This window comes from Pleurodeles waltl, chromosome 7, assembly GCF_031143425.1.
Source record: "Pleurodeles waltl isolate 20211129_DDA chromosome 7, aPleWal1.hap1.20221129, whole genome shotgun sequence".
NCBI classification, from domain to species: Eukaryota; Metazoa; Chordata; class Amphibia; order Caudata; family Salamandridae; genus Pleurodeles; species Pleurodeles waltl.
In genome coordinates, this window is record NC_090446.1 from 919,435,636 (window position 1) to 919,507,724 (window position 72,089).

A 72,089-nucleotide genomic window follows, 5' to 3' on the forward strand; every position below is an offset into this window, starting at 1 on the left:
ACCTCTGCACCTGACCGGCCCTGAGCTGCTGGTGTGGTAACTTTGGGGTTGCTCTGAACCCCCAATGGTGGGCTACCTTGGACCCAACTTTGAACCCTGTAGGTGGTTTACTTACCTGCAAAACTAACAAACACTTACCTTCCCCAGGAACTGTTGAAAATTGCACTGTGTCCAGTTTTAAAATAGCTTATTGCCATTTGTGTGAAAACTGTACATGCTATTTTGCTAATTCAAAGTTCCTAAAGTTCCTAAGTGAAATACCTTTCATTGAAAGTATTGTTTGTAAATCTTGAACATGTGGTTCTTAAAATAAACTAAGAAAAGATATTTTTCTATATAAAAACCTATTGGCCTGGAATTGTCTCTGTGTTCCTCATTTATTGCCTGTGTGTGTACAACAAATGCTTAACACTACCCTCTGATAAGCCTACTGCTCGACCACACTACCACAAAATAGAGCATTAGAATTATCTCTTTTTGCCACTATTTTACCTCTAAAGGGAACCCTTGGACTCTGTGCATGCTATTTCTTACTTTGAAATAGTACATACAGAGCCAACTTCCTACAACAATTTAAAAATCCATCTTTTAGTAAAGGTGGTTTTTAAATTGCATGTTTGAAATTGCCACTTTTAGAAATTGGGCATTTTCTTGCTTAAACCATTCTGTGCCCCTACCTGGCTATGGAACACGTCTAGGTCAGGATGACAGTTGGGCTGGTTTTGAATTCACTCTAGACAGTCACACAGAGGGAGCTGAGGTGTGCCCTGCATATTCTGATGGGTCTTCCTGGGCTAGAGTGGTGGGAAGATCTGACACTCACACCTGAATAGGGCTGTGCCTGTCCTTACACAATGCAGTCTCCAACCCTCTAGAGTGTGCCTGGGACCAGATCAGGAAAGGCAGGGTCTTGTGCACTGCAAAGACTTTCCTTTCAAGTTTGCCTACTTCAAAAGGAGAAATGGGAACACGTGTTGGACTGCTGACCCCATGCTTTTAAAACACTTCTGGATCACGAGGAGAAGGAGAAGAGCTGAAGAGTTGTGAGAAGGAGTACTGCCCTTTGCTGTGAGTGCTTTGCTGGGTTGGTGTGCAGTTGCTACTTCTGCTTTAGAGAGGACAAAGACTGGACTTTGCTGTGTATCCTGCTTGTGAAGTTTTTCCAAGGGCTTGGACTGAGCTTGCCTCCTGTTATGAAATCTCAGAGACATTAAAGATATCGCCTGCCATCCCCTTGGTTCTTGTGCTGAGGACCCTGACTCCTCAGGTGGTGCCTACTCCAGTTCCTGGGCCCCTGGGAGTGAAAGCTGGAGTAAAAACAAGAAGAACCAGGCACATTGACTCTGGAAACTCCAGAACCAGCGTCGCTGCCCGACTCTGTGCCACTGCCTGCACCCGAAACTGTGGTTGCCACTAGACTGCGACCGACACCCCAGATTTGACTCCACCACAGCGCCTCTGAAGTCCCATAGCCTTGTGAGTCCCGAATGCCATGTCATTGACGTCCATGACACCTGACTCCGCCCCTGTGACCGCGATCCTGTGAAGTTGCCTCATCACATCTTGACCTGCTGAACTCATCGACCTTGCCGGATCACCAGGAACTGATACTGCGCTGCCAATGCCACCTCACCTCTGCTGCCACCGCAAGGAACTGATGCCTCATCTCAGTAAGGAACTGGCACCTCACCTTCTGTGTAGCAGTATGGAACCAACGCTGCACCGGCTCTAGCGACACCTCACCTTCCCGACTCACTGCCAGGTCTGTGACTCTGCCTCATTTCTAAGGTACTGTACCTGGGGTTTGTGCAACTCTGTGACAGGTGCCGCCCTCCCTTGTGAGTGGTGTCAGAATGTTGGGAATGGCTCCGTCACAACGCCATGATAGCATCTGTTGGAGCTGTTGTGTTTCTAAGTGCTTTATTGGGATTTAATTTTTTTTAATTCATATCTTTACTTGTCGATGTAGGATTTTTGTCGTTTTGGCATTGTTTTACTTAAATAAAGATTGGCTATTTTTCTAAACTGGTGTGGGGTCGATTTGTAGTGTTTTCACTGTGTTACTCTGTGTGTGGGTACAAACACTTTACACATTACCTCTGGGATTAGTCTGACTGCTCGTGCCAAGCTACCATAGAAGTCAACAGGGGTTAACTTAGGAGTGTGACCCCCTTACCCTGGCTAGAGTGAGGGTCCCTACTTGGACAGGGTGTAAGCTGACTGGTAACTACAGACCCCCTTTCTAACAATCATATGTTGCAACTGAAAGGGTCTGGTGATATCGTAAACAGCAAGTGCTTTATTAGAAACAGTAAGTGTAAAATAGTACAAAATAGATTGTTTTTCATTGGGTAGTTAAGAAGCAAGAATGCATCATTTCAGCTAAAACAGACTTGGCTTCCTCAAAATAAATTCTGGCTATAGAAATCAATCAGTGATTGTTGACGCTATTGCCAGTAAGGCAGAACTAATAATGGGTCCCTATTGCACTTAGAATGTTCACCTTTCAAGACTAGGCTGCTAATTAAACAATAAGCCTTGTCAGGGGCAGTAAGTGTTATAAAAACACAAATATAATTACAATATGCAGTGGTTATGCTCAGAGTTTTATGAAGTTACCCCTGCAATAATTAGCTGCAATGTTGAGCTAACAACGGGTCCTGAATATATTTAGAATGTTTCTGAGTTTAGCAGTGATGGTATAACGCTCCTCTTGAAATATTAAGCTAACATTGTGCCCTGAATGGAATCTGAAGTGCCAATCTTACTTTAGCTTTTATGAAGATGTTGTAATATAAGGTAACAAGGATTTGTAAAGCGCAAACTAATCACTCATGAGGGAATCCAGGCACTGAGTAGATGCGGACAATCAGGGAATTAGTCAACATCCAAGCCTTCAGTTTCTTGCGGAAATTCCCAAGCATCGTGGCTGCTCTGTCGTCCTGGGGGAGAGTGTTCCAGGTCTTAGCTGCTTTGTAAGAGAACGAGCATCCTCCTGTCCTGCTAATTAAACAATCATTATTAAACACTTGTTATTTAAACAATGGGAAATGGTGAAGTTGTGCAATCATTCTGTTGTTAATGTTAAATATTTAAATACTTTATGGGCTCATGCCACTTACTGCCAGGGCCGGCTTCAGCGCTGAAGGCACTCTGTGCAACAGTCTTTTTTGGCGCCCCCCACCCCATGACCACCTCCTCAGATTCAATCACTACCACCCAGCAAATATGCTCCTCATTGCTCCATGGCCCCCTTTTCACATATATTCATTTGTTTTAAAGCGCTTGTAAAGGCTGGCTTTACTAATCCACTCAGCTATTCACATAAAATATAGTTCTGTTCTTTGCAGCAGGCATATTAACCCTCTGCGCTACTTTATGACCAGTCAAAGCTGCCCCTAGACAAAACTCCCATCTTTCTAGCAGGAACATTAATCACAAGCGGTATCTTGAAATTGTAATTGTTTCCTGAAGGCTGGACACGAAGAACGTTTCAGCAGGTGCTTTTAAATGGCAAATTTTGTAAGTCATTGCTAAACACAGCACCCCTCTGAGGTCAGGGCCCCTCAGTCCAGGTCAGCACCTGGTGCAGCTGCACCACTCACACCTCCCTAAAGTCCGCTCCGTTTACTGCCACTGTGTTTGAGTGGTTTTGAAGAGAGACTATGACACAAGTGGAATACTTCACACTGATCCTCATCACTAGTTTGAAGGGCACTGCCCAGTTTACTTGCAAACTGCTGATTTTCTTCACAGTCTATAAGACATTATATTCATTTACCACCGTGACCTATGGACATCCTGCATGCTGCAGAGGAATTCCTGTGAGGGTTGGCTTGGGAGGGGGATGGTGCAAATCTGCCCGGGAAAGGGGCTGAAAAGGAGGACCTTGTCTCTGCAGATAGTTTGTAAATCTGTTTATGTTCAGAGTCTGTACCTCTTTGAAGCTGCTGGAAACAACACAACCCAGAAAAAGTTCCAGTTTAGGACACTGCACGTTTAAACTTTACTGAAAGACTTCAACTCAGCCTGGCCCCCACCGCCCTTGTCACCATCACTGAAGAGGACTGGGTTGTGTACTCAAGATGTATTAATCGGATTCTCCAGTTGGGAGTGATTTGATCTGTGGTCATCCCCAGCATGGGCCTAGCACCAGCATATTTTAATTTTGTATGGGTGCAATTTACCATCTTTATTGCCCTTCGCCCTCAATGATCAGCACTGTTTTTTTAGAGTCAGTCGTACTTAGTTAATGGAGGAGATCTGGATTGCTCTAATTTGATAAAATGCATAATAATATTGATGTGCTGACCTCGGGCAGAGAAAATCTCATCACTCAGAAATAAGCAGCATACAGTACCAAGCACTGGCAAAGCCAATAGATCTCACATATGCAAGTGCTATTGGCTTTGCCAATGTGTTTTAGCCATGTTGTTCACCAGCGTTGCTGTTGTTCAGCATAGCTAAAAGTTAGTGGCATAGAGGAGAGTGTTGTGGAGTGCCATGGAGTTGAATGGCTGTTAGAAGGGGAGTCTCTGGTTGGCAGTCAGTTTGCACTCTAACCAAGCAGGGACCCTCACTCTAGTCAGGGTAATGAAGATACTCACATTGGATAGCCCCTGCTCACCCTGATGGTAGCTTGCCACAAGAAGTCAGGCTTTTTAGAGGCAATGTGTAAAGTATTTGTACCAAAACACACAGTAATACAGTCAAAACATTACAGAATGGACACAGCACAGGTTTAGAAACATAGCCAATATTTATCTAAGTAAAACAAGACCAAATTGACAAATATCCACATACACCAGTAAAGTTATGAATTTTCAAAGTAAAAAGAGTTTTACTTCATGGAAAACACTGGATGCATTGATGTTACACTTCGTCCCTGGTTTGCGTAAAAAATAAAGCTGCACGGGCGAGTGTGCATAAGAAAACTCAGCGATGCGCCGATTCCTTACATGCAAGTCAGGCGCCGATTCCTCACTCATGCGTTATGTGTTCTTCCGGTCGGGTAGGCAATGCATCGTTTTTCTCTCCTGCAAGAGAGCGATGCATCGATTTCTCGACGGGCACCTTGGATCTGGGCAGATTCACATTGATTTTCATGCCCAGAGATGATGCATGTGAAATCCAGCCATACGGTGATGAGGAACCATGCTACGTGAGGTTGTGTCGATTTCAGGAGCTGCAAGCAGGTGTTGCATCTCACTCGAGCCGCAATGCAGTTGACGCGTGGATTTCTCAGCCACAATGCAGGTGGTGCATCAATGTTTCAGCCGCAATGCAGGTGGTGTGTCATTTTTACAGCTGCATTGCAAGTGCTGCAACAAATCTTTCCCCGCATGGCTCCTGTGCGTGGATTTCCACCTTGGTTCTACCAATGTCACCTTTCAAGGGCCCAGGGATTGGAGTAGGCACCACTTTCCAGGGTAGGATCTCAACAGGGAGTCCAGGTGCTGGCAGAGGAAGTCTTTGATGGCTCTGAGACTTCAAAACAGGAGGCAAGCCCAGTCCAAGCCCTTGGTGACACTTCACAAGTAGGAAAAACCACAAACTCCAGTCTTTGTCCCCTTTCAGGCAGAAGCAGAAACTGCAGGGCAAACTAGCAAAGCACAGTCACAGGCAAATGGGCAGTACTCCTCCTCCAGCTCTTCAGCTCTTCTCCTTGCCAGAGGTTCATTTTGAGTCCAGAAGTAATCTAAAAATCCTGGGTTTATGGGTCCAATACTTATACCCCTTTCTGCCTTTGAAGTAGGTACACTTCAAAGGAAAGTCTTTGTTGTTCACAAGACCCTGCCTTGCCCAGGCCTGGCCCCAGAGACACACCAGGGGGCTGGAGACTGCATTGTGTGAGGGCAGGCACAGCCCTCTCAGGTGTAAGTGTGAGCTCCTCTCTCCCCACTCTAGCCCAGGAGGCGTATCAGGATATGCAGGCTTCATCCCAGCTCCTTTTCTGTCACTGTCTAGAGGGAATCCACAAACAGCCCAACTGTCAGTCTGACCCAGAGAGGAAATACACAAGCAGACCGAGTCACATAATGGTCTAAGCAAGGAATTGCCCACTTTCTAAAAGTGGCATTTTCAAACTGACAATCTAAAAACCAGAGACACCAAACTCCACATATCCACCGGCTCCCAAAGGGAAACTGCACTTAAAAATTATTTAAAGGCAGCCCCCATGTCAACCTATGAGAAAGATAGGCTTTGCAATAGAGAAAAACAAATTTGGCAATATTTCACTTTTTCGGAAATGTAAAAACACAACAGCCCATGTCCTACCTTTAACATACACTGCACCCTGCCATGTGGCTACCTATGGCCTACCTTAGGGGTGCCTTACATGTATAAAAAGGGAAGGTTTGGGCCTGGCAAGTGGATACACTTGCCAGGTCGAATTGGCACTTTAAAACTGCACACACAGGAATTGCAGTGGCAGACCTGAGTCATGTTTACAAGGCTACTCGTGTGAGTGGCACAATCAGTGCTGCAGGCCCACTAGTAGCATTTGATTTACAGACCCTGGGCACCTCTAGTGCACTTTACTAGGGACTTACTGGTAAATCAAATATGCCAATTATGGAAAAGCCAATGACACATATAATTTACACAAGGAGCACTTGCACTTTAACATTAGCCAGCAGTGGTAAAGTGCCAGAGTACCAAAACTAGCAAAAACAAAGGCCAGCACACAGTCGAAACATAGAAAGCAGAGACAAAAAAGACAGGGGAGACCACACCAAAGTTGTCAGGTCTAACACATGTCCCCCCCCAGCTGAAAGTGAGGAGAACCACCCAACCTCTTAGGAGTTCTCATCACTAAGGCAGAAAAATCTGGATAGACCATCATAAATGGTGTGTTCTATTCCAGGGTGGTGTTCCACCTTAAAGTCCATTCCCCGTGGGGAGACAGACCACCTCAACAGTTTTGGTTTCTCACCCCTCATCTACATTAACCATCTTAGGGGCCTGTGGTCGGTCTGAACCCGGAAGTGAGTAAAAGAAAAGTAGGGCCTTAACTTCTTCAGTGCCCAGACCACAGCAAATTCTTCACTCTCAATTGCACTCCACCTACTTTCCCAGGGAAGTAACCTCCTACTAATGAAGGCTACAGGCTGGTCTATCCCCTCTTCATTTAACTGTGTAAATACTGCTCCCACACCATGTTCTGAAGCATCAGTCTGCAGAACAAATTCCTTGGAGAAGTCGGGTGCCTCCAGCACAGGTGCTGTGCACATGGCTGCCTTCAGGGCATCAAAAGCTGTCTGGCAAACCTCAGTCCAGATCACCTTTGTGGGTTGTTTCTTAGAGGTCAACTCAGTCAATGGGGCAACAATAGTGGCATACCCATTGACAAACCTCCTGTAGTATCATGTGAGACCTGGAAAGGTTCTCACCTCTGTCTGGGTCTTGGGAGGCTCCCAAGCCAGAATGGTATAGATCTATGGTTGCATGGATGCCACCTGGCCACTCCCCACCTGATGTCCCAGTAGACCACAGAACCCTGCCCTGTTTGGCACTTACTAGCCATAATAGTGAGGCCTGCCTTCTGCAGAGCCTTCAACTCTTTACAGAGGTGCTGCAGGTGTTCCTCCCAGCTGGAACTGAACACTGTAATGTCCTCCAGGCAGGCTGCACTGTCATCCTCCAACCCAGCCAAAACCTGGTAACCAACCTCTGAAAGGCAGCAGGGGCATTTTTCATCCGAAAAGGCATAACCATGAACTGGTAGTGCCCATCTGGGGTGGAAAATGCTGACCTTTGCCCCCATAGTTAAGGCAATCTGGCAGTACCCAGATGTTAAATCAAACATGTTGAGAAATCTAGCAGCTCCCAAACGATCAATGAGCTCACCAGTTCTGGGGATGGGGTGAGTGTCAGTCTTTGTGACAGAGTTTAGTCCACGGTATTCCAAACAGAACCTGAGTTCTGAGTTCTGGGTTGGAACCGGGGGCAGCAGCCTTTGGAACCAAGACTACTGGGCTGGCCCAAGGACTACTGGAAAACTCAATAACCCCTAACGCTAACATCTTAGACACCTCATTCTTGATGCTAGCCCTTACCTTGTCAGTCACCCTGTAAATCTTGTGTTTTACAGGTGGACTGTCCCCAGTCTCCAAATCATGCGTACACAAATGAGGGGACCCTGGGGCCAAGGAGAGCAAGGAGGCAAACTGCCCCAACAACTGGCGACAGTCCCTCTGTTGCTCTGGGATCAGTGTGGGGGAGAGGTTCATACCCTCCACAGACCCCTCTTTCTCGTAAGCAGACAGGAGGTCAAGAAGAGGCTCACTCTCCTCCTCCACCCCATCATCTGCTGCCAAGAGCATTGTTAACTCAGACCTCTCAAAGTGAGGTTTGAGGCGGTTCATATACCCTTAAAGGATTACTAGGAGTCTGCAAGTTCACCAGATGGGTGACATCACTTTTGCGCTCCACCACCTCAAAAGGTCCAGTCCACTTATCCTGCAGAGCACAACACCATGACCCACACTTTCTGGCCAGGCTGAAACTCAACCGGAGTGGCATTCTGGTCATGCCAGCGTTTCATGTAATCGTGGCTTGCTTCTGGGTTCTCCTCAGCGAGTCTCCTGAAGTGGGAAGTCTGGTTTCTAAACCCCAGCATGTAACTAAACACATCCTGGGAGGGATACTGGAGGCCTTCTCCAAGCCCTCCTTTACCAGATTCAGAGGTCTCCTCACAGGGTGGCCATGCAACAGCTCAGAGGGGCTACAACAAGGGGCTTCTGTGGTACCTCCCTGTAAGCAAAGAGAAGGCATGGCAAATGGATGTCCCACTCATGCCTCAGGGGCACTGACAGACCCATTATCATGCCCTTCGGGGCACTGTTGAATCTCTAAACCAATCTATTTCCTTGGGGGTGGTAAGGAGTGGGGCACGTGAAGATCACCCCACACTCCTTCGAGAGACTTCACTTAAGTAGATATGAAGTTGGAACCCCTGTCAGATACGACCTCTTTGGGGAACCCCATGTGGGTAAAAATCCCCATCAATGCACATCCCACCACAGGGGAGGTGACTGACCTCAGGGGAATGGCTTCTGGGTACAAGGTGGCATGGTCCACCAAGACCAGGATAAATCTGTTGCCCATGACTGTCTCGGGATCCAGAGGTCCCACAATGTCAATACCAACCCTTTCAAAGGGGGTACTAACCACAGGAAAAGGTTGGAGGCTAGCCTTGCACTTCCCCCCACTCTTGCCACTTGCCTGACAAGTCTGGCAAGACCTACAATGAGCATCTGAGTGCCTGCACATGTTGGTCCAATGGAAGTGGGTGACAAGTCTGTCAAACGTCTTGTCTTGCCACAGATGTCCAACTAAAGTCACATCATATGCCAGACCCAGTAGGAAGGCTCTGAAGCCCTGGGGTACCACCAGCACATGGACTGACCCAGGCTCAGCAACCTTAGGCTCACTATACAGGAGGCCGTCCTCCCAATAAATCAGGTGAGATCCTGACTCCTTACCAGTCGCCTGATCTTCAGCCTGCTGCCGCAAACCCTCCAGAGTAGGGCATACTGTCTATGCTTCACAGAATGCCTCAGTGGTGAGTCCCTCTTCCTGCTGCCACTGTGACAGCTCAGGGACCTCCCCCAGCTCAGCCACCTGTTCCCCTGTAGGATCTGGGGCATCCCCCTCAGGCTCTCCCTTATCCCAGACTGTGGGAACTTCTCTTACTGGCGGACCCCTGGACTACTGTTTCAGGCTCCAGAGGCTTCTGACCACACTGAAGGGCTGCCATTGACCGGGAAGATACATGTACCCGCCCAGGCAGACCCAACATCTCCAAGTGTAATCTGTGTTCTACCTCCTTCCAAAGGGGATTCTCCAGGTCATTGGCAAGCAAACAATCCACAGGCATGGTTGGGCTCACAGCTATTTTCAAGGAACCTGAGACCCCCCCCAATTCAAAGGCAACCTGCGCCACTCTGCACAGGCGCTCTGAGTTGTCCACTGCAACTACTTGGTGAAGTACATGGGGATCTATCTGCTCTTCAGACACCAGGTTTCCAAATCATGTATACACAGATGAGTGACTCCTGGGGCCAAGGAGAGCAAGGAGGCAAACTGCCCCAACAACTGGCGACAGTCCCTCTGTTGCTCTGGGATTAGTGTGGGGGAGAGGTTCATACCCTCCACAGACCCATCCTTCTCTTAGGCAGACAGGAGTAGGTCAGGAAGAGGCTCACTCTCCTCCTCCATCTCATCCACCTGGTATCCTTCAGACACCAGGTGAGTCCTCAATGTAGTCACACTGGTTCCTGTGTGTTTCAGAGCCTACACCCTCTGTCCATTGATGTACTTCCTAGTATTCTCAGGCACTAGGATTCTCTGGACCATCTCACTGTCCAATAGTGAGACAAGGCTCTTTTCAGCTGGCTCTCACCCACCTGGAACTAACTCCTCCCCAAGCATTACACTGGCCAAACCCCGTGACTGAGCACCCATGAGTACCTGTGTACCCTTGGGACATTTGGGGGTCCCCCCTCACATGACCCACCTGGTCACATGCAAAGCACTTGCAGGGGCCCCCTACACAGGTTTCCCTTTGGAGAACCATGGTTTCTTCTCACTGAGGGCTGGGAATCCTTACCCTGGGAACAAACTAGGTTGGGGCCCTTTTGAGAACTCCACCTGTTTACCCTTACCCCCTTTCTTCTGAGAGGTACCCTGCCGACCCTTGGTGTGTTCTCCCTTAAACCTCTTTTGGTCCCTGGTGCTCTCCCAACCGTCTGCTTCCTACGCAGTCTTCCTGGGGTCAGTCAGCTTGCTGTCAATCAGGTGCTGGCACAGCTCTGGAAAACAAAGACTGTACAAGTGCTCCCAAGCAATTGAGTTGTAAAACCCCTCATAAGTTGTTACCTTACTGCCCTTCACCCAACCATCCAGTGACCTGCAAAAAGAATCAACACACTCCAACCATGTTTGAGATTCCCTATTCTTGTAGGACCTAAACTTTTCCTTATACTGCTCAGGGGTGAGACCATACCTTGTGGGTAGGGCTTCCTTCATGATAGTGTAGGTGAGCCCCTGAAGATCCCCTAAGGATGTCAGAGTATCCCTACCCTCAACCTCGAAGTGCTTACACAGACCCACCCTCCAATGTGCTTCAGGGACCAAGGTCATGTGGAGAGCAGACTCATACCCCTTGAACCACAAGTATATAAATTATCCTCCCTGTTGTAATCCTTCACAAGGTCTTTAGGAATGCGCACCCTCCTCTCAGGCTGCACTGTGGTATTGCTGCCACCATCCCTACTAGACTGGCTGCTCTGATCTAGTTCCTTCAAACTAAGCTCATGAGCCAGCAGTACCCTCTTCTCCTCAATGGCCAACCTTCTCCCTTCCATCTCCATTTTAAGTGTTTCCAACTTAAGTTGGTGTACCCTCTCTGCCTGCCTGTCCTGCAACTCTTCAGGAGTCATACCTCTGGAGGAAACACTACTACCCACCATGAAGACCCTCCCCCCATGCAGGACAGGGTTGCCCAACACACCATCATGAATACTCTGCACCTCTTCACTCCGATCCTCCTTCTCTGTGTGCCCCTCAGCATCCTTGGCTGCAACCCAGGGCCTCAGTGCCTTCTGTAGCTCCTCCTTCCTAGCTAGGCTATTGATTGGGCAGACAAGACCCTTACAGAATTGCTTAAGTTGAGCCACTGTGTACTCCTCCAGTTTCTCCAATTCAAACACAGCTTTTGTAGCCACAGCTGGTGCATCCCCAGATTGAGAAATGCTTGTGAGGTTCAATAAAAATGCAATAGTTTGAAAGAGGCAGAGAGTTCCCAAGAGAAAGCAAAAAACAAATAAGCAGAAAAAATCCAAAAAGAGAAAGAACAAAACAAGTATATGTGGTCACGTAATGGTCTGCATCGAAAATAGTAGTGTACATTTAATCACTGCATGTCAAATACAAATACAAGCTGATTACCAATGTTAGAGGTGGGGTCTCTAGTTAGCAGTCAGTTTGCACTCTGCCCAAGCAGGGACCCTCACTCTAGTCAGGGTAATGGAGATAGATACCTTGGATAACCCCTGCTCACCCCCTGGGTAGCTTGATACAAGCACTCAGGCTTATCTCAGAGACAATGTGTAAAGCATTGGTACCAAAACACAGTAATACAGTGAAAACATTACAGAAGGAACACAACTCAGATTTAGAAAAATAGCCAATATTTACCTAAATCATAGAAGACCAAAACGACAAAAATCCAAAATACACAAGTAAAGCTATCAATTTTCAAAGTAAAAAGACATTGGTGCGTTGATGTTAGAACAAAGTACCTGGTTTGCATAAAAAATAAGGCCGCACGGGGGAGCATGCATCAGAAAAGTTAGTGATGCATCGATTCCTTACTTCCAAGTGAGGCCGTGCGTCGTTTCTTCTTCCAGTCGGGTAGACGATGCATCATTTTTCTCTCCCGCAAGAGAGCGATGCGTCGATTTCCAGGCGGGCACATCGGATCCTGGCAGGTTCAGATTGATTTTGATGTCCTGCGATGATGCATACAAAATCCGGCTGCACGGTGGTGATGAACCATGCTGCAGGGGGTGTTGCATCGATTTCAGCAGGCTCAAGCGGGAGTTGCATTGTTTCTCCAGCCGTGTTGCAGGTGATGTGTCCATTTCCCAGCCGCGATGCAGGTGGTGCATCGATTTTACAGCCGCGTTGCAGGTGGTTAGTCAAATGTTTCCCTGCACGGCTTCTGTGCATGGATTTCTGCCTTGGTTCCACAAGCTTCAATGGCCCAGGGACTGGCTTGGGCGCCACTTGACAGGGTAGGAGTCTTAGCAGAGAGTCCAGGTGCTGGCAGAAGAAGTCTTTGATGCCCCTGAGGCTTCAAACAGAAAGAAAGCTCAGTCCAAGACCTTGAAGACACTTCACACTTCCATACTTAGGAATGTACCACAAAGTCCAGTCATGGTCCTCTTTCAGGCAGAAACAGCAACTGGAGGCCAACCCAGCAAAGCACGGTCACAGGCAAAGAGGCCGTACTCCTCCTTCAGCTCTTCTCCTTGTTAGAGATTCCTTTTGAGTCCAGAAGTCATCTAAAAATGTGGGGGGTTTGGGTCCACTGCTCATACCCCTTTCTGTGTTTGAAGTAGGGAAACTTCAAAGAAAAGTCTCTGTTCTTCTCATGATCCTGCCTTGCCAAAGCCAGGCCCCAGACACACACCAGGGGGTTGGAGACTGCATTGTGTAAGGGCAGGCACAGCCCTTTCAGGTGTGAGTGACCACTCCTTCCTCCCCTCCTGGCACAGATGGCGCATTAGGATATGCAGGTTATACTGTAGCTCCCTTTGTGTCACTGTCTAGGGAGAGGTGCAAACAACACAACAGTCAAACTGATTCAGACAGTGAATCTACAAACAGGCAAAGTCACAGAATGGTTTTAAGCAAGAAAATACCTACTTTCCAAAAGTGGTACTTTGAAACTAACAATCTAAAAACCAACTTCACTAAAAGATGTATTTTTTAATTGTGAGTTCAGAGACCCCAAACTCCAAATTTCTATCTGCTCTCAAAGGAGATCTGCACTTTAATAATATTTAAAGGCAGCCCCCTTGTTAACCGATGAGAGAGATGGGCCTTGTATCAGTGAAGACTGAATTTAGCAGTATGTATTTCACTGTTAGGACATGTAACACACATCAGTACATGTCCCACCTTTAACATACACTGCACCCTGCCCATAGGGCTGCCTAGGGCCTACCTTAGGGGTGCCTTAGATGTATAAAAAGGAAAGGTTTAGGCCTAGCAGGTGGGTATACTTGCCAAGTTGAATTGGCAGTTTAAATCTGCATTTACAGACACTGCAGTGGCAGGTCTGAGCCATGTTTACAGGGCTACTCAGGTGGGTGGCACAACAAGTGCAGCAGGCCCACTAGTAGCATTTGATTTACGGGCCCTGGGCACCTCTGGTGCACTTTACAAGGGACTTACTGGTAAATCAAATATGCCAATCAAGGATTAGCCAATTACACATACATTTTACCTAGGAGCACTTGCACTTTAGCACTGGTTAGAACTGAAAAAGTGCCCAGAGTATCAAAAACAGCAAAAACAGAGTAAAACACACACCAACAACCTGGGAAGCAGAGGCAAAAAGTTAGGGGAGACCACGCCAAGGATGGCAAGTCTAACACAACCCGAGTGTCAGTCTGACCCAGACAGGAAATACATAAGCTGGCTAAGTCACAGAATGGCCTAAGCAAGGAAATGCCCACTTTCTAAAAGTGGCATTTTCAAACTGACAATCTAGAAAACAACTTTACCAAAAGTTGTATTTTTAAATTGTGAGTTCAGAGGCACCAATATCCACATCTCTATCTGCTCCCAAAAGGAAACCACACTTAAACGTTAGGTAAAGGCAGTCCCCATGTTCACCTATGAGTGACAAGTGAACAGTGAAAACCAAATTTGGCAGTATTTCACTGTTAGGAAATGTTAAAACAAACCAGCCCATGTCCTACCTTTAAAATACAATACACTGCACTGTGCCCATGGTGCTACCCAGGGCCTACCTTAGAGGTGCCTTACTTGAATAAAAAGGGAAGGTTTGGACCTGGCAACAGAGTACACTTTTCAGGTCCAATTGGCAGTTCAAAACTGCACACATGGACACTGTAGTGGCAGGTCTGAGCCATGTTTGAAGGGCTTCTCATGTGGATGGCACAATCAGTGTTGCAGGCCCACTAGTAGCATTTGATTTACAGGCCCTGGGCACCCCTTGTGCCCTTTACTAGGGACTTACTGGTAAATCAAATATGCCAATCATGGAAAAGCCAATTACACATACAATTTACACTGGGAGCACTTGCACTTTAGCACTGGTCAGCAGGAGTATAGTGGAGTGGCAGAGAGTATTGTGTATTGGAGTGGCATAGTGTGGAGTCACATAGAATGGCATACCCTGAAGTGGCATAGAGTAGAGTGGACTGGTATAGAGTGCATTGGTGTAGAGTGTTGCAGAGTATAGTGGCGTAGAGTGCAGTGGCAATAAATTCACCAGCATACATTGCAGCATCAAAGAATGCAGTGGCACAGATTATAGTGGTGCATAGAATAGTGCTGTGGTGCAGAGTGGAGTGGTATCCCTTCCTGCCCTTCCTGCAGAAAAACAATCTCCCCACCAACGCAACCATCCTTGCACCATAGTGCAAGGGTGGCTGCGTTGGTGCTAGACAGCTGATTTAGCACCAGTGCAGCGTGGAAGCACAGGGATGTACCGTATTTTTGTAAATATGGCGCATCCCTGTGTTTCAGAACTGACACAGCATGACACTGCCAATTTTGGCTCAGCGGAGCTCTGCGCCAGTTCTTTGAATATATGCCCCATGGTGTGAAGTGGCATAGAGTGTAGTGACATAGACTGGAGTGGTGCACAGTGCAATGGCATGGAGTGGTGTAAAGTGAAGTGGTGCAGAGTATAGTGCAGTGGTATGGAGTGGTGCGGAGTAGAGTGGAGTGGCATAGAGTGGAGTATGCATGCTGTGGTAGCACACTGCAGTTACAGACAAAACATTTTCAAATTAAATAACCATTACATTTGCACAGACATACAGTTTTACTAGTAAAACAATATAGTGCACGAAGAAAATGTGTGGAAATTGCATCACCTAGTTTAATGATTCATTTTGATCTTACTAAAGTATTTGTTTCCAATACACTTCAGAAAAAACAATAAATGTGCTTCATTTGTGGGTTTGCAATTCTGATCTATTCTGAAACACTTACACAGTTCATTTACATGTGTTCCTGTCCTAGAAAAAAAACTATTTCCTACCCTCAGTAGCCAGCAGGTTTGTCACATAAATCCACTTACTTTGAAGTCAAAGAAAATGAAAGTCATGGTAATCAGCCCTTTACATTTGACCTTGATCTTAGAATGCACAGAAAATGTGATGACTTAAGAACAATATTGATAGGCGTGGTAAGTGAAAGGAAATTTATGGAAAGAGAAACTGAACCTCAAAAATCTAAAGCAAATAAAGGCAGCAAATAGGAAAGTCAGATAGTGTGAATTACAAACCACAAAGCCAATGGTAAAGAACAAGTGGAATCTATTCCGAAGTCAACTTTCTAAAACTCCCCAAGAAGTCTTTAGCAAACCAGTCTGGTAGGCTGCACTTTAAAAAAAAAGTGGGGGCCTTCCATCATCTGCGTGTCATACTTGTATTCTCAAAAACATACATGTGAATGCACACACACACACACACGTGAGACATTGGAAAAACAGAAGGTGCTTCACATTCTCATTTGCACAGTGTGTGTGTGTGCGTGGCCATAACATGAACGGGGCAAACACACATATTGTGGCCACTCTCTGCATGGTTGTTCTCTTTATGCCGTCTGTGCTGAGGCGAGGAAGGCTTAATCTCACTGCGGTTTTATGTTTGTTTTAGGTGATGTAATGACATGAACTGCATTGGCGTGCCATTTTCTATGCTGTACAGCACAGGCCACATGATCTCCAGCGCAATGAACATAAGCAGCTTGGTACATCAGCAAACATACATGTACAAGGAAAGATAGAACACACCGTGGAATTTACGTACATACGTAACAAGTCTAACTTTCCAGACTGACACGCCGCTAATTAAAGACTTTACCGGACAAAGGGAAGTATGCACAATGAATTGTTAAGAAAAGATGGGAGTATAATGCACAGAAGAAGGAAGAAATTAAGTTGAAAACATGCTTCCTAATGGAGTCTACAATCAGTGGCGTAACAAAACTTGAGGGGGCCTGCAAAGTACATGGAGGGGGCCCCCTTTGACCCAGTAAGGAGCTCTCAGGTCAGGGATCTGTCGCCGTGCACAATGTACTGTGCTGAGGGGGCCTCTGGAGCTCAGGGCCCCCCTGCATCGCAGGGGCTGACGGGGCTAATGTTAGGCCACTGTCTGCAATATGAATAGAGTCATACAATCAGGCCCTCATTATGACTTCGGCGGACGGAAACACCCGTCCGCCGAAGCCGGGGGGTCAGAAAACTGCCAGTGCTGTGATCTGACCGGGATGGCTATTAAAAGTTTCCCGCTGGGTCAGCGAGTGGAAACAGAGTTTCCACCCGCCGGCCCGGTGGGAAACAGCCCACAACATTGACACCGGCTCATAATTGAACCAGCGGCAATGTTGCAGTGCGTCAGGTGCAGAAGCACCTGTCGCACTTCTCACTGTCTGCCCCGTATTGAACAACTTTTACATGGCGGTGCAACTGCCATGTAAAAGTCGGCGGAGAGGGGGCTGTTGTGAGGAGGCATTTCGTGGTAAAAAAGCAAAAAACACAAGTGTTCGATCGCGTTATTCCTTCTGACTTGTAGCAAACGTTTACCGCTAATGATTTGTAATTATGTGACGTGGCGTAATAGTGTAATTCAGGTAATTTCACATAACAGGAGTAAAGCAAAATTCTTGAAATCACAGGAATTAGGCCAGCTTAATTAAAATTTTGACCGAGCCTAACAATAATGTGGACTTGGAAATATGGCATAAGAAGAAGCTACAGAATGCTTTACAGTCTGAGGGAATGGGTGTCAATCTGAGCAAGTTCATCACACATTATGTAAATGATGATACATAGACTGCATCCATAATCAGTATGCCATAATGGAAAGCATGTAGGCTTATACTTTGATGGCATGCATTTAAAAGTAATAGTTTGACCGCATACTTGTCTCTGGAGATGGCCTAAGGCATTTATGAATTAAATTTATAATGGGCACGCATCTCTTTGTAGCACATCTCCCTATTTTAGTCAGTGTTCATCAACATCTGCTTCTTGGGCTTACCGGTGCAATGGATATCTCCCTCTTCCAGGACGCATTGCTTCTCCCACACGGACTGCAACCCATTAGCATCCTTTCTCAGAGCGAGGACATTAAATGCCTATTTGTTAAAATTAAATTGTACGTTTGAACTGCTGTGTAAGTCCATTAGCGTAATGCAGTTATATGGACTGCAGAAAACGAAAGCACACAGAGTTGGCTGGTCTGAGAGGCACCGCAATTTATTTCCCCTGCAAGGCTAACAACCTCTCTAAACATGTACGAGCCTTCAACATGGCCAGAAGGGAGCAGATCAGAGCTACTCATTTACTGCAAGCTAAAGAGAGCCAAAGTCTAGCTATTGGGAAGGAACGGATGAGTTCTTAGACCTTGTCGAAAGGTAAGTGGCTGTGATGCATCCAGTGACGATCTGATATGGAGAGAGATGTGCCATCTCTTCTAGAATGCCAGTGCTTAGAAGCTGTGAGGTACTTTTTATTCTGTGAGTGGACAGTTTTAGGTCAAGCCTAAGAAAAAGCGCAAGCTTCATGGTTGCAAATTAACTATTCTGTTTTTACCAAGAACTTGCAGTGGCTTACAGCCTGCCCATTGCTTACAATTGCTTGACTTTATTGTCACTCTCATTTGTTTGCTTTTTATTTGAAGGTTTGCCTTATCTCAGCTTGTCTATTGTGTGTGTCTCTCCGTTGGAGCATTGCCTCTTTACCATATCTCTTACTGGCTGGCTTTTATCCTTCCACTACTCCCTTTTTTGAACCCCGTGTTACTTATTTTTTAAGCTCTCCATTAGATTGCATGCGTGTCCAGCTCTCTTCCTCATGTGCTTCTCCTCATGCCAAATACCCACCTTAGACTCCTCATTGCTGTCACCCATGTTGCAAGCTATTTCTTGTGCTTTCCACCCGCCCTCAAATTCCCTGCTTCCCCTGTGCACCGTGTTGCTTTCTCGTTTGTGTGATTTACCCCAGCCCCATGTTTCGCTGTCTCAAAAACTGCTTTTACCCTCTCCACGGATACCGTTGTTTACTCCACCCATTCCTTTGTTGCCCCCATGCCCAACTTCTCTTAATTTTTTTTGAGAGGGAGGTAAACCAGGCAGAAGTATTGCTGCTGGCCCCTCTGCCTTAAAAAAGGACTTTTTTGCTACTTCCTTTTTAAATTTGTTTAATCTGTCTAAGACCTGTTGTGGCATTTGCGTCATGTGGTAGGTGTTCATGCCTGATGATGTCTGGACGTGTGAATGTCATCACACATGCATGCGTCTACAAAATAATGTGACCACTCTAGGCATGTAACTTCACCTTCTTTTTTTTTTTTTTTTGACCTTCGGCCATGCTGTACAGCATCTTTCTGTGCAGCATTGCTAAAAGGCAATGGAAAAGCTGATAGGTCCCGAAGGCGAGATATATTGGCTTTGACAATTCTTGTTCATTAGGCAATACTCAGGAGTGACCATCAAGTTATCAAGACAAACATTTTTGACATTTTGGAACTGAACAAAGGCCTTCGGTGTTTCACCCCATATGGCGACAAATGCAAAGCTTTCCGAAATGTGCTCTGATTTACCTCTGCACTGTGTAGGCCGACTTATTATAGAGGTCAAGTAGCATAGCCTTGACAACGAATGGTAGCTTAAAGGAGAGCGTTGTTACATTCCAACTTCGAACCAGTCTGTTGACATCCCACTATTCTTTTGTATGATGGGTTGTATTTATATAACTCCCGACAGTTCACAGTTGACTTTGACAAATACATCACTTTAAGGGACTGCTGTGTGCCTCATCCACGCTGAAAGCCATACTTAACTTCTGAAGGGAGTAGACTTTAGGCCTGTATTTTTGTAATTTTTCGAGACTTGTTTATTATGTCCCTCTGGACAAAGCAGACCAACGCCCTCATTATGACTCAGTGGCCTGTAAAATTGCGGCCCCTGAGCACATTCCACAGTGGTCGCAAGTAAACATTTGACAGACTTTATCAGACTCGGTACTTACCCCTAGAGTTACATTTCAGCAGGTCAAACCTACTGGAATGTAACATTGCAAAAAATGCCCAGTAATAACATGCACATTTGTGGTGCAAGATCCAAATGTAATTTCCCATTATCAGTTTACAACTTTTAATAGGTGCTAGTTATCAAACGTGATAAAGATCCCTTTGATATTGTTAATAAGCTGGTGTGATAAAAACCTCATCAAACATCAGGCCACTCGTAATGAGGACCTAAGAATCTTATGGACGTTCAGTTTAAGGTCGTCATAGCTCATTTAAGATGAGTTGTCATGGAGATGAGCAGTCATATATTTCTTGGGAGGATGTTTGAGTTACAACTGAGTATCACAAAATGTACATTTACAACAAGACGTTGTAAATGTTGCAGATGGTCTTTTCTGTCCATAGGGGACAAATAAATTTCCCAAAGGACAAGTGCTTCTAAAAGTATTAGAATGCCCAGCTCAAGTTGAGAGACAGCACCATTCTGTGTAATTTAGCTTCTTCCGAAGGCAAAATATACTAAAACCAGGTAATACAGGTAAAGGAGGAAAATGTATACTATACAAGACACTCTGGGCTAGATCACATAAAATGTTTGGCTGGCGCCACTGCATGTCATTGGTAATAAGTAAGACAGTGATTAGTGCATACACTCAGTAACCCAATTTCTTCTAGTGTTGTTTTTTACTCTAGTGATTCCGATAAATGCTGCTACATTTACATTTACAGCCCAAATCTGCATATTTCTAAGTTCCAGTAACAGTTACCAGTGTTTAAGGTGGTAAAATAATGCTGCTACAGTTCTTTAGTTATTAGTCAGTCCTAAACAGTGATAGAGACTAGGGGCCATATGTATGAAATCATGAGTTTGCGAATCGCAAATAGCGATTATTAAGAAATCGCTATTTCCGAGTCGCAATTGGCCATGTAACAAAATTGCGATTCGGAATTAGCGATTACTTAAAAATCGCTATTTGTGGTTTGCGAGGCCCATTTACCGAATCGCAATTAGCATTCTCGCAAATTGCAATTTTTTTGCGATTCGGTAAAAAATCGCAAAATGCGAGAAAGTTCGAGAATGCACACCTGGAGGAGCGTGATGACATCACCAGCAGGAAATGAGTCATCCCAGGCAGTTTCAGGTGCCACACCCAAACCAGCATCCTGAGAGAGAGCAGCCCAGCCACACAGAGCAGCACTCAGCAGGAGCAGAAACACCTGAGCCAGGATGGAGACCCCAGGCCCAGCACAGGAGAAGGCTGAAAGGAAGCGAAAGCTTAAATTCAGTGAACACGAGCTTGAGGTCCTGACTGAGGAGGTGGTGAGGAGCCATGACCGCCTGTTCGGAAAAAGCTCACTCCAGGTTCCTGAGAGTGAAAAGAGAAGATTATGGCTGGACATCCAATCCAAAATCTGCACCATTGGAGTGGCACAGCGCTCCATCGAGGAAATAAAAAAAAGGTGGTACGACCTGCGCTCCCGTGCAAAGGAGAGGGTGGCAAGGAGACTTGCGGAGGCCAGGGGTACAGGTGGCGGACCACCAACAGAAGCACCATCCACACCATTGGAGGACCTGGTGGAATCCACACTCCTCCCTGAAGCTGTGACTGGGGTCACAGACATCGACACCTCCGGCACACCGAGTACCAGCCAAGGTAAGTGCAATGATATTTAGGAACCCTATATGTGTATGCACAAAAGCCCCTTAGGAATTAGCATGTAATGTGAAGCAGTGTGTGAAGTAGTCCAGTCCACATCTTAGAAGCAGCACAACAATGCATTATGGGAGTGGCAGTCCACAAACTAGTACAGACAGTAGCACAACAATGTAATGAAGTATAGTGACACCCAAGGTAACACAACACACACAACACCGTGTAGAGCAGTACCTGTACCTTTATTGCCATTTTTTGACAGATAATGTAACATACAGAACTGACATGCTGCATATTGTTGTTGCAGGTGGGCCAGGCCCGCGAGCCACACCATCTCCATGTGTAGGGGAGACGGACACCCATCAGCCCTCGGACACAAACACCAGTGGGTCCCTCCACATGACCACTGTCCGCCACAGGCCCAGGGCACTGCCACTGCCAGAGTTCAGCGGCGACTCTGATGAGCACTTGGAAGGGCCAAGCACACCGTCAGCACCAGACATGCGCAGCCAGATTCTGGAGGGCAGGGGTCATCATACACCAGCACCACGCAGGATTGCGACAGAGTCCCAGCAATAACATCATGAGGCAGGTGAGGGTCCGTCGTTATTCGGGGGCCTTGAGGCTGCTATGTTGCAGCAGCAGCGTCTGCAAAATAAGCGGATCCTCAGTTTAGACCGAAACCTGCGAGTACACAACTGCAACATGATGGGCCTGCATCGCCAACTGGACGCACTAAATGGCAATATTTTACAGCTGCGTGAGGGACAGGTGCAGGCTTCACAGGACACCAGGGACCTAACAAGTGCTGTCCGTGACCTCTGCCAGGATCTGCGCCACGAGAGGGTTAGCCGGCGCAGACAGGAGCATAGATTCAGGACAATGTTTGGCAGCTACTGCAGGTCCTCCAACAGGATGGCTAATTCCACAGCATTAATCGCCCGTTGCGCAGTGGCGGCACAAGTGGAGGCTGCACATAACAGCAGGGACATTGTCCAGGGACTAGTTCAAATCACAAATGTGATTGAACACATAATGGGACAAAGATCTGCCACTCCCAGTGAGGTAGCCTTGGGGGACACTGAGGACAGTTCAGGCCTCAGTAGTGTTCCCGTACCAGCAGCAGACACCAGACGGTGCAGTGCCAGGCACAGCACTGCCACTGAAGGTGACAATCGAGGTGCCAGTGACTTAACATGGGAACCCGAGTGGTGTGTGTGGGAAAAAAAAGTGACTCTTGCCGCCATTACACTGCTGTTGCCACTATGAGGGAATAGTGCATGACTCTGTTCATTAGTTTATTTGCGTTTGTGACATCACCTGTTTCATTTATTTCTCAATCAAACATTACCTGACATAAGGTAATACATTTATATCACCACAGGTACAGTTGTCAGTGGATTTGTGTCATTCATACTCACGTCTGAAATGGTTGTGCGTGATGTCGGCACGCCTTTGCCTTCCCTCTGCTGCACTGGTCCTGTCTGCTGGCTGTAGAGGTAGTATGGGATCGTCATCCTCATCTGATTCAGTGTCACTGATTTCTATAGGTATGCCCCTGGTTGTAGCTATATTGTGCAAGATTGCACAAGTAGCCACTATTCTACATGTGGTCTCTGGACTGTACTGTAGTGCCCCTCCACTTTTGTGGAGGCACCGGAAGCGACTCTTCAGCAGTCCAAATGTGCGCTCCACCACGTTGCGGGTTGCCCTGTGTGCTGCATTGTATCTCCGTTCTGCTGGTGTTGTGGGATTGAGGTAGGGCGTCATCATGTAGGTGCGCACTGCGTAGGCACTGTCTCCTGGAAGGGACAGAGGGTGTGATTAGTAACTGAGCCATCTGACATGGGTTTGCCATCTATGCACCAGTGTACAGAGTGACATTACCTAGTAGATATCCTTCACCAAACTCCCCAGCTAGCAGTCTTGTGTGAATCCCGCTGTGGCGAAAGATGTAAGAATCATGTGTGCTCCCTGGGTACCTGGCCACAAGATCAGTTATGATATAGGAGGCATTGCATATCACCTGAATATTCATGGAATGTTGGTGTTTATGGTTTCGGTACACATACTCTGTGGCTGATGGTGGACAGATTGACACATGTGTGCCATCTATGGCACCTAGGACGTGGGGGAACTGTGCTATCTGGTAAAACTCTATTTTTGTCTGCTGTATTTCCTGTGGGGGAATCTGATGTACTGTTGGAGTTTGCTTAGCATGGCGTTGATAAATGCATTGAAAAATCTGGATAGGGTACTCTGTGAAACCCCTCCAGCTGCTGCTATGACCCCTTGATAGCTCCCTGAGGCAAGTAGGTGCAGGGAGCATAATACCTGCACATGGGTGGGTATGCTGTGAGTCCTTAGTGTTCTGCGCTGCAGTATGGGTTGTAGCTCAGCTATCAGATCAAGTATCATGGCTGAGTTCAACCTATACCTCTCATATACTTCCTCCTCTGTCAGGTCAAAAAAGTGTAATGCGCACTCTGAAAATGCGCTCCTGTCTCCTCCTCCCTCTCCTCAAACCTGCCAAGATCCTCATCCTCCTCGCCATGACGTAGAGTGCAGCCATTGTGGAAAAGAGTCTGAGGCATTCTGGGCCTCTTTATATAGGTTGCACCTGGTTTCACTTAGTGGTATTTTGCATGTGCAAAATGCCATTCTGCGAAAAATCGCAATTTGTGATTTTTTGATGCATCTATTTGCGACTTGGATTTTGCGAATCGCATTTTGCGCCTCGCAATTTCCTACTGGAAATATCAAATCGCAAAATGCGACTCGCAAAACCAGGTCGCAACGCAAAAAAATCGCAAAAATTTTTGTGATTTCTTATTTTTGGTCTGCGAATGCCTTTCATGCATCGCAGACCACGTTTTTGCACTCGCAAATGGCCGATTTTTGCGATTCGCACCGTTTGCGAATGCAAAAACCTTTGATACATCTGGCCCTAGGTTTTAAATTAGCACCTTCAGCGCACACTTTATGAGATCCTAACATTAGTGTTGAAAAGGAAATAGAAATTCCTTAATGTCAAAATTTGTGACAGAAATGTTAACTAGATTGCTCTTCTGTGATAATTTCCATTTTACTATTCTATCAACTTTTTAAATACTTGCCAGGCACTGATGATCCATTAAGACACATCATTAAACAAATCTGCTTTTGTTAGAGAGTTTCTCCTTTTGTCTCCAGTCTAAGCCACACACTCACTATGACGTAGATAAAGTGTTGACCTTTTTTCTCCTGTTACCCCAAACTGTTGATTTTTCAAAATATATCGTCATGAAAAGTATCTCTTTATGCCAACGTTTTATGTCCAATGTGTTTTGTGATTTTCTTCCCTGCATGAGGACATTGCCCCTATTTTCTACAACAAGACAACATGTAAAATCCATGTAAACATAACAATTATCAGAACATATTGCTGAAATTCTAATCAGTCCATGCCCATTAACTGCCCCTTCATCCGATTCATGTTGGTTTCAAATATTTCATTTTTCCACTTATTTTTATAAAACTGCTGTGCTGATGAAAGGGCAGTCACTCTGCTAGACTCTACTGGACTTCATTGGACTCCTGCTTTTTGTGGCTGCCCTCCTGCCTGTTGCCCTCCTTGCGTGGGAGTGAGAAGGACTGGACCTGTATCTCTACATCCCCAGCAACAAAATGACTCCAAAGGCTTGCTGGCTTGCCTCTTGTTCTGAAGACTGAGAAACATCAAACACTTCTGACAACCGTTGTTGAGCCAGTCAAAACCGGCGCATCTTCTCTCAAAGCCGATGCATTGCCGCTGTCACTGACAACAAAGACACTGCGTTGCCAGCTGTACAGCTTGACAAGAATGTATCAACTGCATTGCTAAAGAAACTGTGAGTGATGCATCCTGGAGTGTGCGGCGCAGAACTGACGCATCTCCTACAACCAGCTGGATGGATGGCGATGCATCGCCCCTAGGGTCTAAACTACAGTGCAGCAAGGTTTTTTTTTCAGCGGGACAAGGTTGGTCCCCATATCCAACCTGCACTCCATTGTGGTTGGCCTAAACATTTGGGTTTGACCTGGTCTAGCGCGAACAGAGAGCCCCGGTTAGTGCTTTATGCTTCCAAACACTACAGGTTAATTTATTCTTTAATAATTCAGATCTTGACTTATTATAGTTTTGTTGTTTTGGATTTGTTTTGTTCAGTAAATTCAGGTCTATTGTTCTAACCTGGTGTGGATTATTTTTGTGTGGTGTTCTCACTGTTTTTTTGTTTTAAATGTTGCATAAATACTTTACACATTGCCTCCTAAGTTAAGCCTGCTTGTCTGCTCTGTGCCAAGCTACCAGAAGCTGAGCACAGCTTAATTTATGGTGTGTAACTGACTTACCCTGGCTAGGATTGTGGTCCCTACTGGGAGAGGGTGTATACTTCTGCCAACTAGAGTCCCAATTTCTAACAGCATCTTACGTTATTATTATGTTCTGTGCACTATGGATTTATTGGTCATTTAGTCTCGCCTTTATACGTTAATCCACACAGACATTTATACTGTATGGTACCGATTTTGTGGGAGGACTCTAAAGCAATTGGTCTGTGGGCAGGTCAAGAGATTGAGGCCCTAATTACAACCCTGGCGGTCGGTGTTAAAGCGGCGGTAATACCGCGAACAGGCCGGCAGTAAAAAAAATGAGATCACAACCATGGCGGAAACCGCCAACATAGACAGCCACTTTAACACTCCGACTGCCACGGCGGTAGAAACAAAAACCGTGGCGGTAACCACCAACAGAGAGGTGGAAGACAAGTTCCGCTCACTGTATTACAAGAGGCCTATCCGCCACCTTTTCCGGGGCGGTACCAACGCCATCAAAAGCACGGCGGAAACAGTACTTGGAACGGAACCACTCACTTTTCAACACCCAACGAGGAACCAGGACGCTATGGAGCCCGGGTTACATGTCCTGCCCATGTTGCTTTACCTCCTCTTGTATCAGGAGCAGCAAAGACTCCGGCGACGACCACGGTGAGTACTGCACCTAGCACACAGGGGAGGGGAGGAGGGAAAAGAGAGTGACACACACACATGCAACACCCCCACCCTCATCCACAACACCATACACACAAATACATGCAGCAACATTACATATACGCCCCGTCACCCCCTGGAAGAACACAAGGACAAAATGAAATGATTGTAACGAGTGTAATCATTGAAAAATCAGATAGGCCAAATTAAAATCTCAGTATATACAAACATGTACACCAACTACACAAGTCTGGATATTAATGAAATCATTATCCGTGGATCAGTGGTCCCAAAATGCATGGACGAAGCCCACACAAGATACCTGACTCAAAATGGAGAGAACACTGCAGGGGCATCAGATCGTAAATAAACAGGCACCTCAGGGAGAGGGGGGCACCTCAGCCGGATGAAAGGACGATGCCACTGCTCCACGAGCGGGCTCCATGCCCACAATTTGTTCCTGGGGAGTGCAAAGCCAGAGTCTCTCAAGCCTCTCAAGTGGGTGGTTTGCCCACTGCTTTATCCTGGGGAGTGCAAAGCCACAGTCTCTCAAGTGGGTGGTTTGCCCACTTCTTTATCCTGGGGAGTGCAAATCCACAGTCTCTCAAGTGGATGGGCTGCCACCTGCTTTATCCTGGGGAGTGCAAAGCCACAGTCTCTCAAGTCTCTCAAGTGAGTGGGTTGCCCACTGCTTTATCCTGGGGAGTGCAAAGCCGCAGTCTCTCAAGTGGATGTGATTCTCCACTGGTTCTGGAGGGGGCATTGTGCCCGGAGTGCTTCATCCTGCCAAGGACTGAGGTAGTGGATGTGATCCTCCACTGGTTCTGGAGGGGGCATTGTGCCCAGAGTGTGTCATACTGCCAATGGCTGAGGTAGTGGATGTGATTCTCCACTGGTTCTGGAGAGGGCTTTGTGCCCAGAGTGCTTCACGTGCAGTGTGGCAGGTCCCAGTCCCTCACCTGGGTGTGTGTGCCACGAGATTGCCTGGGAATAGGTAGCATGATACTCCATAGAGGCAGAGACACACTCCACCCTGCTGCGACTTCGCCTGCCAACTGCTGGTACTGCCAGTGCTGGTTGTGTTGCCTCATGTAGTGCGTGCAGGGTCCAGGACGTCTCTTGCAGCCTTGGACTGCTGCCCACTGGGGATGATAGCCATATCAGCTGTGGTGGCACTGTCTGAACACTTTGCGGGGCTGGTGGCGGTGGTTGCGGCGGTGTCTGTGGCGGAGGTGCTAGCAGTGGTGCATGTGTCAGCACCTGTGGAGGGACACAGCAGGACGTCTCCTGCAGCCTCGGATGGCTGCTAACTGGGGCTGATGCTGGGGACTGTTGCTGAGGCAGCAGACGTGCAGGTGGTGGTGCCGGTGGCGGTGCAGGTGGCGGTGTCCATCGCCATACAGGTTGATGTTCTGGTTGACAGAAGGCGTGACTCTGGTCCCTCAGCCGGAGCCTCTGTGCCCTGTCCTGACTTGCTCTTCGCCTTGTGTCCCTTCCCCACCTTTGATGTCACTACTGGTCCCTTGGCACTGTCCCCTTTTGGCTTGGAGGAGCCCTTGCTTGGTGGTTGGTGAGGCTTCTCCCTCCGGCATGTGGGCACCTTCTTTGTCTTGGCAGGTGGCGGAATGGGCTGATCCTTGGCCTCGCTAGGTGGCACACTGGCAGCCCTGATGGGTGCCGCCCGCGATGTGACCGGACTTGCTGAGACCACTGTGCTGGATGATTTGGTGGCTGAGGTGCTGGGCTGGGACCTGGACAGCCTGGCCCTAGGGGAAGGATGGGGGGAGGTGTAGGGAAGAGGTCAATGTTAGCCAGGAAGAGTTTCTTAGACACACGGGGACGGGAAGATGGAGGTGGTTTGGGAGTGGAGGAAAAGGTAGTGGTTGTAGGAGGTGTACGTCTGCTGAATTTGGGTGAAGGTGCATGGGCCAAAGGCTGTTGTGAGGTGGATGGCTGTTGGGTGGGTGTGGGCCTGCGTTTGTGTAGTTTGGGAGGACGGTTCACAGACACACTGGGAGAGGATACAGGGGATGTGTGCATGGTAGTGGGGGTGGTGATTGCACATGAGCGGTGTGTGGTGATGGGCATGCTGGTGATGGAGGTAGTGGATGAAGATGTAGTGCATGCAGGTGTGAGTGTAGACGAGACAGGGAGGGAGGAGGAGGACGTGGAGGAGGGGGACACAGTGGAGGCAGTGGATGTTGGTGTGTCTGCATGGGGATGGTGCTTGTGTGAGTGCCTGTGGGATGTGTGGTGCTTATGTTTGCCATGTCCACTCTTGTGTGTTGATGAGTGTGCATGCTGGTCTGATGGTGTGTTTGGGACAGGTTGAGGTACAGGGGATTGGGTCTGGGTAGAGGAAGTTGGAGGGCAGAGGCTGGACACAGGGACAATGGCTGCCATCAGGGCTGAGGCCAGAGCCCGAAATGCTCTCTGTTGGGTCCACCACGCCAGAATGAATGTCCTCTAGGTATGCATTTGTTTGCTGCAAATGCCTCTCAACACCCTGGATGGCATTCAAAATGGTTGATTGCCCAACAGTGAGGGATCTCAGGAGGTCAATAGCCTCCTCACTGAGGGCAGCAGGGCTGACTGGGGCAGGGCCTGAGGTGCCTGGTGCGAAGGAGATGCCCACCCTCCTGGGTGATCGGGCACGGGAAACTCGATGAGGGGCTGCTGGGAGGGCAGTGCTGGTAGGGGGTTGGCGGCTGTACCCGTTGATGCGGTGGGCACAGAGGTGCCCGCCACCGTAAGGGAGCTCCCATCATAGGGGGAGTCGCTGTCGCTGGTATCTCCTCCTGTCCCCGTTGTGGATCTCCCCTCGCCCTCCGTCCCACTGGTGCCTTCTGACTCCGTTACTTCACCCTCCAGGGCCATGTGGGATGCAGCTTCCTCCTGCTCCAGTGCCATTGCTCCTCTGCCAGATGATGCTAATGCACACAAGGACAGGGTGACAAAACAAAAAGCGGGGGAAAGACAGAGGAGACACATGGTCAATGCCGGCAACACCACTACCGTTGGTGGACACAACACACAGGGAGCAGCCCTATGCACTAAGCCATGCACTAACAGGGCAGGGGAAAAGCACATGCCCATGGGGGACTCTGTCTAGACCCATTTCATGCACAACTGGAACCCATGGGAGCCTGACTCGGTGTAGAGGCCAAATACCACTTTTGGGGTTGGAGTGGGAATGAGCCTGCAAATCAATGTTGTAGATGGCCACTACCACTATAGGGGTTTGGAGTGCCACAGAGCCTGCCTAACAAGGGACCTAGCCTACCAATTATGCCCTGGCCTAGGGGAACCCACAGCCCACCGCCCCCACCCAGACACCTCATCAAGCGCACAGAGTCAGCTGAATGAGAGTGTACTCACCCCCTTGTGGCTGCCATGATGCCCTCAAGCGCCCATCCAACTCAGGATATGCCACCGCCAGGATCTAGTACATCAGGGGGGTCTTGGTGCAACGGGCACCCCTTCCATGTTGGGAGGCCTTCCCCAGTTGGGCCTCCGCCGTCTTCTTGGTCCAGCGGCGCAGGTCCTCCCATCTTTTCCAGCAGTGGGTGCTCCGTCTATGGTAGACCCCCAGGGTCCGCACTCCCTTGGTGATGGCACGACAAATGCCCTTCTTCTGGTGGGCGCTGATCTAGAGGAATAGTGCAGTTAAAAAGGATGTTACTTTTCCGTACAGTACTTCTCACACATTGGACACAAACCTCCCGCCCTTTCCCATAAAAACATACACTCACCATCCTCACATGCTGGCCTGTCCCCCCCCGTCTCTTCCATCCACGACACTCCATACAATCATGTCCCATCCACCATGCACACGGTTCACTCACCTGTTTGTCTGGAGGACTGTAGAGTAGCGTGTACTGGGGGAGGACCCCATCCACCAGTTTCTCCAACTCCTCCGCAGTGAAGGCAGGGGCCCTTTCCCCAGACACTGTAGCCATTGTCGCTTCCAGACGCAGGTCACAGCAGCACTTGCAGTGTAGGTCCTCTCCTGTTGAAGGTAAGATATCAAGTGAGGGAACAGATTGAAAATGGCGGTGACGTCCGCGGTGGTGCATACCGTCACCACCGGCATACATCGTCATTTTCTCCTGAAACCCATACGGCCCAATGATAACCAATGCTGAATTGCGCAGCGGTCTTCGACCGCCTACCACGACGCTGCACAGCGCCAGCGTAGTTACCTAATTTCCTCTTGTTCCACCTTACAGGTCAGGCAGCTGCTATTCCAGGGGGCCACATGGCAGGCCAACTAACTGCCTCACACCTATTTAGGCCAGGAATACGGACAGACAAAGGCACATGGAGATAATTTAGCGATTGGGCTAAACAGCCTTGTGCAACCTGTGTGCTGTATGACTTTGCTCACCGTTCTCCTCCATAGGGCACGTCCGCTGGGGCAGGTGATGAGATGTTGGCATCCTCTGGTGTACAGACCCCTGGTGGACCTGTCGACAATGGAAGACAGACACATCATTATCACTTACAGACTTGATCGTGCAACAATCCAGGAACTGTGTGCCCAGTTGGAGCCAGACCTGATGTCAGCTATCTGCCATCCCACTGGAATCCCCCCTCTAGTGCAGGTCCTGTCAGTGCTCCATTTCCTGGCAAGTGGGTCTTTTCAAACAACAGTAGCCATGGCAATAAGGGATGTCACAGCCAATGTTCTCTAACGTGTTGTCCAGAGTGTTATCTGCCCTGCTGAAACACATGCGTAGCTACATCGTTTTCCCTCAGCTGGAGGATTTGCCCACAGTGAAAGCTGACTTCTGTGCCCTGGGACATACACCCAACATCATTGGTGCCATTGATGGTACACATGTGGCAATTGCCCCCCCCCCTGCAGGAATGAACAGGTGTACAGAAACCGGAAAAGCTACCATTCAATGAATGTGCAGATGGTGTGTTTGGCTGACCAGTACATCTCCAAGGTAAATGCCAAGTATCCAGGCTCTGTGCATGACGCTTACATTTTGAGGAATAGCAGCATCCCTTATGTGATGGGGCAACTCCAGAGGCACCGTGTGTGGCTAATAGTTGAGCCCAAGGTCCCCACACAGTTTAATTAGTTGCCTGGGTATGGGAGATTCCCTAATGTTTGGAAGATGTCCAACAGTTGACCCTCGATATTTGCAGGTGACACTGGTTACCCCAACCTGTCATGGCTACTGACCCCAGTGAGGAATCCTAGAACAAGGGTAGAGGAACGCTACAATGAGGCACATGGGCAAACTAGGAGGATAATAGAGCGCACCTTTGGCCTCCTGAAGGCCAGATTCCGGTGCCTCCATCTGACAGGTGGATCCTTATACTACTCACCGAAGAAGGTGTGCCAGATCATCGTGGCATGCTGTATGTTGCACAACCTGGCTTTGCAACACCAGGTGCCTTTTCTGCAGGAGGATGGGCCTGATGCTGGTCTTGTGGCAGCTGTGGAGCCTGTGGACAGTGAAGAAGAGGAGGCAGAAGAAGAAGATGTAGACAACCGTAACAACATCATCATACAATACTTCCAGTGAGACACAGGTAAGAGGATGGAACTGCTTCCCACATCTCATACTATTGTAGAACCTAGCTCTGTGTATGTACCCTGACATGTCACTTTGGCTTTCCATTTCACAGATCTGGGTCCCACTTTGTGCCCTCTGCTATGTTTACTGCTGGCCAACAACTGTGTAACATTGGTATGTGAACATGTACATTGACATTGCTATATTTCTGAGAGGTTGCAATTACCATTTGTGAAAGTACAGACTGACTTCAGATTGATTTGTGATTCAAGGGTGTTTATTTCTGTGCTAATAAGTGGAGGGGGGTGTTCAATGAGCTGGGGTGATGGTGGAGGAATGTCCATGGTGGAGTTCAGATTCTTGATCTCACAGGTGCATTGTCCACGGGGGCATAGGAAGTGTAGCAATGGCAGTTTAAGGTGGACAGGGTGACAAAGTGGGACAGAAGGGTGACATTCAGGAGGGTCTTATTTCCTGGCGGGGGTCTTGGCAATGTTCTCTGTCTTGTTCCTAGATCTCAGGGACCGTTTGCGGGGTGGTTCTCCTTCTGCAGGGGGTGGGGTGCTGGTGGCCTGTTGTTTCTGTGACGGTGCCTCCTGTCCACTAGCGTCGGTGGAGGTGGAGGGCTGTTTATCGTCCAGGCTAGTGTCAGGGGCCCGTTTGTGTGCCACTGTGTTCCTCATGGTGTTGGCCAGGTCTGCCAGCACCCCTGCAATGGTGACCAGGGTGGTGTTAATGGACTTCAAGTCCTCCCTGATCCCAAGGTAGTGTTCCTCCTACAGCCCCTGGGTCTCCTGAAACTTGGCCAGTACCGTGCCTATGGTCTCCTGGGAATGGTGGTATTCTCCCATGATGTTGGAGAGTGCCTCGTGGAGGGTAGGTTCCCTGGGCCTGTCCTCCCCCTGTCGCACAGCAGTCCTCCCAGCTTCCCTGTTGTCCTGTGCCTCTGTTCCCTGAACCGTGTGCCCACTGCCACTGACCCCCAGGTCCCTGCTTGTCTTGGGTTCGTGGGTTTGCCTGGGGTCCCTGCAGTGGTGGACACACTGCTGATTGAAGTGTCTTGGTGACAGTGGCATGGGTCCGCTGGGTGGGTGCTGTGGTGGTGTTTCCTGAGGGGGGAGGGTCTGTGGTGGCTTGTGACAGTGGCAGGGGAACCAGCTGTCCTGAGGTCCCTGATGGGCCGGGCTGGTCATCTTGATCAAGGCGTGCAGAGCTGCTGCCATCACTGTGGGCCTCTTCTGTGGGGGGAGTGGACATGTCTGGAACCTCCTGTCCGGTGACGTTGGGTAGGGGTCCTGCAGGGGTGTAAAGGCATGATTATTGTATCTGTGTGTGTCATTGTGTGCAATGGGTGGGTAACCCTCTACTCCTGTGCTTGCCTTATTGTGTTTGCCCTTTTGTGATAGTTGGTTTGGGGTCTGTGTGGGTATTTGTACTGGATATGCTTTGGTGATGGGGGTCCATGCATAGGTGTTGCATGCAGGGCCTTGGTATTGGGATGGCTGGATTGTGATAGTGGGGCATATGTGAGGTGCTGGAGTGATGGGGGTGAGGGTGGGGGTATGTGATGGCATGCAGGTGGGGTGGGGGATGTGGTAAATAAAATATGACTTACCAGAATCCAGTCCTCCTGCTACTCCTGTGAGGCCCTCAGGATGCAGTATTGCCAAGACTTGCTCCTACCATGTTGTTAGTTGTGGGGGAGGAGGCGGGGTCCACCGCCAGTCCTCTGTACAGCAATCTGGTGTCTGGATACCACTGAACGCACCATCCCCCGTAGGTCGTTCCACCTCTCCCTGATGTCATCCCGTGTTCTTGGATGCTGTCCCACTGCATTGACCCTGTTGACGATTCTCCACCATAGCTCAATCTTCCTAGCAATGGAGGTGTGCTGCACCTGTGATCCAAAAAGCTGTGGCTCCACCCGGATGATTTCCTCAACCATGACCCAGAGCTCCTCCTCTGACAACCTGGGGTGTCTTTGAGGTGCCATGATGTTGCGGGGGTGATGTGTGAGGTGCTGTTTGTTGTGCTGTGTGATGTGTTGTGTTGGGGTGTGTTGTTTGAGGTGCGTGGATGTTGTATGAGTGATGGTGTTGTGTGCCTGTGGATGCTGGTGTTGTGTTTGCTATTCTCTCTCTCCCAGCTTTTTCAAAAAAATGTCATTGTAAGGGGTTGTGGGTAATGTGGGTGTGTGTTTTATAGTGTTGTGAGTGTGTGGGTGTGGTGTGTGTATGTGTATCAGGTGTGTGTATTTCGAATTGTCCAATGTGGTTGTGTTTTGTAAATATGTGTGTATTTTGAGCGCAGCCGTTTGTACTGCCAATGGATTACCGTGGTTTAAAGACCGCCGCGTTGATTTGTGGATCGTAATAGTGTGGGCGTATTCTTGTTGGCATGAAGTTGTAGGTTTTGGTATCACCAGTTTATCACTGACCTTTGGTGTGGCGGACTTGTGTGGGTGTCTGTATTGTGGCGGATTCCGAGATGTGGGTCGTAATACTTGTAGCGGAATTCCGCAGCCGCCACGGTATGTTGGTGGCCTTCAGCACGGCGGTAAGCGGGATTTACCACCAGGGTTGTAATGAGGGCCTGAGTCTTTAATGAGCCCAGTGTGTGGGAGGATGGAAGAACTATAAATCTGAGGGAGAGTGTATGAGTGTTAGTTCTGGGGCATGGTGTATTAATATTACTACCGATTCTTTGGGGTGGTGCAAGAGTACCAAGTCAGTGGGATGGAACATAAGCCCTGGACCTTTAGCAAGTAATAAGAGCATTGGGTCTGTGGAAGGATGCAAGCGCTGGTTCAAGTAAAAAAAACGACTGGTTTGGTGAAATGGTGCAACATCACTAGCTTTTTAAGATGCTGTAAGAGTGCTGGAACTGTGCAGTCAAGTCAGAGTCTGTTCTCATTGATACTGTATGTGTATTTAAACACTGCGTCTGTCGGAGGGTTTAAGACCTTATGTGCTTGGGAGGGCTTGAAAGTGCAGGTTCAAGTGAATGGACTATGAGTGCCAATATACTAGAAAGGCCCAAAAATGCTGGTTCTATGGAAATGGTGTGAGAGCATCGGTTCTGTGAGCGGGGTGTAATCGAGCTGTCTCACTTGAAATGATGTCTGACTTCTGTTTCTGTGGAGTGGTGTGAAAGTGCGGTTTCAGTGGGAGTGTTGCAGTAGAGTTCGTGCTCTTGGAGTGGTGTGCGAGTGCTGGATCAGTGGGAGTGGTCTGAGTGTCGTGTTGTGCCTCGGTGTACGTCTTGTGTGAGATGATGTAAAGAGGCTAATTCTGTGTAATGACTCAAGAGCTCCGACTCTGTAGGAGCTTGCAGGAACCAGCTCTGTGTCACTGTGTTAGAATACTAGGTATGTGTGATAATATTGGAGCACTGGTTCATTTGGAGGGTATAGGACCGCTGATTCTATACAAGAGTATAGGAGACCTGGATCTGACGGCTGGTGCGAACGTTCTGGTTCTGTGCGATAAGGTAAAAGTGATGTGTCTGTGTGGTGGTTAAAATGTTGTGGAATGGAGCATAAACGCAGGTTGAAAACGGGATCCGTCATGTTGTGTTAGTTATTGCGCTCAATGGAGAAATTAACATTTTATTCGACTTTAGACCAGCGAGATAGGAAAGGAAATGAGAGGAGGGGAAATGAGAGGTGTGTATAGAAAATCTTGTAATAGAATGGTCTTCCCAAAAATAATTGTATATGGCCAGATTGAGCAGTAGCAACAAGCCGACTTTCACACAAAAAACGCACGCGCACACAAACACACACCCCACCCCACCCACCAGGAGGGAGGTGGCGGAAGAAGGAATAAGTAGGGTAGGGAGAGAGGGAGCTGGAGACAGAAGTATATTAAAATAGGGAGTCGGTGTGATATGTACCAAGGCCAGATATTGAGGAACAAAGCATATTAGCTTGCTTGAATGATACTGGGAACAGTCAGAGAGAGATAAGGAAAACATTAGACTATTTCCCCATAGTTCTTCAGTCGGACCTTACCCTCTGCCTCTCCTTATTTGAAATATTTACTAAAAAGCCCACACTTCCATATGGAGTCGGAGGAAGGCGGGGTTTTGGCTACTTGAATAACTTCCCTCCATTTTAATTGATCCTTAAACTCATTGCATACGTGTTCAGTCTCGTCAGGGTTCTGCCAAAGTGATGAAAATGGGTGCAGGAGTGCTGACGATGGGTGTAACAATTCTGGTTTTATGTAAGGGGAGCTCCCCGCCGACGAGCTCTATCAGAACGGATCAAATGGGGATTCTAAGTTGTCCAGGCCCATTAAGCATTTTTAAACTCACAAACTGCAGAAAGCATCTCTATTTCTTGTTGGCAGTGCTTAGAATGGGCCTGCTGTCTGATCTTATTGACTAATCTCTGTACTTGGTAAAACCAACAATGATTTTGCCTGCTTAAGGTGTTTGCGATAGCTACCCAGTAAACAGGGATAAAAGCTCGTCCACGCCCACAAAAACAACATAGGTATCTGCAATAATTACTTTAAAAATAAAGAGGCAGCATGCATTCTCCCCTCCAGCAGAAACTTTGAAGCAGAGACTTCATAAAGCAGAAATAATTGACAAAAGATGCTGTCTCTTAAAAATGTAAATATAGATTAAAATTAATATTGACTAAAGAAATTAATGCTGGCAGAGTATTTATAACGTGGTGGTAAATAAAAACGTAAATCAAAATAATCCGAACAAAAGAAATCTTGCCAAAGCTATCCATATGTATATAGGTAGCTATAAGTGTGGGTATTTTCAGCGATTTAATTGTTAAAAAAAATAAAAAAAAACAAGTGTACAAGCCCAAAGATTTTCTTATGAACATGTCTTATATGTTGCCCAATGTCAATGGTTCTGAACAAATAAGAATGCCTAATAATAATTACACTCCACGTCTCTTTATTCCACCTTACCACATTTCCTGTCTCTTTATCTCACTTTTGCATATTATTTCCCATTCTTCCTTCTACCTTTTCACTGATTTCTTATATGTATCCTTCTCCACCTTTCTGCCTTTTCAGCATGTCTCTCTCCTGCTCTGCATAAAAGTTTACAAAGTAAACTAGGCTTGCACCCCGAAAAGGAGGACACACATCCATCACCTGCAACCACTGGCGCAATGAGGGCTGTGGGGGCCTTTGTTGCACCAGTGATGCAAAAGAAATGGAGGAACAAATGAGGGGAAATAGAGATATTTCTCATTGTTACACTGGGGAGGCATACAGTTTTGACTCATCCTCAGGTTCACAGATCCTTTTAAATCTAGGAATGCGACAAAACCCATGGGTGTTGCATGGGAAAATCCACCACAATGCTCGTTGAACGCTCTCCTTACACAGTGTAAGGCAACGCAGTGACTTGTGCTTCATTGCCTTACACCATATCTACGAGGCCATGAAAAACCAGGCAAAGTGGCTTTGCATGGCCTCATAGATATGGTACTGCACTCCGCACCGCCGGAGTGTTAAAAAAGTATGAGGACACAGGTTTGAACACCAGCAAGGGCATGTCAGCTTTCATACTTATGTGATTCATTAAAGTTAAGTGTATTATCTTTTATATTGCTACAAAATCTACTCTTCACAGCTCTACATACAACTCAATTTATTGCATATTTGATAAATGGAAAAAAAAATGTTTCAATGTAACTGAAGGTTACAATAGGTGGAGGCTATAGCACCTATAAAGTTAAAGTCTGAAAGACAGTGATTAGGAGTCTTTTTTTAGAGAAAACCCTTTGCAATGATATATAGATGTCTTCACTCTTCCTGAATACTAAATAGAGTGCTGTGGAGTGTTATACGGAATGAGTTGAGAGTTTTGGGAAACACTGGTTTGTGATTTTGAAACACCATAGCTAATGTATTTCAATATTTATTTAGAAGATTTGTAGTCTGCACCAACGGTACCGTTAACTCTACTGAAAAGATTAATTTTAATGAATGACAGTTATTGACTAAACAGAGTTATGTTGTGCACAGTACATTGCAATGCCCTCTGAATCTGTTGCACTTTTTATTGGAATGCATTAAAAGGAAATATTGTGTTTTTAATGATGAATTCTCATTTTGTGGTAAACTCACATCCTACTTGGTCGGTTGACTCATTTAAAAGTGATGTTAACAGATATTGTCCACACATATATTTTATTCTTCAAATGTACATTCATTGTTTCGAATGGGTGCAATTGTACATTTATGTTTTCAAATGTACTTTGTTAGTTCAAATGGTCATTGGTTACAATAAACCAATTTTGGTTTGTCTAAATGTTTTCTCATTACAGCCAATTGACACTCATTTATGCCCAGTTCAGTAGGCGCTGGACAATTAATGAGGTTAACTATTTACCAGCTTTGTTTTGTAATACAGTTTTTATTAAGTGTGGGGTAGCAAACTAATGTCTAGAATTTGCATTATTTATTTGTTGTTTTCTTATTCTGCGCTTGTCAACACTTTACAATTTACAAGTGAGTACAAGAGTGCAGTAAAGAAATGTTATGACCGGGCCTGTGCAGAACTTCAACTACACTGGAGTAATCAGAGAAATTGTGTTAATTCTGCGTTACTCTTTGATATACAATTACTAATAATAACACAATTATGTCTGCTTGCATATTTAAGATTAATCCACAAGAGCACATTTAGCAAGCAGAAGAAGTTGCTCGCAGTGCTGTTTATGTTCTCTTACATTTAGTGCTATTTTCTTAGTGCAAAATGCATCATCACATTCATTTTGGACACAAGGGAGCATTTGCTAGGTGTAAACTGGGGGAAATTCATGCCCCATGTGCAGATTTGGCTGCCCCTTATTCATTTCTGTTGTATTTAGCACTATTTCTTAGCACAAATTGTACCCTATCATCCATGTTGGCATGAATGGCCATTTTTGCACTAATAAAATGGTTCTAAATGTAGAGTTGCCCTTCTTACTTAATTCCACATATTCTCTCAGAATTTGTGGGTAATTCCACATGACTACAATACCCAGATTTATGTGAGTTACGCCCACCAATATTTATGACATAAGTACAGAACTTCAGATCATCAACTAGCGAGAGGTAGAACTGTTATATTGTGTAGAAGACAAAAGAAAAGCATTTAGAACATAGATAAATTCAAATGCTTGTGTCATAGTTTACGTCTGATCAATTCATATTTCAGGGTAGGTTAAATGTTAGTGACTTCGGCCCTCATTACGACCTCGGCGGTCTTCTTCGAAGACCGCAGAGGAACCGCCGTGCTGAAGACTGCCAGTGCAGGTGGTTTTCCGCACTGCGTATTATGACTGCTGGCAGCCCTCCGTTCTTTTTCAGACGGAGAGCCGCCAGCAGCCATACGCCATACTGGCAGTCGGCGGGGAAGTGGAGGTTGCTCCACCTCGACCGCCCCATCATCAGAACATCGCCCACCGAATCACGTCCCATGGTTCGGTGTGGCGGTGTTCTGGTGACGGAGTGCTGGCGGTGGAGCAGGCCCCATGGATCCGGTCCCCTCCCGGAGGATCAACAGACAAGGTAAGTTGATCGTCCGTTAGAGGAGGGGGTGAGGGGGTGTTGTGTGTTGAGTGCGTGCATGGGGGTGTGTGTGTGAGTATGTAGAGGGGGTGTGTGAGTGCGTGTATGCATGCAGGGGTGTTGTGTGTTTGAAAATGTGTGCATGTCTGTCTGTTTGTATGTCTGTGAGTATGTGTGCGTGTATGTCTGTATGTATGTGTGCGTGTATGACTGCGTGTGTCTGTTGGTATGTTTGTGGGTATGTGTGCGGGTATGTGTAATGGTGGTGTCTGTATGCGTGTAGAGTGGGGGTGTGTTTCAATGTTGGGGGTAGGGGTGGGGAGTGGGGTCCTGTTACCTTTGGGGTGTGGCAGGGGGTGGGGAGGTGGGGGAGACCCCTATCAGTGCCAGGGAAGGAATTCCCTGGCACTGATAGTGCCTACCGCCATGGATTTCATGACGGTTCCAAACCACCCGAAATCCATGGCGGTATGCAGGGTTGTGATACCGAAGTCTCCAGCCCAGCGGTTGTCACCGCCCTGGTGGTTGGGGTGGAGAAGTGGCGGATGACCATGGTGGTAACCGCCATGGTCATAATAAAAAAAAAAATTCCCGCCGGCCTGTTGGTGGTTTTACCGCCACTTTTCCCCCGTCCGCCAGGGTCATAATGAGGGCAATTGTGTAGTGTTTTTGTTTTTGCATAGTCAATACATAGGACTTTATTGCCCAAGCACATACCCAAACTAAATATAATTCATAAACAGGTTCAAAGTATTAATTTCTTGGATGCTAATGATTTTAAATTATTTATTTAATGTACACACTGCATTTGTTTATTTAGTTAATAAGTTTATATATCAAAGGCTGCATCATCTGATATCTGAGTGCTTTACATAAAACAATCAATGGCAAGCAATGAGTACCATCAACTATTAGATACCTAGTAAAACATGGATAGCAGTAAGAAAAGGAGGCATAGAGTAAACATCCCGGCAAGTCAATAAAATGAACTGCAGAGGAGTATACACACAGCCAGAGTAGGTCATATGTGCATATAATACATGGTAAAATCTGATGTGAAAGATATTGAGAAAGTGTGAGTTTATGGTGCTGGATGAGGAAACTCATGGTAGAAATAATTTTAAAAAAACAGAATCAGAAAATTCATCCCTTAAAGTCTCAAACTCTTCATCAATGCTTATCAAGCTTCACAAATATAAACATACCTGCGTCCATTTATAATGTGATTAAGTTTGTTTAAAGCTGTCAAATGTTGTATTCAAAAATGGAACATTAACCTTACTGGTGATATTATGCCACTACATTTCACATTTTCATGATTTGTTCTCCTGAAAAGGGTACCTGAAATGCACCCTTTTTAAAGCCATTGTGAGCTTCATAATTTGCTGCGCTCACAAGGGTTTTAAAACAATTTTTCAAAGATTACAAATTTGCACATATACAATTCTCAAGAGATAATTACATGTGTGATTAATGTAAGGGTAGTTATCTGCTACCTTGAAGTGCTACTTTCCTTACCTTGGGTATGTACGTTTTCCTTCAGTTAGAAGGCTGGGGAAGATCTATTTTAGTGCATACATTTTGACAAGCTTATAGGCTTATTTCCATCATGCAAATTTGCAGAGGTTGAGGAGGCACATAAGAAACTTGATTACTAGGTGAAAAAGGGTGAGAGACCCACTCAAATAATAAACAAAAACTTTGCAGGATGAACCAGAAAAGTCACTAAGTAAACCTGTGCTTAACCCTCTGGTAGCTTGGCACAAAAGCAGTCAGGCATAACTTAGAGCTAATGTGCCTAGATGTCATTTAGGGATTTCTAGGGTTCGCAGCTGTGACCTCTAGCTTAACTCTTGCAACTCCTAGCTCTGTTTTTGTGACCCATGGTCTCAGAGGTGGCAAAAGCAGTGCCAAGCACAGAAGCTATACAGTGTTCTGATGAACATATTTTGCTTTTTGCATATCCATTGGGAGAGTATACTTTAAGTGGAATGCATACTCTTTATAATACAACATAAATGTAAACAAATGTAAAAATAAACATTCATTAAAAGTGTTGCCACAGTCCATTGCGAATATGTGAAAAAATATGTTTCGTGAAGAACCGTCACTTCTGTTCTCTAGAAGAAAGTTCCATATAAGCGGTGATGTCAAAACTCATTAACAATAAAAATGAGCAAAAAAAAGCCAATAACATCATTCATATTCCATTCATGGTCCCAATGAATTGGTAATAGTGACCTTGACCGCTATTGTGTTTAAGTCTCTTTTTTGTATACATCTCCCTGTGATATAACTATACTTTTTCCCCTTAAGGTATAACCTAGGGTTTAGTGTTATGATTTTATCAGGATAGAAGTCTTGTGGCATAAATTCTTGGCATTCAGGGTCAAACATCACATGATGTCAATTCATGTGATGTCATTCAGGTCACAAAGAGTGTATTAGGCCACATTCGCTAATCCTGGCTTTTGGTCAATCAACGTTCATGGAAATGTGTAAAGTATTTATGTAGCTCTCAAAGTGTAATACCTTGAAAACACAGCACAATAAAACAACTCACACAGATGTAGGAAATTTTAATAAATGTCATGACACAAAAACTAAAAAAGTCTAATAAGTAGACCCGGGATTCTGAGTTGTAAATTTTTTTAGATGAAAACAGTGCCCAAAACCACAGGTGCCATTCCCTGAAATCTGGTTGCTCTGGACCAGGTCATAGAAACAAGGTCAGGCTGACAGCAATGGTGCGCATGTCAGATATATGGACCAGATTTTCCTGGTGGTGGTTTTACCTTCTCAGAGTCCAAGTCCATGCAAGGATCCACAGCAGGAGCTTCGATTGGAGGGGGCCATGAGGAGCTCATTTTCTGTGTGCGGAGCAGTCACTGCTGGACTTCACAGTGGTGGTCAACGCGGGTGGTGTTTATTTGTCATGAAGAGCAGGTCATCATTGGAGCTTTGCATTGGCAGAAGACGTGGAGGTCATTGCTTGTGCAGACGGTCATTACTGATGTGAAGAGCAGGTCATTGCTGGAGCTTTGTGTTGGCAGGTGTTAGGAATGGGGTGTTTGGTTGGTAGCCAGGTTACCCCCTGTCCAAGCAAGGACCCTCACTCTAGTCAGGGTTAAGGAAAATCACCCTCAGCTAACCCCTGCTCAGTAGGCTTAACTTCAGAGTGCTAGGTGTAAAGTATTTGTACCAACACACAGAGTAACTCAATGAAAACACTACAAAATGACACAACACAGGTTTAGAAAAAGAGAAAATATTCATCTAAACAAAACAAGACCAAAACGACAAAAATCCACAATACACAAGTCAAGTTATCAATTAAAAAATAAAAAGAGTCTTCATGTAATTTTAAACACAACGCTAACGCTGTTAGTGTGGAAATGTATCTGGGTACGTCAAAAACAACTCAGCAAGGGCGAGTGTGCGTCAAAAAGGGCTTGCGATGCATCGATATCACTCAGAAGTGAAACCATGCGTCATTTCTCCTTCAGTCGAATCCACGTGCGTAGTTTCTTCTCTCTGCAGGAGAACGATGCGTCGAATCGAACCACACTATCGAGTCCGGGCAAGCCTTGGGTCATTTTTACATCCCCAGCGATGTTTTCGCCAGAAATCTTGCCGCCCGATGATCCGAAAACCCCATAGCGCAGGTTGCGATCTCACCAGCCTCTGTCAGCGATGCTGCACGTTGTTTCTCCAGCTGCGTGCGCCGATCTTTCAGTCACGTTGTAGGCGAGCGTCGATTTTCAGCCACGAAGCCGGCGGCACGTTGATTTTTCAGCTGTGGATCAGAGTTGCGTCGATCATTTCCCCGCACGGCGGTCAGTGCGTGGATTTCTCACCCTTGGGCTGTCAGCTTCTCCTTTCAGGGTCCCAGGAACTGGATGGGCACCACTTGGCAGAGTAGGATTCTCAGCAGAGGCTCCAGGTGCTGGCAGAGAGAAGTCTTTGCTGTCCCTGAGACTTCAAACAACAGGAGGCAAGTTCTAAATCAAGCCCTTGGAGAGTTCTTCACAAGAAGGAAGGCAACATAAAGTCCAGTCTTTGTCCTCTTGCACAGGCAGAAGCAGCAACTGCAGGAGGGCTCCACAAAGCACAGTCACAGGCAGGGCAGCTCTTCTTCCTCAGCTCTTCTCCAGGCAGAGGTTCCTCTTGGTTTCCAGAAGTGCTCTAAAGTCTGTGGTTTTGGGCACCCTTCTTATACCCATTTTGCCCTTTGAAGTAGGCCTACTGCAAAGGAAAGTCTCTCTTGATTGTGAAATCCTGCCTTCCCAAGGCCAGGCCCCAGACACACACCAGGGGGTTGGAGACTACATTGTGTGAGGGCAGGCACAGCCCTTTCAGGTGTGAGTGACCACTCCTACCCTCCTCCTAGCACAGATGGCTCATCAGGAAAAGCAGACTACACCCCAGCTCCCTTTGTGTCACTGTCTAGTGAGAGGTGCAACCAGCCCAACTGTCAAACTGACCCAGACAGGAAATCCACAAACAGGCAGAGTCACAGAAATGGTTTAAGTAAGAAAATGTTCACTTTCTAAAAGTGACATTTTCAAACACATAGGGGGTCATTCCAACATTGGCGGTAAAAGGTCCATACCGCTGTCAGAAGACCGCCAACATACCGCCGCGGCAAACCGCCACGGTCATTCTGACCCACAACACGCAACCTGCCAAAATACAGACACCCACAAAAGTCCGCCACACCAAAGGCCAGCGAGAAACTGGCGATAACCAAACCGACACCGTCACGCCAACAGAAATACGCCCACACTATCACGACCCACGAATCCACGCGGCGGTCTTTCAAACGCGGTATTCCATTGGCGGTACACACCGCTGCGCTCAAAATACACACACACTTACAAAACACAGCCACATTGGACAATTCCAAATACACACACCTGATACACATACGCACACCACTCCCACACACCCGATTAAATATAAAACATACACCCACATCACCCACAAACCCCCACTCCTAAAAAATCGGGACCACGCACAGAGAAATAGAGAACCGAGCACCCAGACGTGCATATTACTATCACCCAGCAATATTACCACGCACTTCACACAACACACCAATACACATCACCACACTTAGCACCACACAATCCACCCCACACATCACCTACACCACCCCATGGCACCGCAAAGACACCCCAGGTTTTCTGAGGATGAACTCAGGGTCATGGTGGAGGAAATCGTACGGGTAGAGCCACAGCTATTCGGAACACAGGTGCAGCAGACGTCCATTGCCAGGAAGATGGAGCTATGGAGCAGAATAGTCGACAGGGTCAACGCTGTGGGACAGCACCCAAGAAATCGGGATGACATCAGGAAGTGGTGGAACGACCTACGGGGGAAGGTGCGTTCCGTGGTATCCAGACACCGCCTTGCAGTGCAGAGGACTGGCGGCGGACCCCCACCTCCTCCCCCAGAATTTACAACATGGGAGGAGCAGGTCTTGGCGATCCTGCATCCTGAGGGCCTCGGCGGAGTATCTGGAGGAATGGACTGTGGTAAGTCTCATCTTCACTACTTCATCCCACCCACCCCACCAGCATGCCAACTCATACCCCCACCCTCACCCCCATCACTCCTACTCCTTGCAAATGTCTCACCATCACAACCCACCCATCCCAACACCGAGCCCTGCATGCGACCACAAAGCATGGACACCCATCACCAAAGCATGCCCACTGCACATACCCATCCCCCCCCAAACCACCGTCACAAAAGCCCCCACACAGGAATGCAAGCACTAGGGTACACGGGCACCCACCCATTGCACACCATGGCACACACAGATGCAATAATCATGGTTTTATACCCCTGCAGGACCTGAACGCAACGTCACCGCGCAGGAGGGTCCACAAATGTCCACTCCACCCCCAGAAGAGGCCCACAGTGATGACAGCAGCTCTGTCAACCTGGATCTAGATGACCAGCCCGGCCCATCGGGGACCTCGGGACAGTCGGTTCCCCTCAGACAGCCACAGGCCACAGCAGACGTTCCCCCCTCTGGGAACACCAGCACATCACCCACCCAGCGGGCCCATACCTCTGTCCCCAGGACACGTCAATCAGCGGTGTGCCCACCACTACAGGGCACCCAGGTTAACCCACCACCCCAACAACAACAGGGACCTGGGGACAGTGGCAGTGGGCACATGGTCCAGGGGACAGAGGCCCAGGGAAACAGGGGAACTGGGAGGGCTGCAGTGCGACAGGGGGGTGACAGGCCCAGGGAACCCACTCTCCATGAGGCCCTCTCCAACATCATGGGAGCGTACCATCATTCCCAGGAGACGATGGCGACGGTACTGGCCAGGTTTCAGGAGACCCAGCTCCTGCAGGAGGACCAGTATTTGGGGTTCAGGGAGGAACTACGAACCATCAGTTCCGCCCTGGGCACCATCGTAGGGGTTCTGAATCTGGTAGTCACCACATTGCGGGACCACTGTGGCACCACAAAGGGCCCCTGACACTAGCATGGACCAAGAACTGCCTATCACCTCCGCCGGCGCTGGTGGACAGGAGGCCCCGCCACAGGACCAACAGGCCACCAGCACCCCACCCCCTGCAGAAGGAGAACCACCCCGCAAGCGGTCCCTGAGATCCAGGAAGAAGACAGAGTAAGATGCCAAGACCCCCGCCAGGAAAGGATACCTCCCTGATTGTCATCCCACTGTCCCACATTGTCACCCTGTCCATCCTTAAACTGCCCCAGCTCCACTTTCCACAGGCATTTGGACAATGCACCTGTGATACTAATAGTCTGGACTCTGCCATGGACATTCCTCCACCATCACCCCTCACCAATTTGCAACAACCCACCAATATAGAGCACTTTAATAAACACAGTTATTGCACAAAACAATCAGGAGTCTGGCTGTGATTTTGAACAAATGTATTAGACATTACCGTGCCAAAATGCTTATTTACATTGTGATGCCAACATACCAATGTCACACAGCTGTAGTCCATGGGGGAAACAAAGCAGATGTCACACAGTGGGGCCCACATCTCTGAAATCGGAAGAGAAAGTCACAACTCAGTTACCATACACTGGGTGAAAAGGACAGACAGTAGAGAGGTAGTAGTGTTTAAGTACATGTAGTATGCCGGTGTGTATTCTTACCTGTGTGTCATTGGAAATATTGCTGTATTACTGTGTTCCTGTTGTCTATGTCGTCTTCTTCGGCTTCCTCGTCTTCACTCTCCACAGGCTCCACAGCTGCCACAACACCACCATCTGGACCATCCTCCTGCAGAAAAGGCACCTGTCGTCGCAAAGCCAGGTTGTGAAGCATACAGCAGGCCACGATGATCTGGCACACCTTCTTTGGTGAGTAGAATAGGGATCCACCTGTCATATTGAGGCAGCGGAACCTGGCCTTCAGGAGGCCGAAGGTCCGCTCTATCACCCTCCTAGTTCGCCCATGGGCCTCATTGTAGCGTTTCTCTGCCCTTGTCCTGGGATTCCTCACTGGGGTCAGTAGCCATGACAGGTTAGGGTAACCAGTCACCAATTAGCCACACACGGTGCCTCTGGAGTTGCCCCATCACGTAAGGGATGCTGCTATTCCGCATGATGTACGCGTCATGCACTGAGCCAGGGAACTTGGCATTAACATGGGAGATGTACTGGTCTGCCAAACATACCATCTGGACATTCATGGAATGATAACTCTTCCGGTTTCTGTACACCTGTTCACTCCTGTGGGGGGGGACCAAAGCCACATGGGTCCCATCAATGGCACCTATGATGTTGGGGATATGTCCAAGGGCATAGAAATCACCCTTCACTGTAGGCAAATCCCCCACCTCAGGGAAAACAATGTAGCTCCGCATGTGTTTCAGCAGGGCAGACAACACTCTGGACAACACCTTGGAAAACAAAGGCTGGGACATCCCTGATGATATGGCCACTGTTGTTTGAAATGACCCACTTGCTAGGAAATGGAGCACTGACAGCACCTGCACTTGAGGGGGGATTCCTGTGGGTTGGCGGATAGCTGACATCAGGTCTGGCTCCAGCTGGGCACACAGTTCCTGAATAGTGGCACAGTCAAGCCTGTATGTCAGTATGACATGTCTCTCCGTCATTGTCGACAGGTCCACCAGCGGTCTGTACATCGGAGGATGCCTCCATCTCCTCGCATGTCCCAGCGGACGGTGCCTATGAAGGACAACAGCGAGCACAGAGTCAATCAACCCACAGGTACGTAACCACAGCTTGCACAGAACACGATTCTTAATCCATAGAATGGCTTGTATGAGTGTTGATGCAAGGCCTAGGTATGTGTGACGCAGTAAAAAATAAGCCATGTGGGCCCCTGAAATGGCGGCTGCCTGACCTGTAAAGTGCGACAATGGGATGTGAGGTAACTGCGCTGGCATTGCACACCGTGGCGGTAGGCGGTCGAAGACCGCGGCGCAATGCAGCATTGGTTAACATTGAACCCTATGGGTCTCAGGAGCCAATGACGATGTGCGCCGGCGGTCACGGTACGCACCGCCGCGGCCGTGACCGCCATTTTCTATCTGCTTAATCACTCGATACCTGATCTTCGACAGGAGAGGACCTACACTGCAAGTGCTGCTGTGACCTTGGTCTGGAAGAGACAATGGCTCATGCGACTGGGGAAAGGGCCCCTGCCTTCACTGCGGAGGAGTTGGATAAACTTGTGGATGGGGTCCTCCTCCAGTACGCGCTACTCTACGGTCCTCCAGACGAACAGGTAAATACACTGGGAGCATGCTGTAAGGGCTATGCCTGTGTTGAGTGGGGTGGATGAAAGATGGGGGGGAGGGGAGCGATTGAGGCATGCATCAAACGACGGTGAGAGCATGTGCCACATGGCAAGGGTAGGGATGGGGGGCCACTCACATTGAGGGTGCAGAAGGTAATGACTATTCTTCTCCCCCTGTACATTTCATATAGGTCAGCGCCCACCATAAGATCGATATTTGGCGTGCCATCGCCAAGGACGTCCGGACCCTGGGGGTCCACCACAGACGGGGCACCCACTGCCGGAAGAGATGGGAGGACATCCGCCGCTGGAGCAGGAAGACGGCGGAGGCTCAGCTGGGGATGGCCTCCCAACGTGGGAGGGGTGCCAGTCAGACTTTGACCCCTGATGTCCCGGATCCTGGCGGTGGCCTACCCCGATTTGGATGGGCGCGTGAGGGCATCACAGCAGACACAAGAGGGTGAGTACACTCTCATTCTGCTGACTTTGCGTGCAGTGGAGGTGTCTGGGTGGGGGAGGAGGGCTGTGGGTATCCCTAGGCCAGGGCGATTTCTGTAGGCTAGGCCCCTCCGTAAGACATGGCCCTGTGCCCCCGCCCCCCACCTCTGTAGGGTGCCAAGTACAGCTATTCATGGCCCTGTGTCATCTATGTGTGCAGATGTCGTCCATAGGCTTGTAGGCCATGTCCCAGGGATTGAGTAGTCGACCCCAAGTGCGCGGCGTAGTGCAGGGGGCTTCTGTGTCTGTCCTGTCCGCCAACGGTGTAGCCAATGCATGCACTCAACATGTCTATATTCTGTCCCCCCCCCCCTTTTTTGTGGCCTTCCTGTTCATGTGTGCATTAGCATCATCAGGCGGAGGAGAAGTGGCATCGGAGCACGAGGGAGCTGCATCCCACATGGCCAAGGAGGGCCACGCAACGGACTCCGAATTCACCAGTGGGACGGAGGGCGAGGGGAACTCCACAGCAGGGACTCGGGCAGACATCAGTGACACCGACTCGTCCTCTGAAGGGAGCTCCCTTGTGGTGGCGGCAACATCTGTGCCCCCCGCAACAACAGGTACAGCCGCCACCCACTGCACCAGCACCGCCCTCCCAGCAGCCCCTCAGCGTTTGGCCTGTGCCCGCTCACCCAGGAAGGTGGGCATCTCCTTCGCCCCAGGCACCCCTGCTGCCCTCAGTGAGGAGGTCATTGACCTCCTGAGGACGCTCACTGTTGGGCAGTCTACCATTTTGAATGCCATCCAGGGTGTAGAAAGGGAGGTGCACCAGAGTAATGCATACCTGGAAGGCATTCATTCTGGTCAGGCGGCCCTTCAGCGATCGTTCCAGACTCTGAGCTCGGCACTGATGGCAGCCATTGTCCCTGTCTCTAGCCTCCCCCCTCCAACTTCCTCCACCCATACCCTATCACCTGTACCTCTGCCTATCCCAGACACACCATAAGAACAGCCTGCACACACCTCAACACCCAAGGGAAGCTCAGCCAGACATAAGCACCACACATCCCACAGGCAGTCACACAAGCAACATCCACATACAGACATACCAACACCCACTGCCTCCACTGTGTCCCCCTCCTTCACGTCTCCCTCCTCCCTCCCTGTCACCTCTCCGTTCACACCTGCATGCACAACATCTTCAGCCACTACGTCCCTCAGCAGCACACACACCAGAACACCCCGCACACGTGCAGTCACCACCCCCACTGCCATTTACACATCCCCTGTGTCCTCTCCCAGTGTGTCTGCGACCCCCTCTTCCAAGATACACAAACGCAGGCAGCCACCCACCCAACAGCCATCCACCTCACGACAGCCTCCAGCCCAAGCACCTGCACCCAAAGCCACTAGACTTACAACTCCTACAAGCACAACCTCTTCCTCCACTCCCATACCCACTACACCTACCCGTCCCACTGCTCCCAAAAAATTTTTCCTGTCTAAACTCAACCTCTTTCCACCAACTCCCCCACCCCGTCCATGTCATAGGACTACAGTCAGCACCTCAGCCACGACAAAACCGGCCCCTGTCATCACAGTCTGCCATGGACAGTGGAGTGCCCCAACCACCAGGGCAGCCAGTTTGGTGCGAAGCCAAGGCACGGGCAGCCACCCCCGGAGAAACATCCCAAGATAGGCAGTGGCCGGCGGGAGAGGGTGAAAACACCAGGGACTAAAACCCCTACCAGGGCTCCGGCAGGGAGTGTGGAGACAGCTGGCACACCGCCCAAGGTGGGGAAGGGCCACAGGCGATCAGGGAAGGCTGGGAAGGGCAGCACGCCCGACAACACCGCCATCAGCCCAGCTGGCCAGGAGGCCCCGCCAGCCGCATCCCAGGTGGGCAGGAGGCCACCAACAGCCCCGGCACAGCTGCCCAGGAGGGCCCAGCCAGCCACAGGACAGATGGGCAGGAGGGCCCCACCAGCCACAGGACAGGTGGCAAATGACTACCCCGCCATGGCCGGAACCGCTGAACTGGGCACCGCCGTCTCAAGCACCGCTGAACTGGGCACCGCCGTCTCAAGCACCGCTGCACTGGGCCCTTCATCTCAAGCACCGCTGCACTGGGCAACGCCTTCTCAAGCACCGCTGAACTGGGCACCGCCGTCTCAAGCACCGCTGAACTGGGCCCTTCATCTCAAGCACCGCTGAACTGGGCTCTTCATCTCAAGCACCGCTGAACTGGGCACCGCCGTCTCAAGCCCTGCTGAACTGGGCCCTTCATCTCAAGCACCGCTGCACTGGGCACCGCCGTCTCAAGCACCGCTGAACTGGGCCCGCCGTCTCAAGCACCGCTGCACTGGGTCCTTCATCTCTAGCACCGCTGCACTGGGCCCTTCATCTCAAGCACCGCTGCACTGGGCACCGCCGTCTCAAGCACCGCTGAACTGGGCACCGCCGTCTCAAGCACAGCTGAACTGGGCCCTTCATCTCAAGCACCGCTGAACTGGGCATCGCCGTCTCAAGCACCGCTGAACTGGGCCCTTCATCTCAAGCACCGCTGAACTGGGCACCGCCGTCTCAAGCACTGCTGAACTGGGCCCTTCATCTCAAGCACCGCTGAACTGGGCACCGCCGTCTCAAGCACCGCTGAACTGGGCCCTTCATCTCAAGCACCGCTGAACTGGTCCCTTCATCTCAAGCACCGCTGAACTGGGCACCGCCGTCTCAAGCACTGCTGAAATGGGCCCTTCATCTCAAGCACCGCTGCACTGGGCACCGCCGTCTTAAGCACCGCTGAACTGGGCACCGCTGTCTCAAGCACCGCTGCACTGGGCCCTTCATCTCAAGCACCGCTGCACTGGGCACCGCCGTCTCAAGCACCGCTGAACTGGGAACCGCCGTCTCAAGCACCGCTGAACTGGGCCCTTCATCTCAAGCACCGCTGAACTGGGCCCTTCATCTCAAGCACCGCTGAACTGGGCACCGCCGTCTCAAGCACCGCTGAACTGGTCCCTTCATCTCAAGCACCGCTGAACTGGGCACCGCCGTCTCAAGCACCGCTGAACTGGGCCCTTCATCTCAAGCACCGCTGAACTGGGCACCGCCGTCTCAAGCACCGCTGAACTGGGCCCTTCATCTCAAGCACCGCTGAACTGGGCCCTTCATCTCAAGCACCGCTGAACTGGGCACCGCCGTCTCAAGCACCGCTGAACTGGGCCCTTCATCTCAAGCACCGCTGAACTGGGCACCGCCGTCTCAAGCACCGCTGAACTGGGCCCTTCATCTCAAGCACCGCTGAACTGTGCACCGCCGTCTCAAGCACCGCTGCACTGGGCCCTTCATCTCAAGCACCGCTGAACTGGGCACCGCCGTCTCAAGCACCGCTGCACTGGCCACTCCATCGCAGGCACCGCGGGCCCATGAGCGGCAGGGGCTGGGCCGCATCTGTGTCGGGCAGGGCTGCACGAGGCACTCTGGGCACCAGGCCCCCTCCAGAACCAGTGGAGACTGTTATCCACTTGTGAGACTGTGGCTTTGCACTCCCCAGGATTGAGCAGTGGGCAGCCCACCCACTGTATAGACTTGTGAGACTGTGGCTTTGCACTCCCCAGGATTGAACAGTGTGCAGCCCACCCTCTGTCTGGACTTGTGAGACTGTGGCTTTGCACTCCCCAGGATTGAACAGTGGGCATGGAGGCCCCTCGTGGATCTGGCGTCGTGCACTCATCTGGCTGAGGTGCCCCCTCTTCCCTTCCCCCTGAGGTGCCTGTAGTTTTGCTATCTGATGCCCCTGCAGTGTTCTCTCCGTTAGAGTCAGGTATCCTGTGTGGGCTTTGCCCATGTGATTTGGGCCCAGTGGTCCACGGACAATGCCTGCTACAATGCTCGGACTTGTACATATCTGTATATAAGAGTTTTTGATGTGTATATATATTTTTTTGGCAGTATTGCAATATATTTCAATGTTTAGAATCATTTCCTTTTGTCTTTGCATTCTTCCGGGAGGCTTGGGGGGTGTAACTGTGATGTATTGCTATGCATTGATGTGTGTGTTGTAGTGGGTGAGGGTGGGGGTGGGTGTGTCGCGTATGTGTGTCCCCGTAATTTTTTCCCTCACCCCTCCCCTGTGTCGTAGGTGCAGTACTCACCGTTGTCTTCTGCGCCGGCGTTCGTGCTCCTGGTAGAGGAGCAGGAAGACTATCGCTGGGAGTATGTGGAGTTCGGGTTCCATGCTGTCCTGATTCCTCGTGGGGTGTATGGAGGTGAGCGTTTTCCCTTCGAAATGGCAGTTTCCGACGTGTTTTTATCGGCGGGGCTACCGTCCCGGAAAAGGTGGCGGATTGGTAGGTTGTGATACTGTGGGCGGTACATTGACTCCCGCCTGTCTGTTGGCGGGGACCACCGCGCTGTTTGTTTGTACCGCCATGGCGGGCGGTGTGTTAATGTGGCGGTCTCTGTTGGCGGTTACCGCCTCGGTTGGAATTCCCCAACTCCACATGTCTATCCGTTGCCAGAAGGAATCTACACTTTAATCATATTTAAAGGTAGCCCCCATGTTAACCTATGAGAGGGACAGGCCTTGCAACAGTGAAAAACGAATTTAGCAATATTTAACTGTTAGGACATATAAAACACATTACTATGGGGGTTATTCTAACTTTGGAGGAGTGTTAATCCGTCCCAAAAGTGACGGTAAAGTGACGGATATACCACCAGCCGTATTACGAGTTCCATAGGATATAATGGACTCGTAATACGGCTGGTGGTAAATCCGTCACTTTTCTGTCACTTTTGGGACGGATTAACACCTCCTCCAAAGTTAGAATAACCCCCTATATGTCCTATCTTAACCATACACTGCACCCTGCCCTTGGGGCTACATAGGGCCTACCTTAGGGGTGCCTGACATGTAAGAAAAGGGAAGGTTTAGGCCTGGCAAGTGGGTACACTTGCCAGGTCGCATTTACAGTTTAAAACTGCACACACAGACACTGCAGTGGCAGGTCTGAGAGATTATTACAGAGCTACTTAGTTGGGTGGCACAACCAGTGCTGCAGGCCCACTAGTAGCATTGGGTTTGCAGGCACTGGGCACCTCTAGTGCACTTTACTAGGGACTTACTAGTAAATCAAATATGCCAATCATGGATAAACCAATTACATACATACACTTTTTGTATAGGAGCACTCGCACTTTAGCACCGGTTAGCAGTGGTAAAGCGCCCAGAGTAACAAAAACAGCAAAAACAGACTCCAGCACACATCAACAACCTGGGAAACAGAGGCAAAAAGTTAAGGGAGACCACGCCAAGGATGAAAAGTCTAACAGTGGGCATTGATAACTCTGGTTTCTTGGCAGGAAGAATCCACTCGAAGTCACGAGGAAGACAAAACTGCTGGATTTTCAATTGGAGTTCATGAGGAGGGCCATCTGATTGCAGCCAGGGGGCAAGGACTTTGGGGATCAGGATTCACCCCATCAGAGGCAAGCAGCGCAGGGCTCAAGCAGGTCCAGGCAGGTCCACTTAGTGCAGGCCAACAGGGCAGTTGCAAGGAGGCCTCTGATATCTTGTTGTTGTAGCCAAAAGAGGTCAGCCAACTGACAACTGGAGTCACTTCTAGGGAGCCTCAGTTCAAGCGAAGCAGGTCAAGTCTTTCTTTTTCCTATGAATCTTCCACAAGTCCAGGAGGGTTTTGATGAGATGTTATGACAATGTGTAGGAGGCTGGCCTGGTTTGTAGTGGGTACCTTGGGAACATACATCTTACACCAGGTCCAGTTATCCCTTATTAGTGAAATGTAGTAGTGTTCTAGCAGCTTAAGCTGATAGAGGTAGCTGTAGCAGAGCAGCATAGGCTGAACTAGGAGACATGCAAAGCTCCTGCAGTGCCACTTATAGTTACACAGTACTTATACACAAGCAAAGACAATACTCAGTGTTACCAAAAATAAAGGTATTTATTTGGTTGACACAGTACCAAAAATATCTTAGAGACAATACTGCTTCTGGAGGTAAGTATTATACACAATATATACACTAGACACCAAAATAAGGCAAGTAATTAGACATAGGATAGTGCAAACAATAGGAAATGCTATTGAATGCAATGGGAGAAAATAGGTCTAGGGGCAACACAAACCATATACTTAGAAAGTGGAATGCGAATCACAAATTCCCCCCTAGACAGGTGTAATGTGTGCAGAATCGCTGGGAGAGTAAGAATACAGTAAAGGTAAGCAAATTACCTCACCCCAGAGCCCAGAAAAGCAGGAGTAAAGTACTGCAAGTTTCCTTAGGACACACTACAAGTTGTGCTTGGGATTATTGCAAGAACCAACCAAGTTTGCAAACAACAAACAGTGGATTCCTGGACCTGAAGACCTGCAAAAGAAGCAGACCAAGTCCAGAAGTCGAAAGAAGTTCTAGGAAGTACAGGAGCCCCTGACAACCCAGAGAGGGTGCAAAAGAAGAGTTCCCAGTTGGACGAAGACTGAAGAAATGCACCCTAGGAAGATGCCAATGGGTTCCTGCATGATGCAAAGGATGTCCTACTTCGTGAAGTTGGATGTAGGCGAGTTTTGGTGCTGGATTCCTCCAACAAGCCTTGGTTCTGGCAAAGTCGCATTTTGTGTCAACTGGGTGCTATCTGGACCCAGGAGGGGCCTGGGGGCCACAACTCTGTGTGAGGAGGAAGAGGGGGCTCTCAGCACTTCAGACAGCCCTCAGAGCACCAGATAGCACCCACGGGAGTACCAGGACACGGGGACAAAGGAGTTGCAAAATGCAGTTGGTGCAGCACTTCATAGGAAGGTCCAATGCCGCTGGAGAACAACTCAGCGAGTCGAGCATCACAGGATAGAGTGCTGGGACCTGGGCCAGGCTGTGCATTAAGGAATTTTGCAAATAGTGCACTGAGGCCCTCGGAGGTGAAGAAGACGTGATGCACATGGGTGCTGTCGTTCTGGGGGAAGGCAAGGTCTTACCTCCTCCAAATTGGGACAGCAGGACCTCAGGACAGTCTGTGTCAATGGGATCCACCCTCTGTGTTCCAAGGAGCACGCTCGTTGCCAGGAGAGGAGTCCAGGAGAACCGGTTGTCGACTTAGAAGGTGCCTGCGTGAGCAGGGGAGTGACTCCATCACCCCACGGGAGATTTCTTCAGTCCTTCTGGTGCAGGGTGAAGACAGGGAGTCCTCAGAGTATGCACACTGTGGAAACTGTTGCAGTTGCTGGCTGGAGCTGAAGTTGCAGAGGAAAAGTATCCCTTGTGGATACTTTGTTGCTGTTACAGCGGTTACTGGAGCAGGCTGCGGCTGATCCAAGGTCAGACGATGAAGTAGCAGTTGCAGAGGATTCCTGCTGGAACCTTGCAAGTAGAATCTCAAGAGAACCCACAGGAGAGACCCTAAATAGCCCTGAGAGGGGGATTGGCTACCTTATCAGGTAAGGACCTATCAGGAGGGGTCTCTGACATCACCTGCTGGCACTGGCCACTCAGAGCCATCCAGAGTGCCCCCACACAATGCAAAGTAAGATGGCTGAAGTCTGGGACACACTGGAGGAGCTCTGGGCACCACCCCTGGGGTGGTGATGGACAGGGGAGTAGTCACTCCCCTTTCCTTTGTCCTGTTTCGCACCAGAGCAGGGGACAAGGGGTCCTTGAACCGGTGTAGACTGGCTTATGCAATGTGGGCAACATCTGTGCCCTTCAAAGCATTTCCAGAGGCTGGGGGAGGCTACCCCTCACCAGCCTGTAACACCTATTTCCAAAGGGAGAGGGTGTAACACCCTGCTCCCAAAGGAAATGCTTTGTTCTGCCTTCCTGGGACTGAGATGCCAGCCCCCACGAGGGCAGAACCCTGTCTGTGAGTCAGCAGCAGTTGTAGCTGCAGTGCAAGCCTGAGAGAGCTGATTTGGCAGTACTGGGGTCCATAGTGGAGTCCCCAGGATGCATGGAATAGGCTCCCCAATACCAGATTTGGAATGGGGGGACAATTCCATGATCTTAGACAACTTACATGGCCATATTCGGAGTTACCACTGTGGAGCTACATATAGATATTGGCCTATATGTAGTGCACATGTTTAAAGGCGTCCCTGCACCCACAAAGTCCCGGGAAATGGCCCTGAACTATGTAGGGGCACCTTTGCTAGTGCAAGGGTGCCCTCACACTTAGTAACTTTGAACCCAACCTTCAGCAAGTGAAGGTTAGGCATATAGGTGACTTATAAGTTACTCAAGTGCAGTGACAATGGCTGTGAAATAACGTGTGCGCTATTTCATGGAGGCTGCAGTGGCAGTCCTGTGAAAGGGTTTGTCTGAGCTCCTTATGGGTGGCAAAAGAAATGCTGCAGCCCATAAGGATCTCCTGGAACCCTAATGCCCTGGGTACCTACTTACCATATACTAGGGACTTATAAGGGGGGTCCAGTGAACCAATTGAAATTGGTAAATTAAGTCACTAGCCTATAGTGACAAATTTAAAAGCAGAGAGAGCATAAGCACTGATGTTCTGATTAGCAGGGCCTCAGTGACACAGTCAAACACCATACACACCACACACATTAGGCCATAAACTATGAGCACTAGGGTCCTGACCAGCAGGATCCCAGTGAGACAGGCAAAAACATACTGACATGCAGGTACAAAATGGGGGTAACATGCCAAGAAAGATGGTACTTTCCTACACAATGTCATTCTTATAACCTTTGTCTGCCTGTGGTGTCTTTTCTCGTTCCTGGGTTTTGCTCCAAACTGTCTAGGATCACAAAGGCCAGGCATGCCTAGATGTGAGCTGCATTTGTCAGTGGCAGGGCAGTCAGTCCTTAGAAATCAGAATGAGGTGGGAATAGACCCGAGGCTGCTGTTTGAAGCTCCGAAAGGGTTGAGTACAACCTACCAGGACATCTTTCTAAGAAGAGGAATGAGGAATACCTTGCTGACACACATTGTGTTCCCGTATCTATAAGAAATACACAACACAACAAAGGAAAGCCATTCACAATCATGTGAACCTTGACACTGGCAGAAAGGTAGAAAATGGCAATTTTCTAAAAGTGGCATTTTCAGCTCGGTAACTTAAACTCTTGATTTTACCTTTAAAAAGGTTTTAAATTACATTTCGAATGATTGGAAGAACCATTTCTCTATCTGTTCTCAAACTGAAGCCATCACTTATTAAGTGTAATAAGATGCTCCAGTGTTATCTATGGGAGATATAACCATATAACAGTGAAAAACTAGTTTAGGAATGTTTCACTGTCAGGATATCTAAAACTTAAATACACAAGCAATATTTTGTTAAAAAACATGCAGCGTGTCCTAGGAATGGATAGTGCCTACCCTAGGGTTAACAATTATTAAAAAGGAAGATGCAGTTTTGGCAAATTGTTTCTTTTGCCAAGAAGAACTGGCAGTTTGAAACTCTGCTACAGGCTGCGCTGCAGTGGCAGGCCTGGAACAAGTTATACAGTGCTACTTAGTGGGTGGCACAATGAGTAATGTAGACCACCATTTAATTTACAGGCCCTGTCTGCAGGCAGCACCATTTATGAGTGACTTAGTAGAAGTAAATTAAATGTACAAATCAGGTGTAGGCCAATTTCCTCGTGTTTAAGGGGAGAGAGCACAATCACTTTACCACAGGTTACCAGGGGTAAAATGCACAGAGTCCTAATGCCCACAAAACAAGTTCAGCAAAAATTGAATGAAGGCTAACAATCTGGGAGAATAACATCCCAAAGATGGCAGGTTTGACAAGGTATATATTACCACCTTTGTCCGTGAGAAATGTTTGTTTTTCACTGCAGTTCTAATGGAATGTACAGTTTGTGGCTGGAAGGTAGCAACATTTTGTGAAGCCCATAAACTAAACTGCTATAGTAAATCAGTACGAGAACTCAAAACTCAAAGCAGCACCTCATAATGAATCAACACAACACAAAAAAGAACACACAAAACAACACATCCTTACAGAACAAAAATACACAACACAAAATGCAACCTAATTCAACAACATAATGTTATTGATGTTTTATTGTTACATTTTGTTTCACTCTTATGATGCATTAAAGTGTTGCATTTTGTATTTGTGTTATTACATATGTGTGCATATTATTGTGTTATACTGGGTTGCATAAATATGTCATGCTGTTTTTCTATAGGATCAAGGGCTTCCTCAGTGACTTGCTATATCTTGATTGTGTACTGTAGTTGGTACTTTATTCTATATATAACCCACAAATCCAAGATTCCGCAAAGCCTCCAGTAGAGGTATCATAAGAGTTCCGTGGCACCTTTAGACTGGTAATGTGTCCTGACTTTATCAATGTTCATTATGTATTGTGTATGATGCAGACCCACATCCTCTTGCCAAGTAGTTTCAGCTGATCTCTGCAACCTCAGAAGAATAAACACATATGCAGTTCATCAGAGCTCGTGTCCTCGCCTGACCTATTATCTGAGAAAAGCATGGTCCACAAACCATGACATTGTGCAAGTGCTTTTCTAGACTTTGTCATTGTATTAATATATTGCTGTGTTGTGCTTCTGTGGTATGTTAAGCTATGATGGATTATTTTCCTGCACTGTTGTGTTGTGTTGCTTTGTTGTGTTTTGTATTGTTAGATTTGGCGTCCTTGACGTGATCTCCCCTAACTTTTTCCCAGGTTGTTGATGTGTGCTGGCCCTGTTTTTGTTACTCTGGGCACTTTACCACTGCTATCCAGTGCTAAAGTGCAAGTGATCCTATATAAAATGTGTATGTAATTGGCTTTCCATGATTGGCATATTAGATTTACTGGTACATCCCTAGTACAGTGCACTAGAGATCCCCAGGGCCTGTAAAGCAAATGCTACTAGTGGGTTTGCAGCACTGGTTGTGCCACCCACATTAGTAGCCATGTAAACATGGCTCAGACCTGCCACTGCAGTGTCTGTGTGTGCAGCTTCAAACTGCCAGTTCGAATTGGCAAGTGTACCCACTTGTCAGGCCTCAACCTTCCCTTTTCTTACATGTAAGACACCCCTAAGGTAGGCCCTAGGTAGCCCCATGGGCAGGGTGCAGTGTATGTTTAAGGTAGGACATATACTAATGTGTTTTACATGCCAAATGTGGTTTTCACTGTTGCAATGCCTATCTCTCTCATAGGTTGATATGGGGGTTGCCTTTAAATATAACTAAAGTGCAGTTTCATTTTGGGAGCAGATAGTCATGTGGAGTTTGGGGTCTCTGAACTCACAATTTAAAAATGCATCTTTTAGTAAAGTTGTTTTTGAGATTGTGTGTTCGAAAATGTCACTTTTAGAAAGTAGGCATTTTCTAGCTTAAACCATTCTGTGACTCTGCCTGTTTGTGGATTCCCTGACTGGGTTAGTTTGGCAGTTGGACTGTTTGCACCTCTCTCTAGACAGTGACACAAAGGGAGCTGGGGTGTAGCCTGCATATCCTGATGGGCCATCTGTGCTAGGAGGGAGGGGAGAAGTGGTCACTTACACCTGAAAGGGCTGTGCCTGCCCTCACACTATGCAGTCTCCAACCCCCTGGTGTGTGTCTGGGGCTTGGCCTGGGCAAGGCAGGATCTCCCAAACAAGAGAGACTTTCCTTTGAAGTAGGCCTACTTCAAAGACGGAAATGGGTATAAGAAGGGCACCCAAACCCCTGAAAATTAGATCACTTCTGGAAATCAAGAGGAACCTCTGCCAAGGAAAAGAGCTGAAGAGCTGAGGAGAAGTGCTGCTCTGCCTGTGACTGTGCTTTGTGGAGCTATCCTGCAGTTGCTGCTTCTGCCTGTGAAAGGGGACAAAGACTGGACTGTGCTGTGCATTTCTGCTTGTGAAGAAATCTCCAAGGGCTTGACCCGAGCTTGTCTCCTTTTGTTGAAGTCTCAGGGCCATCAAAGACTTCCCCTGCCAGCACCTGGACTCTCTGCTGAGACTCTTGCCCTGCCAAGTGGTGCCTTATCCATTTCCTGGGCCCTTGAAAGGTGAAGCTGGCAGACCAAGACTGATATTGCACGCACAGACCGCTGTGCAGGGAAAAGTTTGATGCACCTTCCGAGACGTGGCTGAGAAATGACGCACCGCCGGCTTCGCGTCTGAAATCTACGCCCCACCTGCATTGCGGCTAGAAGATCAATGCAAGGCGGCTGGAGAAACAATGCGCAACACCCTCTGATGGAGGCTGTTACCGTCGCAACCCCACATTGTGCAGTTTTCTCATACCGTGCAACCGGATTTTTCGATGCAAACCCCTGCTGGGTGCGGAAAAACAATGCAAAGCCTTCCTGGACACGAGGTGCCTGTCCGGATCGAAGCATCGTTCTCTTGCGGAGAGGAAAAATTATGCATGCCGATCCGACCGGAGGAGGAACGAGGCACGGTCTCGCTTGCGAGTGAGAAATCGATGCATCGCTGGCCTTTTCCGACGCACACTCGCTCCTGTGGTGTTACTTTGACGCAACCCAGGTACTTTTTCACGCTAGCAGTGTTACCACTGTTTTCTATAGGATTTAAGACTCTTTTTGCTTTTTATTCATAACTTGACTTGTGTATATTTGATTTTTGTCATTTTGGTCTTGTTTTGTTTAGGTAAATATTCCCTAGTTTTCTAAATTTGTGTTGTGTCATTTTGTAGTGTCTTTACTAAGTTACTGTGTGTGTTGGTACAAATACTGTACACATTGCTTCTGAAGTTAAACCTGCCTGCTCGTGCCAAGCTACCAAGGGGGTGAACGGGGGTTAACTGAGGGTGATTCTCCTTACCCTGACTAGAGTGAGGGTCCTTGTTTGGACAGGCGGTACCTGACTGCCAACCAAAGACCCAATTTCTAACACTGGTGTTCAGCGGTTGGGATTGGACTTGTATTTGTACTTGACATACAGTGATTAAGGCCCTCATTGTTAACACAGCGGTCCACACCGCGCCGCCGGCGGTGAAAACCGCCAACAGAGGAGCGGTCTGGACCGCCAAATAAAGAACCAACTGAAACACAGGGATCCTGAAAACCACCCACCACCAGTAGAGGAGTGCCGACGACAACGGCAGAGTCCGCCCACAGGCCGACGGAAAGCCCAACCCGCCCATCAAATAATGAATTACTAGACTGCCATCAGTTCTGGGGCGGGAACCACCGCCATGCAAAGCCAGGCAGAAACAAACCTAATATAAGGAAACACTCACCGGAGGCCCACACAACGCGCTGAAGCAGACATGGATAGAGAGCTGCAGATCATGCCAGCCCTGCTCCTTGCCATATACCTCCACGACCAAGACCGCCGACGAAGACAACGACGATAAGTACTGCAACCTACTAAACAAGGGAAGAAAGGGCACAGTTACATACCCACCCACTCCACCCACCCTGCAACGCTCCCACAACCCTTCACAGCAGCACAACCCATAAACCCCACACCAAGAGGTACTTACCCGACAGACACAAGGCAAATCCAACCTGACCATTGTACATACAGATGCCAATGTCAATGTCAAACATTGAAACGAGAGACCAGGGTTCAAGAGTGTGCCGCCAAAACACAGGGCACACATAAATATTTATTTCAGCTCACAGAGCTAACTTTTCACAACAAGGCTAATGGCCAGTCCATAGAGCCATACGTGTTTGGGCTACAATGGCCCCAACCTGACTTCCAACAGTGCCCGGTACCCCCCTAATGGGGCAACAATGGGGCATCCAGGTACCTCAGGGAACAGGGGCATGGGGTGGTGGGGATTTGCGACGGGGGTGGGGCTTGGACTTGCGATCGGAAGTTGGAGGGGGTTTGGGTTTGGGTTTGGAAGGTGGGGGTGTGTGCTTCGACCGGGTGGAGTCAGATGGAATTGGTTCAGCACAGAGCTTCTTCCTTTCTGGGGAAGGGGCATGGGAATGTGAAGGGCGGACAGGGGCGGGCTGTGAAGTGGAAGGAGTGGAAAGGGCAACGAGGTGCGCACGCTTAGGAACAAGACTGGGTGGGCCAGTGGGCTGGAAGAGGTCAGCACGGGAGAGGAAACGTTTTTTGGGTGCAATTGGGTTGGGCCTGGAGGAGGGCGTGTGAGTGGAGGCAGAGGGTATGGACGTAAGTGGTGTAGAGGTGCTTGTCGTGGGTGCAGGTGACTGGACAGTATGCTGAGGTGTGGTGGATGTGTGATAGGTGGGTGTCCTGGTGCGTTTGTGTGTTTTTTGAGGAGGGGGGTGGACACAGTGGGAGAAGACAGGATGCCAGTGTGGATGTATGTTGTGTGGGTGTCTGCAAGTCTGGTGAGTGTGCTGCATGTGTCATCTACAGTACTTGTGGTGAGTGCAGGTGTGGTGTCTGGGGTGCATGTCTGGATGTCTGCTATTGTGGTGAGTGCAGGAATGGGCTCAGCAACAGTGACTGAAGGTGCAGTGCTTGTGGGTGTGCATGTACAGGAGACAGACAGGGAGGCGGAAGAGGTGGGCAAACTAGGGGAAGTGGATGTTGCTGTGTGTGCATGTGTATGTTGGCTGTGTGAATGCTTGTGGTGGGAGGTGTGGTGCTTGTGTTTAGTAGTGTGCTTTTTGTGTGTTGAGGTGCTTGACTGGGTGTCAGATTGTGTGCTTTGGAGGGGTGAAGGGAGTGGGGTGCTGGAAGGGGTAGAGGAGGTTGGAGGGGGGACGGAATGACCAGGGAAACTGGCTGCCGTCCAAGAGAAGGCCACAGCCTGAAAAGATCTCTGTAGGCCAGACAAGGCACTGTGAATGCCAACCAGATAGGTATTTGTCTGCTACATCTCTGATGCTAGCCCCTGGATGGCATTGACGATGGTTGTACCCTTCTGGGTGAGCGGGCACGGGCAACTCGGTGGGGAGCAAAAGGGAGGGCGGTGATGGCATGGGGGGTGGCGGAAGATGATACTGTACGGGTGTGCCCACTAGGGTCCGCCACCGCCAGGGAGCCCCCATCGGAGGAGGTATCAGAGTCACTACCTCCAGTGGTAGTTGCCTCCCCGTGGTACTCCCCTCGCCCTCCAACCCACTGGTCCCCTTGGCGTCTGATGACTCTGCCTCCGAGGATCCGTGGGCCGCTGCATCCCCACTTGCCGGTGCCTCAGCTCCCGCGCCAGATGATGCTGATGTACACAAGCAATACAAGAGAACAGGGATGGGGAGACAAAACAGGAGAGACACTTGTAAATAGCTGAAAGGAGTGAACACAGTGGCCAGACATACACCCACCCAGAAGACCCCCCCAACAGGCAGCCCCTTCCACTATGCCCATGGCCATGCCCCTAACTAGTGACCAGAACCCTGCTCTACACCCATCCCCTGAACTACCTGACGACCCGACATGTAGGAGACCTGACCAAAACACCCCTAGACCCTACGGGCCATCATGTAGATGGACTTCAGTCAGAGTCCCTGCAACTATTGTAAGCAGCATAAACCCTAATGAACACACAGACATCCATCAAGGGTTAAGATTGTTACATGAGTACTCACCCCCTTGGGACTGCTGTACAGCCTTCAGGTGCCCATCCAGGTCTGGGTACTCCACCGCCAGGATGCGTAGTATGATGGGGGTCAGTGCCCAATGGGCACTCCTTCCACGTTGGGAGGACTTCTCCAGCTGGGCCTCACAGATGTTTTGTGCCCAGTGCCGCAGGTCCTCCCACCTCTTCCTGCAGTGGGTGCTCCGCCGATTGTAGACCCCCAGGTTCCGTACCTCCTTGGCGATGGCATGCCAAAGTGCCCTCTTTTGGTGGGCGCTGACCTAAAAGGGAGACCCAGAAATGTAACACAGAGGTCAGGCACTTGGAAAATATGTACAGCTGGCTATACGTCCACTATGGGACGGACAGTACTGACAGACTTACAGGACATACGCACGCACCATGGCATGAAACATGGCCCATGCAGGCTCACAGGTGCACACATATGTACTAACAACACCATCCATTACACCCAAACAGTGCCCCCAAACCCCCTGTACCTCTGGCTGTCCGTAGATCTTGGCATACAGGGGCAGGACCCCGTCCACTAGCCTCTCCAATTCCTCCTGGGTGAAGGCCAGGGCCCTTTCCCCTGCAACACGAGCCACTTCCATGACCAGAGGCAGGACACACCAGTACACTCAGTGGAGTACCTGCTCGCATGAGATCAGGGAGTCAAGTGAAGTTGGGGTGACGAATTTGTGTACGTATCGCGGCAGTGTGCACCGTCCAGCCGGCGGCGATCATGTTACGCCAGGATTCCCCATTGGCATTCATGTTAACCAACGATGGTGCGAACTGCGGTAAACACCACCTTACGCTGTTACGTCAACCGCTAGCAGTATGAGGTCACTTCCACAACGACAGTTCTGGATTACAGGGGGCATTAACTACGCATTAATAAAAATGATATTTGCACAACGCAGGCCCTATTGTTCACCTAACATACCTATGCATGTGACCATTAACAATACTACACATATCAAACCCTGGTCACTCATTGAGGTCTAGGTGAAATTCTGTCAAAAACATTTTACTTTTGAGTCCCTACAATCAAGTAAGCAGTGCACTATGAATGACAATGTGTGCCTATGTACGTGTGTTCCTCACACGTGTTTCAAATCACTCCTAGGTACCGGCCCTTGTGGCGAGGAAGGGCCCCATCGGTGTACAGACCACTTGTTGATTTGCGGACCATGGTGGAGCATCACATCATAATCAATTACAGACTCACTCGTGCAACTATTCTTGAACTTTGTGCATTACCGGATCCTGCACTAACTCCGGCAAATTGTAATCAGCATGCCATCCCTACTGAAGTGCATGTGCTCTCTGCACTCCATTTCCTGGCCACAGGCTCATTTCAAGTGACAGTGGGCATGGGTGCAGGATTTTCACAGCCAATGTTCATCATTACACTGACAAGATTTCTAAATGCATTTGTACGGCACCTGCAGTCCTATGTGAGGTTTCCCCAAAGTACTGACCTCCCTGCCATCAAATCTTACTTCTGTGCATTTGCAAACATACCCCATGTGATCAGTGCCATCAATGGCACCCACATATCTATAATACCCCCAAGAGTCAGTGAACAGGTGTACAGAAACAGAAAGAACTTTCACTCCATGAACATCCAATTGGTATGTACTACAGACCAGTACATCTAAATGCCATGTTCCCCGGTTCAGTCCATGATTCCTTTGTGCTGAGGAACAGTAGTGTGCCACACAAGATAGAACAACTACAGGAGGGGAGAGGGTGGATCATAGGTAGGTGTTTCTGTCAATAACTGCCACCTAGCAGACAGCCAGGCTGTCTGACTCAGAGGCTTGACACTGACTGCTCTGTTTTGCACATTTTCTAGGTGATTCTGACTATCCCAACTTGTGTTGGCTCCTGAAACCAGTGAGGAATCCTGGGGCAGATGCAGAGATGACTTAAAATGAGGCCCATGGACGTACTAGGAGGGTGATAGAGCGCACACTACGTCTCCAGAAGGCTAGATTTTGTTGTCTACATATCTCTGGGGGTTCCCAGGCCTATGGGCCTGAAAAGGTGTGTAGAATAGTGGTGGCCTGCTGCATGCTGCACAACGTGGCAGTGAGAAATTCTATCCCCTTTTGGAAGTGGATGGTGCTGTAAATCCTCACTAGCTTCCTCAGAGAGGGGAGGAGAGTCATGGTGATGATGAGGAAGGGGAAGATGTCAATTCCAGGACCCAACTGATACAACTCTACTTCCAGTAACTATGTGGGACCAAGGGCTGACAATGGTGTTTGTGACACATACTGTCCGTGTGCTTTGTCATCTAGGGGGGTTTTGAATCTACTATTTGCAACTGGGTCCAGGTCTGCATGGTACCAAATACAATTTAGTGCTTTTTTTACTACATTTAGGCACACAGGTGCACTTTCATGCTACGCATTACCAATAAAGTAGTTATCAGCCAGTTGCATCCATACTTCACTTTGTTCACACATTATGACAGGGGACAGTGTTACAGGTGTGATGTGTGTTTTATTTCTGGCAGGGATTGAATAGTGCAATTTACAGGGGTGGTTGTCCTCAATGCCAACATGGTGGCAGCCTTGTTGTTAGTATTGATGGGTCCATCCATGCTTTCATGAGTTCTTTTTGATTGTTAGCACTGTTTGGTGGTTGATTGTGTGGGATAGTTGGTGGGCAGATTGTTGCAGAGTTACGTCTTGGAGGGGGGCTTGTTTTTGGCAGGGATTCCAGTCCCATATATTGGCCTGAGGGTCCGTTTGGGCGCCTGCTGTTGACCTAGAGGGGATGACATGGTTGTACCTTGTGTTTCCTCTGAGGGTAGTTTGTGGAATGTTGCTACTGATGCTATCATTGTCCGGCCTGTCTCCTGTGCTGTAGTGGGGGGCCTCCTGTCCTGTGTGGGTCTCAGACTGGGTTTGTACCAGCTGCAGCAGTGCTCCTGCTATGCTATGCTGGCCATTGTGGCGTTGTGCTGTTTCCACTGCTCCAAGGCCTCTTGGTGGTGTTCCTGCTGTATCCTCTGACTATGCTCCAGGGTGGATACTATCTGTGCCAATCTGTGCCAATCTGTCATGGGTATGCTGGTAGGCCCCCAGGACCTCAGAGATCACGTCCTGGGCTGCAGCATCCATCCTGTGGCCTCCCCGGGACACTGTGGCCCCACCACTGGGCCTAGCCCCCTGTGCCTGTGTCCCCTGCACAGGTCTGGCGGTACCACTTGTACTGGGGCTGTCGTCTTCCTGCCTTTCGGTAGGGGGGACTGTGGCCTCTGTACCTGTGTTCCACCAGTCTGTGGCCTGGAAACACAGGTGTGGGGATGGTTGCCCTGGGGTGATGTTGTTGGCTGGGTGGTAGGGGTGTCAGTGGTATCCTGGATGGGGCTGCTGGATGGTGACAGTCCAGGACTGTGTGAGGGGCCAGCCTGCTCATCAGTGTCCAGGGATCCATCCCCAGTGTCCTGTGAGGTGCCCCTGTCTCCCTGGGGGGAACTACCACTCCTTGTCCTGTCCGTCAGGGTAGCATGGGTGGTAGTGCCTTTTGGGGGAAAAGGACATGTCTGTTACAAATGCATGATCGGATGGGGTGCACAGGGCTGGGCTGTTTTGTGCAGGTGTAACTTTTTTGGTCCTGGTGTGTGTTGGTGGGGTGGGGTGGTGTGGTGCATGCATTCCAGGTGTGATGTATATGGGGTAAATTTAGACAACTTACCCAAGTCCATTCCTTTAGTGAGTCCAGTGAGTCCCTCAGGGTGCAGGATGGCCAGTACCTTTTTTCTCCCAGTCGGTGTATTCGGGTGGTGTTAGTGGTGATCCTCCCCCAGTCTTCAGGACTGCAATGTGGTGCCTTGATGCCATGGCCCTGACCTTCCCCCGCAGGTCATTCCATCTCTTGCGGATGTCGTCCCTGGTGCGTAGATGGTGTCCCACTGCATTGACCCTGTTGACAATGGTCTGCCATAGCTCCATCTTCCTGGCCATGGGCGTGTGCTGCACCTGAGCCCCGAATAGTTGTGGCTCCACCTTCAGGATCTCGTCCACCATGGTCCTTAGCTCCCTTTCTGTGAAGCGTGGATGTTTGCAGGGTGGCATGGTGAGTGTCGTGAATGGTGTTGGGGTGGAATCGCGGTGAGGGTGCTCTTCTGTGGGTCAGTCTGAGTCTTGTGTATAGTGGCATTCGGTGTCTGCTTCTGCTGAGCTCTGTCTTCGTTGGCCTGGTTTCGTTGCAAAGGATTGTAGGGTGTGTATGTGAGTGTTTTATGGTGTTGTGGATGTGTGTCAGGTGTGTTGGTTTCTAGCTTATCCAATGTGTGCACTTCTTGCTGTTGGGTCCATTTGTCGCCTGTGGCGGTCGGCACCGCCAATAGTCGTTCGACTTCCACTGACCGCCAAGGTGATTTGTGCATCATTATTTGGACGGTGGGATGTGGGTGTGCTCAGCGGTGGCGGGGTGGAAGGTCCAGCATTTCCGCCGACAGGGTCCTGGCGGTGAGTGGTGGACTGGTGATTTTTTGCAGGTTTGGGATTTCTATTCACCGCCAATGGTGGTCTTCTGTTCACCGCTGTCACGGCGGTCGGCAGTGTTTACCGCCGTGTTCATAATGACCGCCTAAGTGTACACTACTGTTTTCAGTGCAGACCATTACGTGACCACACACTACTTGTCTTTGTGATTTTTAACTTTTTTCTCTTCTTTGGATTTTATTTCTCTACTTCCATTTTGTGGTAATTCTTGATAGACTTTTGAACTCAATTTGGGAACTTGTTTTTCTCCCTTTGGAACTTTGCACTTTTAACTCTCCATCATGTCTCAATCTGGGGATCCAACAGCTGGAGCTGCTTTTGATTTAGGGAAACTGGAGAGTTACACAGTGGCCCAATTGAAACAGTTCTGTAAGGATCTTGCATGTCCCATTAAGAGCTCCACCAGGAAGGAGGAGCTGCAAAAGGCACTGAGGGCCTGGGTGGCAGCCAAGGAAGCTGTGGGGCACACAGGAGATGAGGATGAGGGTGAGGAAGAGGAGGAGGTGCAGAGTATTCACAATGGTATTGTGGGTGGGCCTGTTCTGTCGGGGGGAGGGTCTCCAGGGCAGGTAGCAGTGTCTCATCTAAGTGTCTGACTCCGGAAGAGTTGCAGGACAGACAGGCAGAGAGGGCTCACCAGTTGGAGTTGGAGAAAAAGAGGATGGCCAGAGAGGAGAAAAAATTATTGTTGGCTCATGAGCTCAGCTTGAGGAAGCTGGATAAGAGGAGCCAGTCTAGTAGAAATGTTGGCAGCAGTAACACAATGCAGCCTGAGAGGAGGGTGCACATTCCTAAGGACCTTGTGAAGGATCACGAAAGGGAGGATGACATACTGTTGTGGTTTAAGGGGTATGAGTCTGCTCTCCATATGAATCTGGTCCCTGAAGCTCATTGGGGGGGCGGGTCTGTGGAAGCACTTTGAGGTAGTGGGAAGGGATACTCTGATACCCTTAGGGGATCCCCAGGGGCTCACCTACCCTATCATGAAGGACACCCTGATCACTGGGTATGGTCTCACCCCTGATCAGTATAAGGACAAGTTTATGTCCTATAAGAAGAAGGAATCCCAAACATGGTTGGAATGTGCTGACTCTTTTTGTAGGTCACTGGATGGTTGGGTAAAGGGCAGTAAGGTAACAACGTATGAGGGGCTTTACAATTTGATTGCTTGGGAGCACTTGTACAGTTTATGTTTTCCAGAGCTGCGCCAGCACCTAATGAACAACAAGCTGACTGACCCCAGGAAGCTTTCACGCGAGAGCACCAGGGTCCACAACAGGTATGGGGGAGACCATGCCAAGGGTGGGCAGAGTCCCTCTCAGAAGAAAGGGGGGGTAAGGGTAAACAGGGGGAGTTCTCAAAAGGGCCCCAACCTATTGCCCAGGGTAAGGATTCCCAGCCCTCCAGTGAAAAGAAGCCATGGTTCTCCAAAGGGAAACCTGTGGCAGGGAGCCCCCCACGTAAGTGTTATGCATGTGACCAGCTGGGTCATGTGAGGGGGGACCCCAAATGCCCCAAGAGTACACCAGCACCCACTGGTGAGCAGTCCCAGGGTTTGGCTAGAGTAGTACTTGGGCAGGAGTTGGTTCCAGGTGGGTGGGAGCCAGCTGAGATTACCCTTGTCTTACTAGGGGACAGTGAGATGGTTTAGAGAACCCAAGTGCCTGAGAACACTAAAAAGTACAGGCCATGGGTGACGATCAATGGACAGATGGTGGAGGCTCTGAGAGACACAGGAGCCAGTGTGACTACAGTGATGAGTCACCTGGTGTCTGAGGACCAGATAGATCCCCAGGTACTTCGCCAAGTAGTTGTGATAGACAACACAGAGCGCCTGTGCAGAGTGGCGCAGGTTCCCTTTGAATGGGGGGGGTCTCAGGTTCCTTGAAGGTAGCTATGAGTCCAACCATGCCTGTAGATTCCACTTGGAAGGATGTGGAACACAGGTCACACTTGTCTGCCTGGGTGGGTATTTGTATCTACCAGGTCAATGGCAGCCCGTCAGGGTGGTCAAGAGCCCCTGGAGCCTGAAACAGTGGCCCAGGGGACCGCCAAAAGGAGGAAGAGCAGGGGGCGCAGGAAACCAGCCGCAGAAGATCCCATGGTCCGGTAGGAGGCTGAGCCTGAGGGTGACGCCCCGGAGCCTACAGGGGAACAGGTGGCTGAACTGGGAGATGTCCCTGTGCTGTCGCAGTGGCAGCAGGAAGGGGGACCCACCAGGGAGGCATTCTGTGAGGCACGGAAAACATGCTCTACTCTAGAGGGGTTGCAGCAGCCAGGATCTCACCTGATTTATTGGGAGGATGGCCTCCTGTATAGTGAGCCTAAGGTGCCTGACCCTAGGTCAGCCCATTTGGTAGTGGTACCTCAATGCTTTAGGACCTTCCTACTGGGTCTGGCTCATGACATGCCTTTAGCTGGACATTTGGGGCAGGGCAAGACCTTTGACAGGCTTGTCACCCACTTCTATTGGCCCCAAATGTGCAAGCACTCTGATGCACACTGTAGGTCTTGTCAAACTTGTCAGGCAAGTGGCAAGAGTGGAGGGAAATGTAAGGCTCCCCTCCAACCTTTTCCTGTTGTCAGTACCCCCTTTGAAATGGTCGGTATTGACATTGTGGGGCCTCTGGGTCCCAAGAAAGCCATGGACAACAGGTTCATCCTGGTCTTGGTGGACCATGGCATCCGGTACCCGGAAGCCATTCCTTTAAGATCAATCACTGCCCCTGTGGTCGGCCGTGCCTTGATAGGAGTTTTTACCCGCAAGGGGTTCCCCAAGGAGGTGGTGTCCGATAGGGGTACCAACTTCATATCAACTTATATGAAGTCTCTATGGAAGGTGTGTGGGGTAACGTACAAGTTCACCACACCTTACCACCCCCAAAGCAATGGTCTGGTTGAAAGATTCAACTGCACCTTAAAAGGCATGATCATGGGCCTGTCAGAGCCCTTGAGGCGGAAGTGGGACGTCCTCTTGTCACGCCTTCTGTTCGCTTACAGGGAGGTGCTTCAAAAGGGACTTGGCTTTAGTCCTTTTGAGCTGATCTATAGCCACTCTGTGAGGGGACCGCTAAGTCTGGTGAAGGAGGCTTTGGAAAAAGCTCCTAGTATGCCTCCCGAAGATGTATTCAGTTACGCGCTGGCTCTGAGAAACCAGACTGCCCGCTTCAGGGTTCTTGCACAGAAGAACCTAGAAGCAAGCCAGGAGGATATGAAACACTGGTATGACCAGAATGCCACTCTGGTCGAGTTTCAACCTGGTCAAAAAGTGTGGGTGATGGTGCCAGTGGAGCCTAGGGCGCTTCAGGACAAGTGGACTGGGACATTTGAGGTGGTGGAGCACAAGAGT